General features: G+C 43.2%; 1 protein-coding gene across 1 annotated transcript; it reads left to right on the forward strand.

Moving 5' to 3' along the window:
• Window positions 1–8,511: 8,511 nt before the first annotated feature.
• On the forward strand, window positions 8,512–60,722 carry LOC311526505 (ADP-ribosylation factor-like protein 8B). The gene is made up of 7 exons (XM_084639633.1): window positions 8,512–8,769; window positions 16,558–16,638; window positions 44,987–45,060; window positions 52,688–52,781; window positions 55,237–55,304; window positions 57,673–57,743; window positions 58,791–60,722. The coding sequence occupies exons 1-7, from the start codon at window positions 8,647–8,649 to the stop codon at window positions 58,838–58,840; spliced, it is 561 nt and encodes a 186-aa protein (XP_084495759.1). The 5' UTR covers window positions 8,512–8,646; the 3' UTR covers window positions 58,841–60,722.
• Window positions 60,723–64,791: the final 4,069 nt, after the last annotated feature.

Consider the following 64,791-nt stretch of genomic DNA (forward strand, 5'->3'; position numbering starts at 1 on the left):
TGGCAAGTACACCATTAAACATCTCTTTAACCCTTTATTAAAGATACAAAAAAGAATGAAAAATAGTTAAAGCATTGGAAATCTAAGGTATTAAGTAAGGCTTTCATTTTAACATCACTTGTTCTTTTTTCCTTTAGCTGTAGAGAGTTTTTAAAAAGAAGGTCCCCCTTCACCAATCTGACTGTCTTTAAATTGTATTATCTATGGTAATAGCTGTCCCTTTTTAAGGGGGGTGGTGAGAGCGAGGAAGTTAGTTGAAATGAGCTAGAACTGTTGTTGATAAAGTCTGATCAACACACATAAGCGTAACATTACTGTGGGTCATTGCTGAAACTAGTTTTCAAAGCCTCACGGAGACACAGAGCCCCTCAATGTGCTCTTCTGATTGCTCTGGTGGCTGGCTGCTCAAAATTGGCTGCCAAGTGGTCTGCCTCAACCCCACACCCTGCAGGAAACTTTTCTCCCTTTGTTTCACAGATATTATGGAGCACACAGCAGGTAGCGACAACAATGGGGAGATTGCATTCACTGAGGTTGAACCTAGTAAGCAAACAACACCAGCAGCCTTTTAAATGTCCAAAGGCACATTCCACCACCAATCTGTACTTGCTCAGTCTATGGTCGAACCGCTCCTTACTGCTGTCCAGGCTGCCTGTGTATGGCTTCATGAGCCATAGGAGCAAGGTGTAGGCTGGGTCTCCCAGGATCATGATTGGCATTTCAACATCACCAATGTTTTTTTTTTTGCAGTCTGGAAAAAAGTCCCTGCTTTCAGCTTTCTGAACAGACTGGAGTTCCTAAAGATACGTGTGTCATGCACCTTTTCCGACCATACCACGTTGATGTCGGTGAAATGGCCCCTGTGATTCACCAGCGCTTGCAACATGATTAAGAAATACCCCTTTTGATTTATGTACTCTTTGGCAAGGTGGTCTGGTGCCAAGATATCCGTCTATAGCCCCACCGCAGTTAGGGAACCCCATCACAACAAAACCATCCACTATGTCCTGCACGTTCCCCAGAGTCAATACCCTTCTTAGCAGAAGTCTATAGATTGCCCTGGCAACTTGGATCACAGCAGATCTCACGGTAAATTTACCCACTCTGAATTGATTCCCCACTGACCAGTAGCAGTCTGGCATTGCAAATTTCCACAGAGCTATCGCCACTAGCTTCTCAACTGTCAGAGCAGCTCTCATTTTACTATTGCTGCACTTCAGGACTGGGGAAAACTCTTCACACAGTTCCATGAAAGTGGCCTTATGCATTCGAAAGTTCTGCAGCCACTGCTCATCATCCCATAGCTCCATAACTATGCAATCCCACCAGTCACTGCTTGTTTCCCAGGCCCAGAAGCGGTGCTCCACCAAGTCAAGGTGATGCATGTCTGTCGCCAGCATCTGCGAATTGCTCCGGTCCATGGCTTCCAGCAGGGCTGTTGTGTGGCATCCCATTGTTCTGCGCGGTGGCTCCTGCTTTGGCTGAGTAAATACTACAGGATAAGGTGTGAGGTGTTTGTAATGCTCACAACAACAGTGTACAGCTGAGCAGGGTCCATGCTTGCCATGCTATGGTGTCTGTGTGGGGAACCCAGGCTTAGGAAAAAAAGTGCAAAAAGGGCTTGGTTTCTTTGCCATTGATTTCATGGAGGGAGGGAGGTAAATGCATCATGGAAGGCTAACGCCATGTTCCCATAACCACCTGTACAAATGTTTTGGTCCCATGAGGCATTGCAAGCCCAACCCAAAATTCCCCTTGGCTACAAGCACTGTGTAGAGCTCTGTGCGTTGATGCAAGCCCTGCTAGTGAGGATGCTCTCCGCCGATACAATATGCACAGTGGAGACACGCAAGATCGACTTACTTAAATCGGAGGCTTAATGTCAACTTACATAAAATTGACTTAACTTTGTAGTGTAGACATGCCCTAAAAGTTACACTACTCCAGCAATATGAATAACATAGCTGGAGTTGACGTAGCTTAGGTCGACTTACCCCTTCACTGCACTGTGTCAATGGGAGACACTCTCCAGTTGACTTACCTTACTCTTCTTGGGGAGCTGGAGTACCGGAGTCGACCAGAGAGTGCTCTGCCATTGATTTAGCTGGTCTTCACTAGACCCGATAAATCAACACTCGCTGCATCGAATACAGCAGTCTTGATCTCCCCGGTAGGGAAGAGAAACAAGCCCATGGTCTTATCAGCCACTCTGAGACCTGGCAACCTTGACATGAGTATTGGACTGCTTAGGGCACTGCTTTTAGCTTCCTCTTTCTGGTCATAGGCTTACAGCAGTGTTGCAAAATATGCAGTCTTGCCTGGCCAAGCCAGACTTACTAAACAGATGGAAAAAAGAGAGAGGTAGGAAAGAAAAGAAATAAAGGTGGAGAAGGAAAGAACACATGGTGGAAAGGGAGATGAAGTGCAGGTGGTGTTTGGGATTTAGCCAGAGCTGGTGGTGCCTGGGTCCCTCTTTCTCTGGCCCGGACATCTATCAGCATTAGGATGAAGAAGGCCCTAGGTCCCAGGAAATGGTGAAGGTGAATGAATGATGAATGGTGAAGGTGAATTTCATAATGATGAAACTTGCTCCTTCCCCTCCTCTCATCTTGCAGCCAGCGTCACAGTAGCCAGCTTCCCCAAATCTCTTTCTGAGGACCCCAAAAGTGCAATGATGGGTAGACTAGTCTGTTCTCTCATTATCTTGTCCACCTATTAGGCTTACTTTCCAACACACCAATTTTCGTTCACTGATCTCTGGTTCCATACTCTTCTTGTTCACCAAGTGTGATCTTAACAGTTGAACTCACAATTAGGTTAAATCTGTAGGGCCAATTATTACAACAGAGTATATTAAAAATAATAAGCCAGCTAAATCTTAAGAGTGCTTAGAGGACCCAACTGTGGTAGGTGCTGTACAGGCACATAAATCCCTGCCCAGGACAGCTTACAATCTAAATAGACAAGATGGGCAAAGGGTAGGAGAAAGGAAGTATAATTTTACTGATAGGCAGCTAAGTCACAGAGAGATTGACCTTCCCAAAGTCACACCAGATATTGAATGCAGATCTTCTGATTCCCAGTCCAGTACCTCAAACCACAAGAACAGTGTTCTTCTGAGTTGCAGCTACAGAGAGGTGTATTCTTCCAGTATTACATGCAATACTTTGTTTGACTGCCTGCAAACTAAAAACTAAAGAATTTGGCTTTTACAGCAAGAAAGGTCAGGTGACTACATTTTATAATAAAAATTCTATCAACAAAACTTTGTTGAAAAGGTATTAGCAGCGATCATTTAAAACTGATCCCATCAGAGTTTTTCTCCAATTTTGACAGGACATTTTCTGCCATATATGACTGGCTGTTTGTTTCCCTCCCAACACCTCGTGCCACTGCTCTCCATCTCCTCACCACAGCTTCACATCATACTTGCCTTTCATACCCTCATCCACCTCCCTTAAATGTCCTCTCTCCATTTAGCTTAGTTACCCCCTAACTAAATTCCATCTTTAACACTGTTTTTTTAAAGAAAACTCATGGAACAATTACAACATGACATTTGCAGGCCATTATGCTGTTCACTCTGCTTGCATGCTATATCCTCTTTCCCTATTTTGTCTGTTTAGATATTAAGCTCTGCAGGGTGAAGACTGTCTACTACTTTCAAAAAGAAAAGGAGTACCTGTGGCACCTTAGAGACTAACAAATTTATTTGAGCATAAGCTTTCGTGAGCTACAGCTCACTTCATCAGATGCATTCAATGGAAAATACAGTGGGGAGATTTGTATACATAGAGAACATGAAACAATGGCTGTTACCATACACACTGTAATGAGAGTGATCACTTAAGGTGAGCTATTACCAGCAGGAGAGCGGGGGGAACCTTTTGTACTGATAATCAAGGTGGGCCATTTCCAGCAGTGGACAAGAATATCTGAGGAACAGTGGCGGGTGGGTGGGGGGAATAAACAAGGGGAAATAGTTTTACTTTGTGTAATGACCCATACACTCCCAGTCTCTATTCAAGCCTAAGTTAATTGTATCCAGTTTGCAAATTAATTCCAATTCAGCAGTCTCTCGTTGGAGTCTGTTTTTGAAGTTTTTTTGTTGAAGAATTGCAACTTTTAGGTCTGTAATCAAGTGACCAAAGAGATTGAAGTGTTCTCCAACTGGTTTTTGAATGTTACAATCCATTGGTGATCTTCCTGAAAACACCATCCTGGCCACTATGGATGTAGAAGCCCTCTACACCAACATTCCACACAAAGATGGACTACAACCCGTCAGGAACAGTATCCCCGATAATGTCATGGCAAACCTGGTGGCTGAACTTTGTCACTTTGTCCTCACCCATAACTATTTCACATTTGGGGACAATGTATACCTTCAAATCAGCAGCACTGCTATGGGTACCTGCATGGCCCCACAGTATGCCAACATTTTTATGGCTGACTTAGAACAACGCTTCCTCAGCTCTTGTCTCCTAATGTCCCTACTCTACTTGTGCTACATTGATGACATCTTCATAATCTGGACCCATGGAAAAGAAGCCCTTGAGGAATTCCACCGTGATTTCAACAATTTCCATCCTACGATCAACCTCAGCCTGGACCAGTCCACACAAGAAATCCACTTCCTGGACACTATGGTGCTAATAAGCGATGGTCACATAAACACCACCCTATATCGGAAACCTACTGACCGCTATTCCTACCTACATGCCTCCAGCTTTCATCCAGACCACACCACATGATCCATTGTCTACAGCCAAGCTCTACAATACAGCCGCATTTGGTCCAACCCCTCAGACAGAGACAAACACCTACAAGATCTCTATCAAGCATTCTTACAAGTACAATACCCACCTGCTGAAGTGAAGAAACAGATTGACAGAGCCAGAAGAGTACCCAGAAGTCACCTACTACAGGACATGCCCAACGAAGAAAATAATAGAACACCACTAGCCATCACCTTCAGCCCCCAACTAAAACCTCTCCAAAGCATCATCAAGGATCTACAACCTATCCTGAAGGACGACCCATCACTCTCACAGATCTTGGGAGACAGGCCAGTCCTTGCTTACAGACAGCCCCCCAACCTGAAGCAAATACTCACTAGCAACCACACACCACACAACAGAACCACTAACCCACGAACCTATCCTTGCAACAAAGCCTGTTGCCAACTGTGTCCACATATCTATTCAGGGGACACCATCATAGGGTCTAATCACATCAGCCACGCTATCAGAGGCTCGTTCACCTGCACATCCACCAATGTGATATATGCCATCATGTGCCAGCAATGCCCCTCTGCCATGTACGTTGGTCAGACTGGACAGTCTCTACGTAAAAGAATAAATGGACACAAATCAGACGACAAAGTTTATAACATTCAAAAACCAGTTGGAGAATACTTCAGTCTCTTTGGTCACTCAATTACAGACCTAAATGTTGCAATTCTTCAACAAAAAAACCTTCAAAAACAGACTCCAACGAGAGACTGCTGAATTGGAATTAATTTTGCAAACTGGATACAATTAACTTAGGCTTGAATAGAGACTGGGAGTGTATGGGTCATTACACAAAGTAAAACTATTTCCCCTTCTGTTCCTCAGACGTTCTTGTCAACTGCTGGAAATGGCCCAACTTGATTATCACTACAAAAGATTCCCCCTCCCCCCTCACCCCCACCCCCGCTCTCCTGCTGGTAATAGCTCACCTTAAGTGATCACTCTCGTTACAGTGTGTATGGTAACACCCATTGTTTCATGTTCTCTATGTATATAAATCTCCCCACTGTATTTTCCATTGAATGCATCTGATGAAGTGAGCTGTAGCTCACGAAAGCTTATGCTCAAATAAATTTGTTAGTCTCTAAGGTGCCACAAGTCCTCCTTTTCTTTTTGCGAATACAGACTAACACGGCTGCTACTCTGAAACCTGTCTACTACTTTGTTTCCCATTGTTCTAGGCACTGTCCACCTTGTTTTTTGTTGTCGTCCCCTATGCATTATGGTAATAAACATAATCAAGAATTTGTGACATATCCCCAAACCCTAAAAAGCAAGGAAATTCCAAATTATGGGACATTTCAACCATATCATAATGCCACACAATGTTTCTACTGTCAGCAACAGATGCATTTCAAAAGGAATTTTCTTCTGCTTCTAACAAGCGAGGAAATGACACACAACTCAGTAATCTCCCTCTGTATAATGCAGAACTTTAATTATAACTTCCGCAACATTAACAAATAATTTCAGGTTAACATATGCACCCAGATTCAGTGTGCGATATGTCTTGTATATATATATAAGGGAAATATAAGGTTTTGTGCAATACTATGAGTCAAAATAGCATGGTGAGTATTAGTGTGCTTCCTTATCAGTTGCAAACAAAAGGAAGTTCCTTGTGATAGTGAAAATCCACTCCGTAGGCAAAAACATCTAGTTAACCACAGGCTAGCATGTCACTTCAAATGGGTATCACCAAAACTTGAGTCTCAGAAAAGAATCTGAATGAGAGGATAGGGCCTTGTGACCAGAATTGAACAACTGTTCTCTACGTAAGGGGTAGTATGGGAAAAGGCATTCAGCTGGCTATAGGAGATTGACAGAGGGGAGAGGTATTCCAACTGTAGACTGACCCCCAAACCCAGAGGTGAAAGTAAGTCTAGGGACTTACCAGTATGGGGCTGGGCTGGGACCGGCTCTGGCCCCCGGAAGGGGCAGGGCCTTGGGCAGAAGGGGTGGTGTTGGGAGAGATCAGAGGCAGCCCCGGCCCACCCTGTAGCAGCAAGTGCCTCCTTCCCCCTCCCCGGGGTAACGGTAGCAGCCAGGGGCTCTGGCAGCAGTTTAAAGGGCCCAGGGCGGTAACAGCGGCCGGAGCCCTGGGCCCTTTAAATCGTCCCCGGAGCCCCGCCGCCGCTTCCCCAGGGCTCTGGCAGCAGGGCTCCGGGGACGGGGCTCCGGCCGCCACTACCGCCCCGGACCCTTTAAATCGTCCCTGGAGCCTGCAGGAGTGCTGGGAAAGCGGCGGCGGGGCTCCGGGGACGATTTAAAGGGCCCAGGGCTCGGCTGCCGCTACTGCCCCAGGCCCTTTAAATCGCCTTCCAGCCCCACCGCCGCTACCCCAAGGCTCTGGCAGCAATTTAAAGGGCCGGGGGCTCCAACTGCTGCTCGGAGCTGTAGGCCCTTTAAATTGTGCCTGGGGAAGCCAGTCCACCCCAGTACGGCGCACCGGCTGTTGTACCGAGGCATACTGGCTTACTTTCACCTCTGCCCAAACCTAAAGACAATGCCTCCAGCATGGACCCCAGGCCATCACCTGTCACATCACATCCTCCTCCCCCACACTGTACCAGTCTTGTCTATCTTAGGTACTTCTCTGGCCCCTATCACTGTAATATCGGAGTGCTTTACAATGTTAATGTATTGATTCTCCCACTATTTTGTGAGGCAAGGCAGGTCTACAATCCCCATTGTACAGATGGGAAACTGAGGCACAGAGGGGTTAAGTGACTTGCTTAAGGTCACACAGGAAGTCAATGGCAGAGTGGGGAACTGACCCTTGATTCTCCCAAGAACTAGGCTAGTGCCATAAGACCCCAAGAACTAATTTGCTTCTGCTGCACAACACCCATATACAGAGCCAGTGCCTTGCCCCGCCAGTGACCCTCCATGAAGACCCACCTTGTCAACCCTCACGATTCCCCTACCCCTCGGTGGCCCCCTTGTGATGACCCACCCTATGGCCCCCCACATGATCCCCACTCTTTGTCAGGGCCCACCCCATAAGGATCCACTCTTTCGCTCCTTATGTGACCACACCTCCATCCCGCCACCTGCCCTTCAGTAATAAACCCCTTGAAGTAGGTTTCAGAGTAACAGCCATGTTAGTCTGTATTCGCAAAAAGAAGAGGAGTACTTGTGGCACCTTAGAGACTAACCAATTTATTCGAGCATAAGCTTCCGTGAGCTACAGCTCACTTCATCGGCTGCATACGAAAGCTTATGCTCAAATAAATTGGTTAGTCTCTAACTTGCCACAAGTCCTCCTTTTCTTTTCCCCTTGAAGTAGGGTTGCCAACCCTTCAGGATTGTTCTGGAGTCTCCAGGAGTTAAAGACTAATTTTTAATTAATGATTATGTCATGTGATGAAACCTCCAGGAATAGGGCCAGCCAAACTGGGCAACCCTACCTTGAAGGGGCCCACCCTATCACCCCTCATATGACCCCCGCAGTAACACCCGCCCTCTGACCCCCTCATGTAATCCCACCGCTCAATGACCCCCTCCCCCCAGGACCCACCCTGCCAGCCCTCATGTGATTCCCCGCCCCTCACGTGACCCCCCCACCGCCCCTCAATGACACCCCCGCAGAGACCCAGCCTATCACCCCCAGGCTCATCCCCCCCCCCCTTTCCCGCAGCCCACGTGCCGCGGAGACCCGCCCGGCCGCGCCGTCCCGAGCCCCTCCCAGTCTGCGGCGACTCAGCCAGCGGCAGCCTGGGGAGAAGGGCGGTGGCTGGGATCACGTGCGTCTGCCCGCTCAGCTGCTCCGACTCCGCTGCTGTCCCCAGCGCAGCCGCCGCAGCGACCGGAGCCGCCGGAGTTGGGAGGCGGGACGGGGGCGCTGGCCGGGATGCTGGCGCTGGTGGCCCGGCTGCTGGAGTGGCTGCGCTCGCTGTTCTGGAAGGAGGAGATGGAGCTCACCCTGGTGGGGCTGCAGTACTCGGGCAAGACCACCCTGCTCACCGTGCTGGCGGTACGGCCCCGGCCCCGGCCTCCCCGCGGCGTGGTTGTCGGTCTCCGGGAGAAGGGGGCCATGGCGCTGGCCCTCCGGCGGGTTGGGGGCGGGGGCTCTGTCTTGTGGCTGTGCCTTTAATGAGATGGGAGAGTGTCTGTAGGGCAGGCGGGGGAGATCTGTGTCTGGATGGGTGGGGGGCGGTGTCTCGGGTGGGGGTGGTGTGTCTCTTTAAGGAGGTGGGGGGGGGGAAGGCTGTGTCTGGTACGCTGTCACTGGGGTGTCTCTCTTTAAGGGGGCAGGGGGACCCTATCTGCTGCCAGAGGGCCGTGTCTGGGATTGTCTCTCTTTAGGGGAAATGGAGGCGGTCTGTTCCTGGGTTTGGATGCAGCAGGCCCCTAGCCCTGCCTGCTGGATGAACCTTGCCTGTGGTTGGTTCACCCCCCCCCCCCCCCCGGGAGTGAGCCCTTGGGACGGTGTGTAGTAGTACTGTGGTTTGGGGTCTGCGATCCCCTGTGGGGGAGAGGGGGGAGGCTGCAAGCAGGTTTCAGGTGGTCTGCCAAGCATGGCTGGCATTAGACTTGCTGCGGCCCAGGACAGAAAGCCGAAGCCCTGCCACAGGGTATTGCAGCTCGGGGCCCCAAGTCCCACTGCCCCAGGCTGAAGCTGAAGTCTGAGCAACTTAGCTTTACGGTTTCCCCTGTAGTGTGGGGCCCCAGGCAGTTGCCCTCCTTGCTATTCTCTAATGCCGGCCCTAGCCTTTATATGCAGAAAAACAGTTGTGGCACAGCTGGGCCAGTGAAGTTTTTATAGCCTGTTGGGTGAGGGGGGCCCCAGAAGGAAAAAGGTTGAGAACCCCTGTAGTAGTATATGGGGGAACATGGCTTGTATTTGAGGCTGGAAAGCAGATGGTAGCTAGAAAATTTGTTAGGATTTCTAGTGCCTTGTAGCTGAATGCCTGGCATTGCTCTTCTCTCCTGCTCACCTCCCCATGCCCTCAGGAGAGAGGGTTATTGCTTGTGGTGAAGTCCTCATCCTGTCATAAGATCTCTGTAGTGAGTGGGGGATGGGAAGAACCCTGGGACAGTGATCATTTTGCAACTGCTTTAATATCACACCAACAACAGATGTGAGTTTAAAGTAGGTTAGAGATGAGAAAATAGCTTTTTGATTATCGGGTTCATCTATCTCACTCTGAATCCCCTAGGCAAAGGATATTTGTACATTATACAAAGTCACTTTTTCTACAATAAAATAGTGTTTGTTTTATATAAATCATCACAGCAACACCGCCTATCTAGCCAAAATTCACCTGATAAAATAATGTTCTAGTCTGTCACTGAGACTTTATCACCACCTTCACTGAATCCCTTCAATGACTCCCACTCATCCATCACATCAAGTTTTAAACTTTTTTCACCTTACTTTCAATAGGTTTACATCAGCTTGTGTGTCTGATCTGCAGTATTATTGTGTCCTCCTCACACGATGCTGCCCTTAATGTCCTGTTCATCTCCTCTTCTCATTTCCACTTACATGCCCTTTTCCATTCTGTCCCTGTGCTTAGAAGGCCCACTCCATATCAGTTTGTCAAACCACCACTCTTCACATCCAAGTCCTTCCTAAAGATTTGCTTCCCTGATGCCAAAAAGTACACATTGAATATTAGAGCTGTTTGGAACATGGAATACTTATTTTGTAGGAAATTCCAAAATCTATGTAGAATAGGAATGTAACAATTTTTCAAAATGTTCATTGGAGCAAAATTCTGTAAGTTCATTTTGGAAGAATTCAAATGACATTTTGACTGTGTCCAAACATTTAGTTTTGACTTTTATAACAATGCATAAAAGTCTTGTTGATTGTAATGGAATATAAAGATTGAAAGATTTTTACTACTATGTCATGGCAGCCAAGGAACTAGGTAATAGGCAAGCTGGCCAGCAGGTAGCGATCTGAGGAGCTGACCAGTGTTCCCTCTTAATTTTTCCCACATGTGTGCGGAATGAATTTTGTTATGTGCACCAGTACAAAAGTGATGTGTGACACATCACCTCCATATTGGTGCACATAACAAAATTCATATGTGGGGGTGGGGCTGAGGGGTTCAGGGTGTGGTAGGGGGCTCAGGGCTGGGGCAGAGGGTTGGGATGTGTGGGGGGGTGAGGACTCTGGGGTGGAGCCAAGGATGGCAGGTTCAGGGCTGGGGCGGAGGGTTGAGGTGTGGGGGGGGAGTGGGAGTGAGGGCTCCAGCTGGGGGTGCAAGCTCTGGGGTGGGCCCAGGAATGAGGAGTTTGGGGTGCAGGCTGCCTCAGGGCTACAGTGGGGAGAGAGGACTCCTCCCAGTTCTCTCTCCCTGCAGCACCACCTGTGCTGGGGCTGCAGGATAGGCTCCTTTCCCCTGGCTGTGGCAGGTCTAGGCCAGGGCTAGGGGAGGGACGTCTCTTCCCCTGGCCACTGCAGGTCTGGGGCTGTGCTGGGTTGGGGCTGGCGGGGAGAGGCATCTCTCCCCGCCGCAGCCCTGAGCGCCTGCGCAGCGCTTAATAGGCTGCTGTGCAGCTTTGAGGGCACTTTGGCAACCTGGCTGGTCAACTCCTTTCTGCCTGATTTCTTTAGAAAGTTTCAATGGACTTGACACATTCGCATGGAACACTTTGATTCCATCAAATCAGCATTTTCTGATGGAAAATGTCGACCAGCCCTACCTGTCAATATGTACTGATCAGCTAAACTATCTTGTCTGTCTGTCTGTCTATTTATCTATTGTTACTCAAAGTTAATCTTTCCTTTGGGCTTCCTAATGGATCCCATTGTCTCTATTTTGCCTGTCATTGTTACTGTGATAAATGAAAGGGGGGTAGCTCCCTTTTGTGGACACGCAGCCAGCCAGTTAGCTATAGAATCCCTCTTGGTAGCTGTTCTCTACTTGCTTTATCTGTAAATGGTTTAAAAAGTCTGACTGCAGGCCTAGGTAAAAGAAAGTGAGTGGGCACCTGACCAAAAGAGCCAATGGGAGGGCTAGAACTTTTTAAAATTGGGGAAAAACTTTCCCTTTGTCTGTCTGTCCTTTTCTCTGGAGAGAGGAGACAAATAGCAGCAATGCTATAAGAAGCTTTAAGCCAGGTATGGAAAATTATCAGATCATATCTAGAACTACTTATCTGAACCCCAGATATGGGAATGTCTAGGAAGACGCGATTAGAGTTATTTCTTTTATTTTTTTATTGGCTCGTGGACTCCTCTGTGCTAACCCCAAATGCTTTTGTTTTGCTTGTAATCTTTAAGCTGGACCTTAAGAAAACCATTCTTGATGCTTAATTATTATATTTGCTCTTTTTAATTCTAGCAATAGCCTAAGTTCCAGATATATTTTCTTTCTTTTTGTTTTTAATAAAATTTACCTTTTTTAAGACCAGGTTTGGCTTTTTTTGTATGTCCTAAGAGGTTTGTGCATATGGTGTTTAATTAGCTGTTGGCAACAGCTGATTTCCTTTGTTTTCTTTCTCAGCTCTTCCCCAGAGGGTAGGTGAAAGGGCTTGAGGGTACCCCCACAGGAAGGAATTCCCAAGTGCGCCTTCCTAGGTTCTCAAAAGGGTTCTGCACTTGGGTGGTGGCAACATCTACCCATCCAAGGTCAGAGAAAAGCTGGAAACTTGGGAGATCAATACCAGCGTGGAGTGGCCAGTATTAATATTTAGAATCCTTGTGGGCCCCCACCTTCTGCACTCAAAGTGCCAGAGTGGGGAATCAGCCTTGACAGTTAGTACTAACTTATGTTGCGGTATCATCCATATAGACACTTGATGAGTCAGTCCCTACCCTGAAAAGATGGCAGTTTAAGAAGACAGAAAACAGAGGAAGCATGTGAGGAAGAGATACAACATATAAGCAAGTGATTGGGGTGGTGATAAGCACACAACTTCAGTCCACATTTGTTTCTTGTTTTACTTTATAATATGGGGACCAAGGTGCGATGAAGGGAAATGGCAGCGGGGGTGAGATCAGAGGAGGAAGGAAGCAGGATAAAGAGGAAAAAGATGAAAGGATGAAGAGAAGCATGCAGGTGTTGGAGAGTGAGGCTAGCAGTGGGGCCACTGGGAGGGTATGTTGTGGGGAAGACCATCAATCAGCAAACAGAAAAGGACGTCTGCAGTTCAGATTGTAAAAGGCAGTTTGCTAACATATCTGGCATTCAGGTGATCTGATGATATGGGCCTCAGCGGTGCTGCTGTTAATCTAGTCTTGTTCTGCTCGCAAGGGCTTGCTGTGCCCTGGGGAGTTCTTGCTTGGCAAACAATAAATCATCTTGCCGCTTGCAACCATTGCAAAAATGGAAATAGTCTTACGATAAGACAACAGCACCAGTGTAATAATAAGTGCGGGTGTTAGCGCTTAATGATTTACAAGGAGTTCGCTTCCCACTAGCAGTGTGTTTATGGTGCTCTGTGCAGGTACACTGGGACTGGCACAAACTCTAAACCTTCTGCTGTAGGTTAGAGGAGAACAAGTTAGCTAAGAAATAACACCTTTTGGTCTTGGGCTGCATTTACATTAGCAAACTCTGTGGCTGTAAGTCATCACGTCACAGCTCAACCAGTGGTAGCAATGTTGGAAGTGGAGCACAGACAGGACCCTCAACTTCTTGTTGTCATGTTACGTAATTCTACTCAGAATGTGCTAGACAATATGGTCGTACAAAATGGGCTAGACAATATAGTGGTACTGTGTGTGCTACAGTTTCTGCCATTACTATAATCAGTGGAGATGCACTACTGAAAAATGACGTGTCTAATTTCTGCCAGCACAGATGCAGTCTAAGAAGAATGTTATGAGATGAATCACTTTTAACCATATTTTCTGATTTGGGGGAGGGCACAGATTGCAGCTATGGAAAAGAACATGTATTGTGTCCTTCAAGTTGGAGATAAGGTATCATGATAGAGAAGGGTTGTTTGGGAACCAGTTCTGAAGTAAACAGTCCATGATAAGTGGTTCACAGTGGATTATTCTTGAATACAATAGACCTGAGGGGATTGGAAGTGTGTGGGCAGGGGGAGGGGACAGGTTGAGTGGGAAAAGAGAAACCATCATGACAAAGGACTGAGTGTATTAAACTCAAACTGTGGTGGACCATAAAACACAGGGATAGGATGTTGTTTGTATTGCAGTAGCTTGAGATCCTTGTCAGGGTCCCACTGTGCTAAGCCATGTACAAACATATTGTGAGACAGTCCTTGCCCTGAAGAGCTTGGACAAGATTTTGCCCTGTTCTACCAGTGTAAATCCAGACAAATTCCACTGTATGTAAAGGAGTTATTTGGGATTCGAGCCTGTATAACAGAGCAGAATCTGGGCCATTGTTAATGGTAAGAGTGACTGTTCATGAAAATAGTCCATGTAGTTAACTCGGGTTTCAGAGTAGCAGCCGTGTTAGTCTGTATTCGCAAAAAGAAAAGGAGTACTTGTGGCACCTTCGAGACTAACAAATTTATTTGAGCATAAGCTTTTGTGAGCTAGAGCTTATGCTCAGATAAATTTGTTAGTCTCAAAGATGCCACAAGTACTCCTTTTCTTTTTATAGTTAACTCACTATTTGGAACTATTTAATTCAGTATGCCAAAGCATTTATAAATTTGTAAGCATGTAAAACACAGGCACTCAGACTAGATGATCACAATAGTCACTTCTGGCTTTGGAAGCTATGAAAAATTCATTTCAAAACCCTCAAGCATCAAGTCTTTTGTCTCCTTCAGATTGTCGTTTGTTTTATTGAAATATGATAGAATAAGGATGTCTGACTGCACACCCCTGAATAATTATCAGACTTATTTTTTTTCACTTCAAGGCTCCTTATAGTTCTTGAAACAAATAATCTTATCAACAGATTCCTTGATAAGAAACTAAACTGTAGCTCATGAAAGCTTATGCTCAAATATATTTGTGAGTCTCTAAGGTGCCACAAGTACTCCTTTTCTTTATATGCTGATTGGGCAACAATTGGTAATTCTCCTCCGTCTCCACCCCCACCCCTCCCAGTCTTTCAGCTAGAAAGTCCAAGATTGTTTATGGAGAAGAGAACTATAAAAATAATGTCTAGCTTGTAACTGTTTCTTTTCTGCCATAATAGAAATATCTCAGAAAGATGAAACCAGATATCTAGATAGGAAACATTAACTGTTTGTGGAAGCCAATATATACATTGTATCTCCAAACCAGGGCTGTTATGGCTTTTATTTTATTACATATGTCTTCCTTTTTAATATGTCTGATGTATACTTTGCTAATAAAAATGGAAGACTTCCTTTCTTAGGATTAACCAAATTCATGGCTTTTAATGGATTCCTGGCATAACTTTCTAGTTTTTTCCCCAAGATTCCACTGTTTGAAGAATAATCACATTTCTTCTGGTTTCTCGCTTTGAAAGTCAGTTCAGCATAAAATAATTATTCAGCATATAATATTGAACAAATTAGACCAACGTCTTTACCAGAAGATTGAAACTAGCTAGGCTTTGTCTGATTTTATTGGCATTCCAAATTTCTGCTTCTGTTGCTGCTAGGCATGTGGTTTTATATAGGAGCACAGATACAATTGTGTTTGATGATGATGTTTGCATGTGGAGGCATTTATAGAAAGTGAATGAAGCAAAGAACAAGAGAGGGGACATATAGAAACAAAGGATGGGGGCAAAGCACGGGAGAAAATTTATCCATAAGACTGCCTATAGAGAAGTTTGTTGTCCTGGGAACAATATACCCTGAACAAACCAAAGAACTAACTAATAGGAGTTGTTTTAATCTGAAAGGTAGAGAACATTAAAAAAATCATCAAGTGAGAGTAACAGATCTTTATTGGAAGTTTTGTGACTTTTTAAGCCCTAGATTAACACTGGTTTACCATAGTTGGTAGATAAAGGATAGAGCGATGGAATCTTATCCTCTTAACCCCAGTTAATGAAGGGGAAAGATGCAGCAAGTCTGGTATGACCAGTGATAACACTGGGAATCAGTCAGTTGTCAAATGGCATAGAAAATAGCTCCAGTGTAAAGTTGTTAGTGGGAGAAAATGCCGACTATATTTATTAAAGGTACATTTTTGGAGGTGATGGGTGGAGAGGGCATAATGAGTCCTTTACTTAGGTTCTCATTTTTGACCTCCTCCTCTCTCATGGTCTATTTTAGCGCTTTGGTACTATGGTAAAGTACGCTTTAAAAAAAACCTAAGTTCCTTTATTGTAGCAATGCTCATTTCAACTGTGAGGCACTGGACAGGACTTCCCTTAACTTTGTGTATGAGAGAGTATTTTCCTAAAATTTCCCAAATTATCACTCACTCAGCTCCACTTATTGCAGGAATAAGAACCTGAGGGGAGGTGGTGCTTCCAACACCAAGCTACTCAAAATATCAGTTATTCCCTGCAGCACCACCCACTTTCACCATTGTTACCTTTGGTGGAGCTGAACCTATGGTAGCACTGGTGAGGAACTTTAGGAGAAATATCCTTTAGTGTTGTCAAGGCCTCATAGTAATCCAACAGTGCTGCCCCCAGTTTAGCTAAAGGAACCAGATGAAGTGTGTTGAGAATTTCTTTGACTACTTAGGATAATCAATCTAGGAACAAGAGGCCAGACATGAGTCAGTTTTCTCACACTGGCAGGACAGTGTGTTAATCAAAGGATTGGTTCATATTATTTTAAATAATTTACATAATTCTCAATTTATGTTGTGAAAATGAGATTATTTAGATTACAAATGATGAATGTATTCTTAATTAGTTATATTAATTATAACTTTTCTTTTTTTGGTTAGTCAGGGCAGTTCACAGAAGATATGATTCCTACAGTAGGCTTCAATATGAGAAAAATAACAAAAGGAAATGTCACCATAAAGGTAAGTGTTCTTGTTTGAATTATACAAAAGAGGAAGTAACTATTAAAACCAAATATTTTAGCATGGAGTGTGTGTGTGTGTGTGTGTGTAATATTTAGTGAGCATGGTGAAAATGGCTGCAGTTAGAATAATTGATGACAGCTGTCATTTTTGTTGTGTGATATAATAGGATGGACTATTCTTTTTAACAATCTTTATTGAGACTTCTTTTGAATATGCACTCTGGTCAGTTATTTCAAGAAACCAACAGAAATATGTTCACTTTTATGAAAACAGTCCTACATAGTGAAGAACACATTATTAAAGTAATCAAGCAAACTTAACTCAGTCTATTTAAAAAATAAAGTTAAAACTATTTTCTACACCTGCCACTGCATCTCTTTCAATTCTTGTGACTTTTCGATGACTCTTATACGTTTGAACTAATAATCTTCTCTGTGCTCTCTTGCTGTGTGAAAAACAGGAAAAATTTACTTGACAATACAAGGATGTAGTGAATCTGACTATATGAAGAGCTGTCCAATGCACAAATTAAACTGAAAATGATGATTTTTTTCCTCCAATCTTTTTCAAATATAGTAATCTTACAGTTAAAACATCAGTGCGGGTGAAAAGCAGACAAGTGTCTAAGATGACAATGTTCTTTTTTAGATGTTTCAGGTCAAAACATGTCATCTTTTTTCCAATAAATACATTCTTATTTTATTTGTCACTGGGAAGTCCCTGCCATGCCAAGCCTTCCCTCCATACTTCTTCAAATGGAAGAAGTTCAAAAATTATAGGATGGGCTGAAGGAATTTCTTTTGGCTCCAACTGATCTAAATTAGAGCAGTATTGAATATATTGAAATTACTGTGCTGTCTCATATGTAAACAGTTATCTGCTACTTCTCCTTTTTTCTTGTCTTCCGTCTTCTCTGTTCTCCTTCATCCTTTCTCCTCCATTTCTTGGAAATTGTCTCTCTTCCCTCTGGATTTGTGGGATTCCTGCACCTGGTTGAAAGCCTTGCCTACTTAGGAAAGTTTGAGAGGGTTTTTGTTTGCTTGTTTTTTAATAGTCTAAGATATTAATTTAAACTGTTGTTAAACTGCCAAAACCTGTCTGTACACTCTTAGGGTATGTCTACACTACGAAATTAGGTCGAATTTATAGAAGTCGTTTTTTTAGAAATCGGTTTTATATATTTGAGTGTGTGTGTCCCCACAGAAAATGCTCTAAGTGCATTAACTCAGCAGAGTGCTTCCACAGTACCAAGGCAAGCGTCGACTTCCGGAGTGTTGCACTGTGGGTAGCTATCCCACAGTTCCCGCAGTCTCCGCTGCCCATTGGAATTCTGGGTTGAGATCCCAATGCCTGATGGTGCTAAAACATTGTTGCGGGTGGTTCTGGGTACATATCGTCAGGCCCCCGTTCCCTCCCTCCCTCCCTCCGTGAAAGCAGCAGCAGACAATTGTTTCGTGCCTTTTTTTCTTGACTTACCTATGCAGACGCCATACCACGGCAAGCATGGAGCCCGCTCAGGTAACCGTCACCGTATGTCTCCTGGGTGCTGGCAGACGTGGTACTGCATTGCTACACAACAGCAGCAACCCCTTGCCTTGTGGCAGCAGACGGTACAATAGGACTGGTAGCAGTCATCGTCATGTCCGAGGTGCTCCTGGCCACACATGCGTGCAGGGACTACATTAGAAGTTACTTGACCAGGTCATTCTCTTGAGTCCTGCAGTCAGTCCTATTGAACCATCTTACGGTGAGCAGGCAGGCGATACGGATTGCTAGCAGTCCTATTGTACCATCTTCTGCCGGGCAGGCAAGAGATGAGGATGGCTAGCAGTCCTATTGTACCATCTTCTGCCGAGCAGCCATGAAATGTGGATGGCTTGCAGTCCTTCTGCACCGTCTGCTGCCAGCCAAAGATGTAAAAGATAGATGGAGTGTATCAAAACAAGAAATAGACCAGATTTGTTTTGTACTCATTTGTTTCCCCTCTCCCCCATCTAGAGGACTCATTCCTCTAGGTCACACTGCAGTCAATCACAGAGAAGGTGCAGTGAAGTAAATCTAGCCATGTATCAATCAGAAGCCAGATCAACCTGCTCGTTCCAATAAGAACAATTACTTAGGTGCACCATTTCTTGTTGGAACCCTCCGTGAAGTCCTGCCTGAAATACTCCTTGATGTAAAGCCACCCCTTTTGTTGATTTTAATTCCCTGTAAGCCAACGCTGTAAGCCATGTCGTCAGTTGCCCCTCCCTCCGTCACAGCAAAGTCAGACAATCGTTCCGCGCCTTTTTTCTGTGCGGACGCCATACCAGAGCAAGCATGGAGGACGCTCAGCTCACTTTGACAATTAGGAGCACATTAAACACCACACGCATTATCCAGCAGTATATGCAGCACCAGAACCTGGCAGAGCGATGCCGGGCGAGGAGGCGACGTTCGCGCGGTCACGTGAGTGATCAGGACATGGACACAGATTTCTCTGAAAGCATGGGCCCTGCCAATGCATGCATCATGGTGCTAATGGGGCAGGTTCATGCTGTGGAATGCCAATTCTGGGCTCAGGAAACAAGCACAGACTGGTGGGACCACATAGCGTTGCAGGTCTGGGACGATTCCCAGTGGCTGCGAAACTTTCGCATGCGTAAGGGCACTTCCATGGAACTTGGTGACTTGCTTTCCCCTGCCCTGAAGCGCATGAATACCAAGATGAGAGCAGCCATCACAGTTGAGAAGTGAGTGGCGATAGCTCTGTGGAAGCTTGCAACGCCAGACAGCTACCGGTCAGTTGGGAATCAATTTGGAGTGGGCAAATCTACTGTGGGGGCTGCTGTGATGCAAGTAGCCCACGCAATCGAAGATCTGCTGATATCAAGGGTAGTGACCCTGGGAAATGTGCAGGTCATAGTGGATGGCTTTGCTGCAATGGGATTCCCTAACTGTGGTGGGGCCATAGACGGAACCCATATCCCTATCTTGGCACCGGAGCACCAAGCCGGTGAGTACATAAACTGCAAGGGGTACTTTTCAATAGTGCTGCAAGCTCTGGTGGATCACAAGGGACGTTTCACCAACATCAACTTGGGATGGCCGGGAAAGGTACATGACGCTCGCATGTTCAGGAACTCTGGTCTCTTTCAAAAGCTGCAGGAAGGGACTTTATTCCCAGACCAGAAAAATAACCGTTGGGGACATTGAAATGCTTATAGTTATGCTTGGGGACCCAGCCTACCCCTTAATGCCATGGCTCACAAAGCCGTACACAGGCACCCTGGACAGTAGTCAGGAGCTATTCAACTACAGGCTGAGCAAGTGCAGAATGGTGGTAGAATGTGCATTTGGACGTTTAAAGGCGCGCTGGCACAGTTTACTGACTCGCTTAGACCTCAGCGAAACCAATATTCCCACTGTTATTACTGCTTGCTGTGCACTCCACAATATCTGTGAGAGTAAGGGGGAGACGTTTATGGTGGGAGGTTGAGGTAAATCGCCTGGCTGCTGGTTACGCGCAGCCAGAGACCAGGGCAGTTAGAAGAGCACAGGAGGGCGCGGTATGCATCAGAGGAGCTTTGAAAACCAGTTTCATGACTGGTGTGAAAGTTCTGTTTGTTTCTCCTTGATGAAACCCCCCACCCCTTGGTTCACTCTACTTCCCTGTAAGCTAACCACCCTCCCCTCCTCCCTTTGATCACCGCTTGCAGAGGCAATAAAGTCATTGTTGCTTCACATTCATGCATTCTTTATTCATTCATCACACAAATAGGGGGACGACTACCAAGGTAGCCCAGGAGGGGTGGTGGAGGAGGGAAGGAAAATGCTCCACAGCACTTTAAAAGTTTACAACTTTAAAATTTATTGAATGCCAGCCTTCTGTTTTTTGGGCAATCCTCTGTGGTGGAGTGGCTGGTTGGCCAGAGGCAATCCTCTGTGGTTGGGCGTCTGGGTGTGGAGGCTATGGAACTTGGGGAGGAGGGTGATTGGTTACACAGGGGCTGTAGTGGCAGTCAATATTCCAGCTGCCTTTGCCGCAGCTCAACCATACGCTGGAGCATGCTGGTTTGATCCTCCAGCAGCCTCAGCATTGAATCCTGCCTCCTCTCATCACGCTGCCGCCACATTTGAGCTTCAGCCCTCTCTTCATCCCGCCACCTCTCCTCCCGGTCATTTTGTGCTTTCCTGAACTCTGACATTATTTGCCTCCACGCATTCGTCTGTGCTCTGTCAGTGTGGGAGGACAGCATGAGCTCAGAGAACATTTCATCACGAGTGCGTTTTTTTTCTTTCTAATCTTCACTAGCCTCTGGGAAGGAGAAGATCCTGTGATCATTGAAACACATGCAGCTGGTGGAGAAAAAAAAAAGGGACAGCGGTATTTAAAAAGACACATTTTATAAAACAGTGGCTACACTCTTTCAGGGTAAACCTTGCTGTTAACATTACATACATAGCACATGTGCTTTCGTTACAATGTCTCATTTTGCCTCCCCCCTCCCCGTGGCTAACAGCGGGGAACATTTCTGTTCAGCCACAGGCAAACAGCCCAGCAGGAACGGGCTCCTCTGAGTGTCCCCTGAAGAAAAGCACCCTATTTCAACCAGGTGACCATGAATGATATCTCACTCTCCTGAGGATAACACAGAGAGATAAAGAACGGATGTTGTTTGAACGCCAGCAAACATACACTGCAATGCTTTGTTGTACAATGATTCCCAAGTACGTGTTACTGGCCTGGAGTGGTAAAGTGTCCTATCATAAAGGACGCAATAAGGCTGCCCTCCCCAGAAACCTTTTGCAAAGGCTTTGGGAGTACATCCAGGAGAGCCGCGAATGCCAGGGCAAATTAATCCTTTCACATGCTTGCTTTTAAACCATGTATAGTATTTTAAAAGGTACACTCACCAGAGGTCCCTTCTCCACCTGCTGGGTCCAGGAGGCAGCCTTGGGTGGGTTCGGGGGGTACTGGCTCCAGGTCCAGGGTGAGACACAGTTCCTGGCTGTCGGGAAAACTGGTTTCTCCGCTTGCTTGCTGTGAGCTATCTACAACCACCTCCTCCTCATCTTCTTCTTCGTCCCCAAAACCTGCTTCCGTGTTGCCTCCATCTCCATTAAAGGAGTCAAACAATACGGCTGGGGTAGTGGTGGCTGAACCCCCTAAAATGGCATGCAGCTCATCATAGAAGCGGCATGTTCGGGGTTCTGACCCAGAGCGGCCGTTGGCCTCTCTGGTTTTCTGGTAGGCTTGCCTCAGCTCCTTCAGTTTCACGCGACACTGCTTCGGGTCCCTGTTATGGCCTCTGTCCGTCATGCCCTGGGAGATTTTGACAAATGTTTTGGCATTTCGAAAACTGGAACGGAGTTCAGGTAGCACGGATTCCTCTCCCCATACAGCGATCAGATCCCGTACCTCCTGTTCAGTCCATGCTGGAGCTCTTTTGCGATTCTGGGACTCCATCATGGTCACCTCTGCTGATGAGCTCTGCATGGTCACCTGCAGCTTGCCATGCTGGCCAAACAGGAAATGAGATTCAAAAGTTCACGGTTCTTTTCCTGTCTCCCTGGCTAGTGCATCTGAGTTGAGAGTGCTGTCCAGAGCGGTCACAATGGAGCACTCTGGGATAGCTCCTGGAGGCCAATACCGTCGAATTGTGTCCACAGTACCCCAAATTCGACCCGGCAAGGCCGATTTAAGCGCTAATCCACTAGTCAGGGGTGGAGTAAGGAAATCAATTTTAAGAGCCCTTTAAGTCGAAATAAAGGGCTTCATCGTGTGGACGGGTGCAGGTTTACGTCAATTTAATGCTGCTAAATTCAACCTAAAGTCCTAGTGTAGACCAGGGCTTATTCTGGTATGAGTACCTTTTTTCGGTTTAGTTTGGTGGGTTTCATCTAAACCAAAAAAGCCACTCTTCTACTAGAATAAGAGTGTCCACGTGAGTGGGCTATACTGGTATAGCTGTATCAGTATAACTGTCAAAACTTTCCCATGTAGACAAGTTCTGTGCTTGTACAGCACCAAGTACAATAGGTTCCTGGTCAATGACTAGGACTCTTAAGTATTAAAGTTATACAAATAGGAAATAAGACCTTAAACATTGCATTTCAATGTTTTAATATTTTGCATTCAATTTTTAATGTTATTAGCTTGTAGAATAATCATAGGGCGAGCTGTTAGGTCCCAGTATATTGAGGTTACCTAAACAATTGCATTATAAAAGATTCTTGCCAACTTTTTTTGAGAAGATCTAACATCTCAGTTATTTGCAGAAGGCCTTTGAAATTAGGCAGAATGAAAGCTCTCAAGCTACAGAAGTATTCTTTTTCTTTTTTTAATGGTCCTTGAAATTCTGTTCAATTTTGGCTGAGATATAAACTTAAATATCACAATCTTTCTGCTGTGGTTTGCACTTGTGGGGAAAACTTTGACAGCATGCCAAATAAATAAACATGAACATTCTAAGGCTGGGTCCACACCAAAACACAGCAGCTCTCAAAGTTAGGAAATGTGAGCTTTGCAGTTGCCTGTGAAACGTTAAATCTGCCATCTTGTGCATAAACTTTATAATATAGCCTTTAAATTACATGACCACAAACTATTTTTTCTACGATCCCTGTCTTCGTTAGTGCAGCGGATGGATGAATAAGGGGCAAGGGGAATCTGGTATTTCCTAAATACCAAGTGTTTCAGTTTGCAACCTAAATAACATTCTTTCAACATAGGGGTGGCTTTTTTGGGGGTATATGATACAATGTATATTACATGAACACAATTGCAGAATATAATCCAAACTAGCCAAATCTCTTTGAAACAAAAAAGTTCCCTCTGAAGATATGACAAATCTTAATTGATTTACTCCCCAAAATGGGGAACAGTCTTCCTTATTTGAAGTTTTGAGCAACAACCACATTCTGCCATAATCATAAGGGAATATGTGCTATTTCAAAATATTTCAGAAATACAAAATACTATATTTTTGGAATAAAATGCCTGTTTTTTCTTCATATTTTAGAAAGAAGGGTAAATGTTGGGCGAGTTATAGAACAAACTTCCCCAAGTTATAAAGAAGGGAATGATCCTATTCTATACTGGAAAATGCTGTGGGAATGCTCACATAGATATTGGGAGCAGCTCAAGAAGAATATTTCTGCTGTCCAGAAGAATATTTCTGCTGTCCAGTTCTCCTAAATTTCATAGCTTTCCCAGAGTTGGGATAGAGACTGGATGAGCCATTTACCCTCACGAACAAGCACTTGTCATGCTGTTCTGTTGTATGCTATTTTCTCAGATACCAACTTTTTCAGCAACATTGTACTAGACTTCATTCTGCTTCTAGCAATAGCATGACTCAGAGCAAGTCTTCCTATTAGTGGTCTGCGGCAAACATGTGAGAACTGGTGGCAATTTGTGCAGATGAGATTGATGGCCAGATAAACTTAGTAACTTTGGTGTGGGACTGTCTGAGCAGCTAGCCAAGACTAGCATTACCTACAGCAGCAAGCAGTACTCAGAAAAGATAGAGGAGCTTAAGCTCCTCTATGAAAATGCCTGTGACAATAGTAATAAGCCTGGAAAATATGTCTGGTCTGTGGAGAATTGGACCAGATCCTCAGAACTCATCCCTCCAACCAGCCCAAAGTGCTATAAGGTTCATTTCATTGCAATGGTAGAGGACAAAGAGGATCAGAAAGAAAACACTAGCTCCGTGAATCAGAGGAGAGAGAGAGAGCCAACTGGGGGGTGCCTAAAAAACACTACCAGAAACTTTTGGGGGACCTAGGATCTAGAGATAGCGGAGGAAATAGCAACTGAACTGGGAAGAGGAAATAGTGGTTGAGGGACCATCACCTGTGTACAACAGGTATACTGCTTTTTATTCTAAATGTGTACCATAGAGACTGACTTTTTCATCCCCCCCATCCCTGACTTGTGTATTTGTTATTTTCAGGGGTTTTATGGATGCTACCATTAGGATAAATTAAAGGCTAGCCATAACTTCACATCAGTATCACTACCTGTCATGCAGCACTTCCAGCCATTACTTCCCTCAGCTTAAACCGTTCTCCTTACCTTCCCCTACCACCCCTTCTTCATGTCTACAGCACAAGTAGCAACTGCCAAACCCCTGTTTGTCCCACCTGGTTCTATTGCCCCACAGTCAGCATCACCCTTGGTAACACTCAGCCTTTGGCTACATGATCTCGCCATCCCCACTTAGCGTGAAAGTGCCCAGATGAACATGCCCAGCGGTTGCTGTGCCAGGTCATGTGTCTGGACTGAAAATGGAGGACAAGAACAGGGAAAAAAATATTTTTTTTTTAATAGAAACTGCATTATAAAAAATATACGGATAGGAAATTTTTTGAAAGATTCTTCATATCGGTCACTGTAGCTAAAATACTCGCATTGCATTGCATGTGCTAGGCCATTGCACCTTATTAGCAATCACAGTTCACTTTTTCTGTTTGATACATGAAGTATTCCCAGGCATTGTGAGAAACAAAGGCTAATTAGGGGGAGCTGCTCAGGCTTTTAGGTTGACCAGCTGATGTCCACCAAGGTCCTCAAAGGTTCTATACCCTTGTTTGCTCATTGAAAGTAATGTGGCTGAGGGTTCTATTTATACATTTTATTTTTGATTAATTGTTTTAATAAAATCGCAAAAACATCCCCAAAGCTAAGATACTGTTAATAATATTCAATAATACTAAGACTAAAGCAATACAACTTTCAAATAAACAAATCGCGGTTTACTCAACAAGTTAGCTTCAATACTGGATTGGAATTAAATAATCAAATTAGTTAGTTGTAAAATTAATACAAGAAGTCTAAATTCTAAGAAGGAATTCAAGGAGGTGGCAGTCCATTTGGCTATATACCAGTTATAAGAAGTTTACCAAAATTGGTTGTATCTATAACTTGAAGATGGCTAAATATTTTGATAATGAAATGAAATGATTACTTTAAGTCTAAACTACTATCTTAGAGCTTCTTCCTTAGATTTCAGTTGCTGTGTAGTGGCTAACCCTTTCCTGCCTATCCGTAAACAGAGATAATACAGCCCAGACCTAAAAGAGCACTAACAAAACTCTTGTTTAGCAGTTGACAGCTGAGAGCTTCAAGTTTCTTAGGACGCTCAAAAGCAGAATGCCGAGCACGCTTTAGTGAATATCTTTTGAGATTGTTTTAGGGCCGTTTAAACCTAGGGAACTTTCTTCGTGGTGCCTTCCCTAGGTGGCTTTTTACAGGCGCTCATACACCCAGGCATAAACAACCCTACCTTTCAACCCTAAAAACTAGAGAATAAAAAGGCTGCGATGTCTCCCAACTAATAAAAACAAAGACAAAAATAGAAAAAGTAAAAATAAGATACTGAAGATTAGGGTTTCTTTATTCACGGTCAGCAGTTTAAATAAATCTGACCCAAAATTTTATAAAAATAACTGGAAAGATCCTAGCAACAACCAGCCATTCAACATTCATCCATCAACAAAATTGAAAACAAATTTGAACATATTATGACCAGATATTGTTCTTGCAAACAATACAATTTAGTGATCTTGATATTTATGACCTGGGTCAGAAATCAAACAGCTTATCTTTGAAAGTGTCATGTTGATAAAGAAGCTACTTAAAACCTCTCAAGAAATAAAAACAACTAAAGTTTATAAAAGGTCTCTGTTCGCATATATGCTATTTCTCTCACAGGATATTATGCTAGAAAAGTGTCAGACTATTAGGTTTGGGGGAATAGGTGAACTATCTTTCTTGTCTATTTTCAAATATTAATTTTTTAGAAATCTAGTGGAGATACTAATGAATCTGAACATTTTTTCTCACTTTTCTGCAATTATGTCCTAGAACCTTTCATAAAACGAGTGTTTGACTTTTGTAATCAAGGCAAAATTCCTTCCATCCCCACAGAAACTTGCACAGCATTTCCCTTCAGAGAGCTGATTCTGTACTGTCACCTGTATGAATAATTCTAGTGTGAATTTATCAGTCTTTCCCCTCTCTCCCTTGCAGGTGTGTTCTGCAAACTGGGTGGGGATGTTTTTCTGAGGCTCCTGTTTGCTTGCATTAACGTTTTAGTCCTGGTACACTCACCACCAGCTGTCCCCTTCAAAGGTGTTTTTTTCCCACCTTCGAGGATCACTTTCTGATAACAATCTAGCACCCCCAATTACCCCTATAATTATGTGCTAATTTTAATTTTAGGTCCTTAAAAGTTCTAGGCCAAGGAGAAAGGGCATTGGAATTGAAAACTGAACTGAAATTATCTTACAGTATTTCTGTGGTTAATTGTGGTCATTTCATCTTTCACTGTAATTGCCATGGCAGTGTTATGGACTTCTCTGAACGGTGGTGGGGAAAGGAAATGAGAGTCCCAGTGATGAAAGCGTTATGAAACAGAGGGCCAGGGAACAAATCGAGTAAGGAAGACCTACTTCTGGACACACACAGTGACATTACTGGGACTCTGAATGTTCTGGGTCAAGGAACCCAAAAAGAAGATTTAGGCAAGAGAACAGGGAATTGATGCAGGACTGTTGGGGCTTGAGAGGGAAATTGATTCTGTTGAGTATATGAGAAGTCAAGAAAACCTGAGTGCCTAAGTGGAAAGTAACCACAGGGAAGGGTACTGGAGTGAGTGAGTGAACCCCGAGGTTGGTGGGAACATGAAAAGATGTGGGGGAATAGAGGAGCCTGGGGGTGGCAGGCAGAGGTATTGAGGTGAGGGGGCCCAGAGTGGGGAGATATTTGGGGGAGGGGGATAGAGGGAAATTGAGGGAGACCCACAGAAGTGGATTAGAGGGAATTGGAGAGGAGATGTGTAGCTAGGATGGTGGGGTGGCAGCTGTGTTGCCAGCTCTTGTGGTATTTTGGTGAGTCCAGCAACTTTGCAGCGTGGGTACTGGTCTATTGCAATCTCATTGGAAGATCCTGGGAACTCTAACATTTTTGCCTGTGCTGTAACTTTGCTGCAGTTCTGGCTGGAACCACCAGAGGCAGGCACTGTCAGGTTGAGCTGCAGTTCTAGCTGTTGCCAGCAGGGGCTGCCCCTCCACTTGCCGTGGAATCTGCTCCCTCAGTTGAGCTGCTGCCTATGCAGTGCATGGAAGCCCCAGGGGAAGGCAGCTCAGGGAACCAGTGCCGGATTAAGGTATAAGATAACTAAGCTACTGCTTAGGGCCTCACAATATGAGGGACCTCTAATAAAGAAAAAACTGACTCCATTTCAAATTTTATCAAAATCGGTTGATGAATAAAGGAGATACGGGAAAAAGAAAATGCTCTCTAAATATAGACATTTTTATTCAAATATGACAAATATACACTACACAAATACCCGAATCCTTCACTAATTGTTCATTATTGACAGGCGGGAGGCTGGGGCTGAGAAAAAAACAAAAATTGCACTTGTAAAATTAGTGTTTCTATGAGTAAGTCTGCTATCAGTCTCTTAAGGCAGTGTTTTGTTGGCAAGCTGCTACTGTTAAAATTCTGACCGTACCATCATACCTTAGTTAAACAAATAGATAATCTCACTGCCGATAAAATCGAGAAGAATGTGAGGGCAGAGATGGCAGTGTTGTGAAGCAATCCTGCCAAGCTCGTGCTCGTATGTTAGTGTGTTCTTTCTTCTTTTGATTAGTACAATTGTGTATTTTAGTGTGCACGCCGCTTTCTGCTTCATGAGCTATCCATGCTTCACATGATTGAGTTTGCAGGTGATCGTCTTATGGACTTGGGTCGAGTGGATCTTGAGGATAAATTTGTGTTGGCTTCCCTCCATCAGTTTCGGGAACTTCACAGTAAATATCCAAGAGTGCTGACGAAAGGATAGAGGGTTTTGAGAGAAATGAAGAAAGATATCATATATATCAAAATATTCTGAGTACTTGGTGAGCAAGTTATTTCAAACTCTGTGCATGTATGATTTATAGGCTATTAAAGCCTATAATAATCATTATATTTGCTAGAATATAGGCTAGCTTTTCTCATTTTCTCATTGCCTGTCTAGAGATTACCAGTCTTTTTTCTAGTACATTCTTTGTCTCTTTCGTGCATATAGCTTCTTGTCACTCTGTATGTCTGAGGTGTTTACTCAAGATTAATTAGTGGTCCTGAGGAGACAGAGTATAGAGAAGCGAATGTGAAGAGAGGGGTCTGCCTAGAAAAAAGACTGAGATTTTCTGCTCACCTGGTTTGGAGTGCACAAGAGAGCATACTACCTATAATATATTATCTAAAAATTCTTATATAGACTGGAGTATAGTGTCCAGTTCTGGGTGCCACGTTTCAGGAAGGATGTGGACAAATTGGAGAAAGCCCAGAGAAGAGGGACAAAAATGATAAAGGTCTAGAAAACATGACCTATGAAGGAAGATTGAAAACATTGGGTTTGTTTAGTCTGGAAAAGAGAAGACTCGGGGGGGGGGGGGGAGAGGGCGGGGATGATTACATAAGTTTTCATTTATGTAAAAAGTTGTTACAAGGAGGAGGGAGAAGAATGGGTTTTCTTAACCTCTAAGGATAGGAAAAGAAGCAATGGGTTTAAATTGTAGCAAGGGAGGTTTAGATTGGACATTAGGAAAAAAATCCTAACTTTCAGGGTGGTTAAGCACTGGAATAAATTGCCACAGGAGGTTGTGGAATCTGCATCATTGGAGATTTTTTATGAACAGGTTAGACAAACACCTGTCAGGAATGGTCTAGCTAATATTTAGCCCTCCCATGAGGCAGGGGACTGGACTAAATGACCTCTCAAGGTCCCTTCCAGTCCTATGATTCTATAAATCACATATCCTATGCATAATAGATTGTATTTTTAAGTACGGCAAAAGAAAAATCCCAACAATTCATTGTTTTGTAGCAAAAATTAAATTGGAATAAACGTTTGTAAATATATTTTATATATAGCCTGAATAAACTTTGTGTTTCCCTAGCAAAATTAATCAAACATTTTTTCATTTATTCATGTGAAAAGAATAATAATTGTCCTTATTCATGGTGTAAAAATATTATATATCCTCTCTTGTTTTCCTGTGAGTACATAGACAAAATAGCACCAACTTTCACAGAAATATCCTGGTAAAATAACACAGGTTTTCAGCATATATAATATATATATTAATAAAAATATTATTTTTGTTGTATTTATATATAAATCTCAAGGTTTATAATATAACATTAAATTTTTTACTTGTTACAATAAAAACTTTCTGCTATTAATTTTAGTACCAATCTTAGATAATTCAGCATAACCTTCTATAAAAACAAAACAAATCAATTTATTGGAAAAATACAACCTGCATACAATTTTCTGATGGCTTGCTTATTACCTGGGTGTAATTCAGATCAATATAACCAATAGTTGAGCTTTAAGCTTATGGGTTATCCGCATCCCATATCCTTTATTGCCTCTTGTTGCCATCTTATATCCTCTAAGAGTCTCATTGCGTATTCAGACAATGGATTCCACAATTTAAATGCCCCAGCAGAGAAGAAAAAATTCCTGAACTCTTCTAGTAAACTGTATTATTTACTGTATTTTTTTAGTATTTGTGTATATTGTATTATTTACTTACATATGCAATTAGTTCAAAGAATTTGTCTAAAATTGATTTCTATCATGTCATCGTTACAGAGAGGGCTGCTGAAAATGAAGATTATTCTATTTTTACAATTTAGCCTTTGTATAGATGCAAATATAAAGCTTTCATGTTTTGTATATTCAATGTCCTTTCTGTGAAAATAATAAATTCCTTTTTTTTTTAATGGTATGGGGCTTCTTATACTTAAATTCACAGAATCATAGAATTTTAGTGTTGGAAGAGACCTCTAGTCCAGTCCCCTGCTCAAAGCAGGACCATAGCTTAGGGCCTCAGCGTGTCATAATCTGGCCCTGGTTGGAACAGAGAGGTGAGAGAAGGAAGTGATCCTAGGTGTGCATGCTTCCCATCTTTACATCCTGTGGGGAGCCAGTTCCTTTGCTGCAACTGAGCTTCAGCATGGAATGGGCCAGGCAGCGGCCGTAATGGGGAGTGGAGAGGGATCTGGGCAGGGATAGTGATTTGGGAGGAGGAACTGAGCAGTGTGTGCCAGGGATTGAGGGGAGAGAAGGTGCTGGGACAAGGCCAACATCTGGTGATGGGGGAGGCGCAAGGCTGGGTCTGTGCCCAATGGAAGTGGAGAGCATGAGACAGAATAATGCCCATTGGATGGAGGGGCCTATAGGGACCAGGGCATGGATGAAGAACCACAGAACAGTGCATGGGGAGGGGATCAGGGAAAGGTGTTGAAGTGTCCCACCTATCAACTAGGAGTAAAAAAGAGTAGGTCCTCCCAAATGTGAAGTGTGCGCGCACATCTCCCCCCTCCCCCACCCCCACGAATTCAGAAAACAGACCAAAAAGGCAATGGGAGTGTAGCTCAAAAATCGTGAGTTTTGTAATCTCATGATTTTTTTTGTTTTTGTTTGTTTGTTCTGTCATGATTTTTCAGCTCAGGGGTAGTCAGTACTGGACTAGGTAGAAGTGGGTGGATGGAATAGAGGGGAACAAAGCAAAGGAGGAATTTGAGAAGGAGAAACAGGGTGACCAGAAGTGCCCTCCCCCCCTTTCCTGATTCCTATCCTATATAATGAGGAATTTTGTGGATGAACAGCTAGGGCTTGGGCCATCAGAATGTAGTGTTTGGTCTTGGGGTTATGGGACAGAGAAATATGGGATTTAGGGAGAGAATGTAATTGATGAAACTGGGGCACAGAATAGACTAATAACCACTGGGGGCACAGTGGCTCTCAACCTTTCCAGACTACTGTACCCCTTACAGGAGTTTTGCGTACCCCCAAGTGTCACCTCACTTAAAAACTACTTGCTTACAAAATCAGACATAAAAATACAAAAGTGTCACAGCACACTATTACTGAAAAATTGTTTGCTTTCTCATTGTTACTGTATAATTATAAAATCAATTAGAATATAAATATTGTACTTACATTTGAGTGTATAGTATATAGAGCAGTATAAACAAGTCATTTTATGAAATTTTAGTTTGTTCTGGCTTCACTAGTGCTTTTTACGTAGCTTGTTGTAAAACTAGGCGAATATCTAGATGAGTTGATGTACCCCCTGGAAGACCTCTGTGTACCTACCCCCAGCGGTGTGTGTACCCTTGATAGAGAACCACTGGACTAAAAACTGAGAACTGAACTGTTGGAGGGGGAGGCACACAACGGATGAATTTCAGAGCAGGATTGGGTGGAGGTTCAATCTCAACGGTCTCAGGCCTCTTTGCCCTGCTGAACTAGGCTATGGGTAGGAGTGACCGAGAGTGAGTAAATCCTGAGTTCAGCCCCAGAGGCAGGAGCGGGAGAACTACTCGGTAGACCCCAGACCTGAATGGGGGGAGCAACTGTGGGCATGTGGAAAAAGTTGTGAATAGAGCCCTGCGTGGATAGAAATTTATACCCGTGAATGCAGATCTCCTTGGATAGAAATCGGTATCTGCAGAACCGCAGGGCTTTCCCAGGAACCATAGCGGTGAAAGGAGCAGAACGTGGGGCTGCCACTCCCAGGAGCCAGCAGCCCATGCCGGCAGTGCCTCCAGCTCAGCCCACTGGGACAGGCACCAGGCTCGCTGGCAGCTGTCCCTGGTCACGCTCCTGTGTTCAAGCGGTGCACATGCCCCCAGACAGGAGATGCAGACAGCTGCATAGAAGGGCAGGGGCAGGGACGGGGCTAGAGGTGGTACAGCTGTGCCAGAAGAGCTGCTGACTTGGGGCGCTGGCTCCATGTTCTGCTCCTTTCACCGCTGTGGTTCCTGGGAGAGCCCTGCAGTTCCACGGATACCAGTTTATATCCACATCTGCGGATATAAATTGGTATCAGCATAGGGCTCTAGTTGTGAACTGTCCAGGAGAGCTCAAGCTGGCATTGCCAGCCCTCCTTCTCTGACTGCTTAACTACTGCTGCAACAACTTCTCGTTCCCATGGAATATATAGTGCTGTGAGTCCTGCTGCCTTTTCACTGTTCTTTAATAATAAAGACCTCATCTTTGCTTTAATATACGTTATTCAAAACTGAGGCGACAAATTGATAATCACTACATTAATTACTGACCCATCTCTGTAGGCCAACAGCCCTTCCTGTCCTGCTTTCAGTCTCCCAAATAAAGCTGAGCGAATAACACATATTTTGGTTTGGTGGTCAAATTTGCGGGGGAGGAGCAGGAAAAGAGTTGGGGGATGGATAGGTTCCTTTTGAACCGAAACTGATGGGTGGGTTTTTCCTTTCCCCCCTGAAATGAAAATGCAACAAATTTTTGTTCGAGTTGAAATGAAATGTTTTGAATGTCCAAATCGACACTTCTAAATGAAATTAAATTTTGAAATGGTTCTGCAGATTTCTTTTTTTAAACAAACTTTTGGCGCTTCTGAAATTTTTATTTTATTAACTGACTGGGTTTGTATAACTCACTGGGTTTGTATAATCTAGGAGCAGTTTCATGAGCCATGGCAAAAGTGGGTATGCATTGTCACCCAAAATCAGTGTGGGTTGAGGCACCATTAATGTCAATTTTATTTAATAGGAATAGAGTTTCGTTTTGTGCCCTCTGAAAAGTCCAGTTTTTGAAAATTCTGGCAGCATGCCCTTTTTCTGGCCACCATACATGTCCATGATGATTCACTAAGATCTGCATTGCCACTGAGTAATACCACTTTCTGTTAATGTACTCTTGGCCTTTTTTTCAGGAGCTTTGTATGCTCAGCTGTTTTTGAGACTCAGGCCCTAAATATGTTTCCATTTGATCATTAGAGAAGAGTATCATGATTAAATTTTAAAAATATAGTGCATAAAGTGTGTGTCTGGGAAAATTACTCTTGTTTCTCTCAGAAGTAACACAATATTGCTTATCTTGTTACCTAACTGGAAAAATGTCATAGAGTTAGGGCTTCATCCACCTACAGAAAATTGACGGAAGGGTTCTTCAAAGGGCCAGGAATTATTTCAAAGAACGTAGTGTTCTCTGATGTATTGCCTGGTGGAAATGTAGTCATGTGAAATATTGTTTTCAATGTATACAGAGCGAGTCATAAAAGGAATCTGCACTGCAAAAGGTGAGATGATAGACCATTAAGAAGTACATCTGGCACATCATTTGCATTGAGCAGGGGAGTGTGTCTTCCACAGCAGCTAATTTGGCTAGTACTAAAAGAAGGCATCTCTTATTAGATACCCTGTATACCTATCCACAGAGATGATTTGAAGGAAATTTCCATTGTTACTTTAATTGAACTGCTTTTTCCCATTTCCTTGACAGTGAAGTTGAGTATTTCCTGAGTGCTATTCCCACTGTGCTAGATGAACAGTTACTGATAATTACTGCCTTTATATTGTGACTTTGGGAATTGGCATTAAATATTATAGGTGTGCCTAGGACCTCTGTAGAAGCACCTTATTCCTCCCTACTTGTCAGTGTACACTATAATGTTGTCAGAAATTGCTGGTGTATGTTGCCCTGTGAGCAGCACACTAGAAATCTGTTAATCTCTGCACTGTCCAAGGATTTAGTCTCTCCCTGGGGAGTTTGGTTCCCATCTCTGTTTCTACAAGATTTCCTGTTTTTACTTCTGAAAACAGTTTTTTTTGTTTAAATCCTGTCTGGTTGCAAAGATAACCTTCTGAGTAGAAATAAATGTGGTTGTATGGAGGCAGACATTGAAAGAACAGCATAAGACAAAACTACCCTTTCCCTTCCTGCAACTTTCTATTACCGGTCAAATCTTTCCACAATAAACGCTTATCAAAAAACCACCAGTGCATTGAGTCTCTAATCCACCTACAGCTTTCCACACTCTTAAGCCTGCCTCCAACTGCATTCCTGCTCCCTTGCTAAAACTTTCCTGGGCACAAAAGGGAAAGATTTTCCCCTTAAACCTGTTATTCAGCAGGATAGCTGGAATTTTAAGAAAGAGTTTTACGCCCAGATAAAGTATGGAAATTGGACAAGAGGGATTCCTGTTTTTGAAGAATTTGATTTAACAGATCAGTGTAAGGACACTAAAAGGAATGGTGAATTTAAAGCATACTGATTACCCTAACTTGCTAATTAAAACATTAACTAGTGTTTGTACTGGACAGCCCTCTCAGAATATGAAACACTTCTTATATGCTAAGAATTATTACTCCACAGAAACAGGAATGAATGAAACAATTTATAAATTTCTGTGGGGAATATGATCTGCCTCTGAGATTTAGTCTGAACAACATCTGCTTAATGTGATTTACATATCCTCTTTAGCAATGCATCCACCTAACAAAGAATCTTCCTCCTTATTCTACTCCTGGGGGAATTCTGCACCTGTGCATAATTAGTAAGCCATGTGTACTTTTAATTTTTGCACAGAAAAAAGCTGTTGCTGAAAAATTGCTGCAGTTCCACCTTTTGCCCACCATAGGGCACTGTGGCAATAGAACACAGCAGCTGTTCCCAGCCAGCTAGGGGGGAGAGAGTCTGCAGAACCTTTCTCACAGTGCCTGTAGGGCCAGGTCGGGAGATGGGCTTTGGGGAGACAGTGTCAGACTGCTGGAAGGTCAGATGGGCTCATAAGGGCTAGTGGGGGAGGACAGACTGGGGCAGGGGCTGAATGGGAGTGGAGGCACAGGGCTACATGGGGCGGGGATGCAGGGCCACTTGGGATGGGGAGAGTGGGTGTCTGAGTGGGGGTGGAGGGACACATATGCCTGATTGAATGGGAGAGGCCAGGGGTCAGCCAGGGTCTGCATGGGGGAAGCTCCCTAACAGTCCGTCCCCATCTCCCCCCCCCCCCCGCCCAAAACCTGTTCCATACTTTTCCCACCCATACCCAGCAACCCTCCAAGTTCACACCTAAGCTTCTTCCCAGCAATTATTTCCCTCTCACTGCTCTGTCACCCCAACTCTCCCCAGCCGTTGCACTGCTTCTGGGGAGTGCGGGAAATATGGTTCTCTATTGTAGTTTAAATGAATCGTTACTCAGAGTTCTATGTTAATAGGCCTACTAAGGAATCTGTTTTTCAAAAAACATTTTCTGAATCTTTTTTGTTGTCTGCATTGTTACAGACATACTTGCTGACAGGTATTTTGAAATAAATGACCAAAAATAATTGAAACTGGTGTGATTATATTGTGTTATTTTTACAAATAAAATATGCAGAATTTTAAAATCTTGTGCACTGAATTTTTAATTTTTTGGTGCAGAATTCCCCCAGGAGTAGTATTCATTTTGGACATACTCCAGGGCATTTTCCAGTTCTTCAGCTGTGCTGGTCAACTTGGGATAATCTTGCCTATAAAATGTGGCCATTCTAGTCATGAGGGATCAAAGAAGACTGCAGTAACAATTTAAAGTCTAATCTACATTTAATATCACCTAGCACAGTGGTTCTCAGCCACGGGTCCGGGGCCTCCTAGGGGGCTTTGAGAAGGTTTCAGTGGGGCCTGTCAGCAGGGCCAGCATTAGACTCACTGGGGCCCACGGCAGAAAACTGAAGCCCCACTGCATGGGGCTGAAGCCCAGGTCCCTGAGTCCCGCCACCTGGGGCCAAAGCCTGAGCAATGTGGCTTTGTGGGGGCCCATGTGGCATGGGGACACAGGCAGTTGCCCTGCTTGCTACCCCCTAACGCCGGCCCTAGCTTTTATATGCAGAAAACCGGTTGTTGTGGCACAGGTGGGCCATGGAGTTTTTATAGCTTGTTGGGGAGGCCTCAGAAAGAAAAAAAAAAAAGGTTGAAAACCCCTGATCTAGACAGTTTGATTTTTATAGTGAGTTGTATCTTGTGCTATTCAGTCATGGCTTCCCTCCTTTACCAGTATATACCCAACACATAGATTTTCCCTGTATCAGCGGTCCCCAAATTGTGGGACGGATCCCCCTGGGGGGCACAGGGGAACGTTTGCGGGGTGGGGGTGCTCGGCAGGAGTGCCACCCATCCCTGCACTGTCACCAGGTCTGCTCCAGCCCCAGCTCAGGCCCGAGCCACAGCCTTGGCTCCTGGGCCCTAGCCTCCAACCCAAGGCCCCACTCCCAAGCGTGGCTCCAGCTCCTGACCACGGCTCCAGCCCCACTCCCAGCTGCATGAACAGGTTCCATTACAGGTAAGGGAAGGCATGACTGAGAAAAATTGGGGACCACTGCCCTATACACTGAATACTGTGATGCAAAAATGAGTTATGTACTCCGCATACAGGGCATGCACAAGAATACATTTCTATGACCAAGTCGAATGTATGTCTTGAGTCACCATCTAAGCATGTATCTTTAACCCATGTCTTTCCTCCCCTTTCCTCTTCCTGGTGTATGTTATATCCTCATTTGTCTGTCACATCTGTCATTTGGATTGTGAGCTGTTTGGGGCAGAGGCCTGTGTTTTCTATGGAGTACCTACCACAGTTGTGGGCTCTGTAAAATGATAAATAAGCATAAGAAGGATGGTACTAGTATGAACAATAGTTACCTAATCATTTTTATTTGGATAGGTAAAGGGGTACAGATGGCAGTTCATACACTACCCATTTTTCTAGTTAATCAGTTTTGTCTGTTTTCTTTCCCTATTAGCGATAACATCAGTGTCTCCAGTTATAGATTAAATGTTTTCCAAATCCTGTCAAATACATTCGTACCATTTTGCATGCTGTATGCCATTCTCCAATGGACTGCCAACAGGTTTATTGAGAAAACTGATTCATACTCAGTTGGAGATAACTTGTCTTTCCAGTGTTTCAGGATGATTCTGCTGATTAGACTAATGCTCATATATCTGAAGAAATATTGCATAGATCAGGTATATTGTATCACTGTATAGGGTGGAACTGATATCTTTGTATCTCAGATTCTCATTTTTACTCCAAGCTACAGCGATTGAATGGATAAGACAGAGTCCGTCTGGGCAAAAATTACATTGAGGAAGAAAACTACTGGAGCCTCCCCTGGGATAGTGCTTGGGGTGTGCTATAGACTGCCGGGATCTAATTTGGATATGGATAGAGCCCTCTTTAATGTTTTTAATGAAGTAAATACTAATGGAAACTGCGTGATCATGGGAGACTTTAACTTCCCAGATATAGACTGGAGGATGAGTGCTAGTAATAATAATAGGGCTCAGATTTTCCTAGATGCGATAGCTGATGGATTCCTTCAGCAAGTAGTTGCTGAACCGACTAGAGGGGATGCCATTTTAGATTTGGTTTTGGTGAGTAGTGAGGACCTCATAGAAGAAATGGTTGTAGGGGACAATCTTGGTTTAAGTGATCATGAGCTAATTCAGTTCAAACTGAACGGAAGGATTAACAAAAATAAATCTGCAGCTAGGGTTTTTGATTTCAAAAGGGCTGACTTTCAAAAATTAAGGAAATTAGTTAGGGAAATGGATTGGACTGAAGAACTTACGGATCTAAAGGCAGAGGAGGCCTGGGATTGCTTTAAATCAAAGCTGCAGAAGCTATCGGAAGCCTGCATCCCAAGAAAGGGGAAAAAATTCATAGGCAGGAGTTGTAGACCAAGCATGTTGGATGAGCAAGCATCTCAGAGAGGTGAGTAAGAAAAAGCAGAAAGCATACAGGGAGTGGAAGATGGGAGGGATCAGCAAGGAAAGCTACCTTATTGAGGTCAGAACATGTAGGGATAAAGTGAGACAGGCTAAAAGTCAAGTAGAGTTGGACCTTGCAAAGGGAATTAAAACAAATAGTAAAAGGTTCTATAGCCATATAAATAAGAAGAAAACAAAGAAAGAAGAAGTGGGACCGCTAAACACTGAGGATATAGCAGAGGTCAAGGATAATGTAGGCATGGCCCAATATCTAAACAAATACTTTGCCTCAGTCTTTAATAAGGCTAAAGAGGATCTTAGGGATAATGGTAGCATGACAAATGGGAATGAGGATATGGAGGTAGATATTACCATATCTGAGGAAGAAGCGAACCTCGAACAGTTTAATGGGACTAAATCAGGGAGCCCAGATAATCTTCATCCAAGAATATTAAAGGAATTGGCACATGAAATTGCAGACCCATTAGCAAGAATTTTTAATGAATCTGTAAACTCAGGGTTTGTACCATATGATTGGAGAATTGCTAACATAGTTCCTATTTGTAAGAAAGGGAAAAAAAAGTGATCCGGGTAACTACAGGCCTGTTAGTTAGATATCTGTAGTATGCAAGGTCTTAAAAAATTTTTGAAGGAGAAAGTAGTTAAGGACATTGAGGTCAATAGTAAATGGGGCAAAATACAACATGGTTTTACAAAAGGTAGATCGTGCCAAACCAACCTGATCTCCTTCTTTGAGAAAGTAACAGATTTTTTAGACAAAGGAAATGCAGTGGATCTAATTTACCTAGATTTCAGTAAGGCATTTGATACCATGTCACATGGGGAATTATTAGTTAAATTGGAAAAGATGGGGATCAATATGAAAATTGAAAAGTGGATAAGGAATTGGTTAACAGGGAGAAAAAATCTAGTGCGGTCTTGGGATGCATCAGGCGAGGTATTTCCAGTAGCGATAAGGAGGTTTTAGTACTGTTATACAAGGCACTGGTGAGACCTCACCTGGAATACTGTGTGCAGTTCTGGTCTCTCATGTTTAAGAAGGATGAATTCAAACTGGAACAGGTACAGAGAAGGGCTACTAGGATGATCCGAGGAATGGAAAACTTGTCTTATGAAAGGAGACTCAAGGAGCTTGGCTTGTTTAGCCTAACTAAAAGAAGGTTGAGGGGAGATAAGGTTGCTCTCTATAAATATATCAGAGGGCTAAATACCGGAGAGGGAGAGGAGTTATTTAAGCGCAGTACCAATGTGGACACAAGAACAAATGGATATAAACTGGTCATTGGGAAGTTTAGACTTGAAATTAGACGAAGGTTTCTAACCATCAGAGGAGTGAAGTTTTGGAATAGCCTTCCAAGGGAAGCAGTGGGGGCAAAAGATCCATCTGGCTTTAAGATTAAACTTGATAAGTTTATGGAGGAGATGGTATGATGGGATAACATGATTTTGGTAATTAATTGATCTTTAAATATTCATGGTAAATAGGTCCAATGGGATGTTAGATGGGGTGGGATCTGAGTTACTACAGAAAATTCTTTCCTGGGTATCTGGCTGGTGAATCTTGCCCATATGCTCAGGGTTTAGCTGATGGCCATATTTGGGTCGGGAAGGAATTTTCCTCCAGGGCAGATTGGAAGAGGCCCTGGGGGTTTTTCGCCTTCCTCTGTAGCATGGGGCACGGGTCACTTGCTGGAGGATTCTCTGCTCCTTGAAATCTTTAAACCACGATTTGAATACTTCAATAGCTCGGACATAGGAGAGAGGTTTTTCACAGGAGTGGGAGGGGGAGATCCTTGATGATGCGTTGGAGAGGTTTTAGTTGCGGGCTGAAGGTGATGGCTAGTGGCATTCTGTTATTTTCTTTGTTGGGCCTGTCCTGTAGTAGGTAACTTCTGGGTACTCTTCTGGCTCTGTCTGTTTCTTCACTTCAGCAGGTGGTCATTGTAGTTGTAAGAATGCTTGATAGAGATCTTGTAGGTGTTTGCCTCTGTCTGAGGGGTTGGAGCAAATGCGGTTGTATCGTAGAGCTTGGCTGTAGACAATGGATCGTGTGGTGTGATCTGGATGAAAGCTGGAGGCATGTAGGTAGGCATAGCGGTTAGTAGGTTTCCGGTATAGGGTGGTGTTTAAGTGACTGTTGCTTATTTGCACCATAGTGTTCAGGAAGTGGATTTCTTGTGTGGACTGGTCCAGGCTGAGGTTGATGGTGGGATGGAAATTGAAATCATGGTGGAATTCCTCAAGGGTTTTTTTTCCGTGGGTCCAGATGATGAAGATGTCATCAGTGTAGCGCAAGTAGAGTAGGAGCATTAGGGGACGAGAGCTGAGGAAGTGTTGTTCTAAGTCAGCCATAAAAATGTTGGCATATTGTGGGGCCATGCGGGTACCCATAGCAGTGCCGCTGATTTGAAGGTATACATTGTCCCCAAATGTGAAATAGTTATGGGTGAGGACAAAGTGACAATGTTCAGCCACCAGGTTTGCCGTGACATTATCGGGGATACTGTTCCTGACGGCTTGTAGTCCATCTTTGTGTGTAATGTTGGTGTAGAGGGCTTCTACATCCATAGTGGCTAGGATGGTGTTTTCAGGAAGATCACCAATGGATTGTAGTTTCCTCAGGAAGTCAATGGTGTTAAAGCTGTCCACAGACATACATAAGAGATTGTAACTGAAGTCACTAGTTTATTGCTTGTATTCTGTCATTTCTGCTATTTTGTTTAATGTTTTATTTTCCTTTCTTTAATAATAATAGCCATGATTAATACTTGTGATTATTTTGCTTAGTCTTGATCACTGTGTCCTCTAAGGTATGTAAAAGAACTCCTATGACTAAGTAGTGGGAGTCACCCCACTGAGTTGGCTTTAAGAGAAACAATAAAAGATGACCTAGCATTTCTTGTTTCTCAGGACTAAAATATCTTTACTAATTTTTAAAATAAAATAACTTGTCATCCAAAAATTTAAAATTACCCTTTTTCTACCCCACATAAGGTAGAAAAAAGAGTCCCATCTGCTCCTGGGGGTTATCAAACCAGTTCCCCTTCCTTCATTGGGAAAATAATCTACTCCAGATACCTTCTGGTACTCAAAAATAGAGGAGGATGGAGACCAATCCTGGATCTCAGAGCTTTGAACACATTCATCCAAAAGCAGAGGTTCAGGACAGTAACACTACCAACAATAATACCATTGTTTGATCCATGGGACTGGTTTGTGGCCCTCCACCTTCAGGATTCATATTTTCACATAGTGGTGCATCCAACTCACAAACCCTTCTTGCAGTTTATTGGCAATGAGTGAGTGCTTCCTTTTTGCTTCTCAGCTTGCCCAAAAGAGTCTTTATGAAGGTCTTCTCAGTAGTGGCAGCCTAACTACAATTGGGTATAATGGTCTTCCCCAGTCCAGATGAGTGACTCTTCAATGGTTGGTCATTCCTTGAGGTTCAGTCCACAACCAACAAGTCCTATGCCCTTTTCTACTCACTGGTGCTGAGGCTTAGCATGGAGAAATCCACTCTGATATCCATTCAGTACATTGAGTTCATCGGGCCACTGTGGATTCCATGATTGCCAGGGCTTGCTTACCTATGGACAGGTTCAACACTATGTCCAACCTGATCTCCAAGCTCCAGCTGAGCCCCCAAGACATAGCGAGTACCTGGCTGCAATTACTGGGTTGTATGGCAACCTGTACATTCGTAACACCTCATGCCAGACTGCATTCCTGATGTCTTCCAGCCTGGTTCAGGACTGTCTACATACTGAACAAATACAACTTGTCCGAGTGGGTGCAAGAGTCCTTACAGAGTTTGTCCCACTCTTGCATCCTACCCCAATAAGGATTATAACCACAGATATCTCCCTGTTAGGCTGAGGGACTCACCTCCAGGACCCTATGGCTCAGGGCAGATGGACTTTTCAGGAATCTGCCCTACACATCAGTTCATTGTTCATGCAGCCACTTATTACACGTAATGGAGGGCAAGTTAGTCAGGATCATGGCAGATAACAGAGTGGCCATGTGTTACATAAACCACCAGGCAATAAAATTGTGGAACTGGTGCATAAATCACCAAGTAGGTATACTGCTGAGATGTCGATCAGGTCTGCAGAACCATAACAAACACATTTTGCTAGGATCACAAATTGGAGCCAAACAATCCAATCCTATTGGAAATATTCTTCACCTGGGGGATTCCTGGAGATAGACCTCTTTGCAAAGTGCCACAAATTTTGCTCAAGGGGAGGACACAGCCACGGTTCCCTAATACAGTGGTCCCCAACCTGTGGGGCACACTCCCTAGGGGGTGCATAGAAATATTAAGGGTATGTGATGGAACCCAGGTCAGCCCCCATGGGGGGCAGGAAGGGAGTACCACCCATCCACGGCCTTGGTTCCTGGCCCCAGCCTTGGTTCCACTTCTGGATGTGGCCCCAGCCCCGGCTCCCGGCCCCGGCTCCCAACCACGATTTGGGGGAGGGGGAGTGGACCACTGCTCTAGTGGAGATGATTTCCTCATCTCTTTGCCACAAATTTTTGCTCTATGCTTGTCCCCCCACACTGTTGTTTCTTCAAGTCTTGAACAAGATAAAACAAGAAATTTGAGATCATCTTCGTAGCACCAGCTTGGGCAAGGTAGATACGGTTCTCAGACCTGATTCGTCTGTCATTATGGCCACCACTTCTTGGACTTCTGACAGCAGACCTAATGACTCCGGGATCAGGGAGACTGAGCCACCACAATCTCCCCATACTACATCTTGAGGCCTGTCTCCTGGAGGTTCTTGGGCATAGAAATGGATTGATCTTTCAAAATATGGAACGTACTGTTGAATAGTAGGAAACTGTCCATGAGAGAGACTTACATGCAAAAATGGAAGCAGTTCCACTCCTGGACAAACCAGCAGGCATTGTCTCCTTCCAAGTCACGTCTCAGTCACATATTTGACTACCTGCTGAGTTTAAAAACCACAGGTTTGTCACTCAGCTTCATCAAAGTCCAGCTAGCAGCTATTATAGCTTTTCACCTATCTGTTGATGAGGTTTCAGTGTTTGTGTATCCCATGTCTACGTTCATTAAGGGCTTACCAACTTCTTCCCACACATCAGAGACCCTGTGGTGCCTTGGAACCTTAATCTCATTCTCAGTGTCTTAAGGAGACCATGCTAAAATCCATAAAGACATTCACTCCTCTATTTCTCTTTCAAAATCTCCTTGCTCATAAGAGAGTAGTGGATTAGGAGCTCTTGTGGAGGATCCATCCTATGTGGTATTTTACCAGGACAAAGTGCCTATGCCCCTATCCTCATTTCCTGGCAAAGATCTCCTCTGGCTTCCATATTAACCAAGACATTCAATTGTAAGTCTTCTACTCTAAACCTCACAACTCTAGGGAAGAAGTTAGTCTTCACGCTTTGGAGCTCTCATGGTCTACCTACAAAGAAATATGCCCTTTAAGGCCTCTCTTAAGCTTTTTGTCTCTTTCATGGACACAATGAAGGCAACCCCTGTTTCCACCCAAAGACTATCAAAATGGATCTCAGTTTGCATAATGTCATGCTAAAAAATCTCTGGCATGTGATGCCCCTTCTGGGATGGCTGCCCATTCACCAGGGTGCAGCCCACCTCTGTCGCCCTGTTTAAGAACACTCCCATCGCAGATTATGATAAAGCTGCCACCTTGGCATCCATTCACATCTTTTTGCAGCACTACACTATTGTGTATGCTTCCAGGGCAGATGCAGTCTTTCAAATGGCTGTTCTTCAATCTGTACTAAATTGAACTCCTCAGCACCTGTCCCCATAGTTTGGACACTTCTTGAGAATCACCTGAAGTGGAGTACCCATAGGGACAACTACTCAAAGGAGAAGGAGAGGTTACTTACTTGTACAGTAACTGGAGTTCTTTGAGCTGTTTTGTCCCTATGGATGCTCCACTACCCACCCTCCTTCCAGTCTGCTTCAGAGTCCTTGCTTCTGGCAGGATTTCATCTTGGAGAAGGGATTCAAGTGTCATCGGATCTGCTGTCCCCACTATACCCTCAGATTGGGACATGAAACTGTACAGTGGATGGACCACTCAGACAATGCTAACAAAATCTATTATCAGAGGTTCATGGGCGTACACACCTGACACTGAGCACCCATAATGACAAAACATCTCAAAGATCTCAAACATCTCCAGTAGCCTTTGCTTCCATTGAAGTCAGTGGGGCTACTCACATGCTTACGGTTAAGCATGTGCATAAGTGTTCGCAGGATTGTGGCCTGAGTGATTATTTTCAACCTATTAAACTCTTTTTTGTAGAATGTATGTATATTTGAGCTTTTCTTTTCATGTGGTGAACTGATTAGTCATATGTCTCATCACTGAGTGGTTCTCCAACTTTGCAATTGACTATCATTTTCTTTCTTCTTCTGATTGTCTTGACCTCATATCTTTAAAAGCCTCGTCAGCGATCAAATGTGAAAACTATTGAGATAATAGAGGTAGCCAGATTAGTCCATCATTACACTGGCTCATTCTTTTCCCCACCCAGCTTTTTACTGTCTGTCCTTCATGTCATTGGAGGGCTAATGCATCCTTTCTTCCAGTCTCCTTACCCTCACACATACCGTTGTTAATGTGATTGAACAACTTCATCTTTATAGACATTAAAATTTAACTTAAGACTTCTGTTCTAATTTCTAAATCTCTGTTCATGCTAATGGTATATTCAGAATAACATCAGAAGCCTTTTTTCCCCTCCAGGTATGGGACATTGGGGGACAGCCAAGGTTTCGAAGCATGTGGGAGCGCTATTGCAGAGGAGTCAATGCAGTTGTGTAAGCTTCTTCATGTATCTCTTTACAAATCAATGATTTAAATATTTTTTGTAATATTGCCAATTTCCACTTTCAGTCCCCTCCACCTACAGATATTTCTCAGTCATTTACCTCTTTTGTGTGACTGCCTGCTTTCCATCATGGTTATATGTTGAATTTAACTTGGTAGACAGTGCTTTAAACCTTAAAACAAAAAAAGCTTTAAAACATGGAGTAGCTTTTTTCAACATTTAGTCTCTGGCCCCAAAAATAGATGAATTAACCATACTTGTGGATACGATTGTGTTACAGAGGTCGCTACTGTCATTGAATCGGTGAATTTTGCCATTTGTTTCAGTTTGACGCTGCGAGAATGCCTTAAAATGCACCATTCCATCCCTGTAAAACTGTTCAATTTTTTTACTTGTAAGAACTAGAAGTATATGGAAAAAAAAACAAAATAAATTTACTAACATTTGTTTGACTGTAAACAAAGTGAGTGGTGGTGAATGCAGTCTTCCAGCAACAGTAACTAAGAATGTAACATCATGTGGCCTTCATTAAATTTCACAAGTAAGAGTCATGCATCTTGTAAAAGAAGGGCTTATAGCGATTAATTTGAAATTAGACTAGGAGAACAACAGCAAACAAAAAAAAAATTAGCAAAGTAGCAAAATCAAGCGCTAAGCAGTAACCAGAGCAGTACATTCCGTGAAAGTGGAGGAAAGTTATTTTTTATGTCATGCAATGTACCTGTTGATTTTATGAGAAAGGCTGGCTGTGATAAGTATAAAGAAAAGGAGTACTTGTGGCACCTTAGAGATGAACCAATTTATTTGAGCATAAGCTTTCGTGAGCTACAGCTCACTTCATCAGATGCATACTGTGGAAAGTACAGAAGATCTTTTTATACACACAAACCATTAAAAAATGGGTGTTTACCACTATAAAAGGTTTTCTCTCCCCCCACCCCGCTCTCCTGCTGATAATAGCTTATCAAAAGTGATTACTCTCCTTACAATGTGTATGATAATCAAGGTGGGCCATCTCCAGCACAAATCCAGGGTTTAACAAGAACGTCTTGGGGGGAGGAGGTAGGTAAACACAAGGGGAAATAGGTTACCTTGCATAAGGACTTAGCCACTCCCAGTCTCTATTCAAGCCTAAGTTAATTGTATCCAATTTGCAAATGAATTCCAATTCAACAGTCTCTCGCTGGAGTCTGGTTTTGAAGTTTTTCTGTTGTAACATCGCAACTTTCATGTCTGTAATCGTGTGACCAGAGAGATTGAAGTGTTCTCGGACTGGTTTATGAATGTTATAATTCTTGACATCTGATTTGTGTCCATTTATTCTTTTACGTAGAGACTGTCCAGTTTGACCAATGTACATGGCAGAGGGGCATTGCTGGCACATGATGGCATGTATCACATTGGTGGATGTGCAGGTAAATGAGCCTCTGATAGTGTGGCTGATGTGATTAGGCTCTGTGATGGTGTCCCCTGAATAGATATGTGGGCACAGTTGGCAACGGGCTTTGTTGCAAGGATAGGTTCCTGGGTTAGTGGTTCTGTTGTGTGGTATGTGGTTGCTGGTGAGTATTCGCTTCAGGTTGGGGGGCTGTCTGTAGGCAAGGACTGGCCTGTCTCCCAAGATTTGTGAGAGTGTTGGGTCATCTTTCAGGATAGGTTGTAGGTCCTTAATAATGCGTTGGAGGGGTTTTAGTTGGGGGCTGAAGGTGATGGCTAGTGGCATTCTGTTATTTTCTTTGTTAGACCTGTCCTGTAGTAGGTGACTTCTCGGAACTCTTCTGGCTCTATCAATCTGTTTCTTCACTTCCGCAGGTGGGTATTGTAGTTGTAAGAATGCTTGATAGAGATCTTGTAGGTGTTTGCCTCTGTCTGAGGGGTTGGAGCAAATGCGGTTGTATCGCAGAGCTTGGCTGTAGACAATGGATCATGTGGTGTGGTCTGGATGAAAGCTGGATGCATGTAGGTAGGAATAGCGGTCAGTAGGTTTCCGATATAGGGTGGTGTTTATGTGACCATCGCTTATTAGCACCATAGTGTCCAGGAAGTGGATTTCTTGTGTGGACTGGTCCAGGCTGAGGTTGATGGTGGGATGGAAATTGTTGAAATCGTGGTGGAATTCCTCAAGTGCTTCTTTTCCATGGGTCCAGATGATGAAGATGTCATCAATATAGCGCAAGTAGAGTAGGGGCGTTAGGGGACGAGAGCTGAGGAAGCGTTGTTCTAAGTCAGCCATACAAATGTTGGCATACTGTGGGGCCATGCGGGTACCCATAACAGTGCCGCTGATTTGAAGGTATACATTGTCCCCAAATGTAAAATAGTTATGGGTAAGGACAAAGTCACAAAGTTCAGCCACCAGGTTAGCCGTGACATTATCGGGGATAGTGTTCTTGACGGCTCATAGTCCATCTTTGTGTGGAATGTTGGTGTAGAGGGCTTCTACATCCATAGTGGCCAGGATGGTGTTATCAGAAAGATCACCGATGGATTGTAGTTTCCTCAAGAAGTCAGTGGTGTCTCGAAGGTAGCTGGGAGTGCTGGTAGCGTAGGGCCTGAGGAGGGAATCTACATAGCCAGACAATTCTGCTGTCAGGGTGCCAGTGCCTGAGATGATGGGGTGCCCAGGATTTCCAGGTTTATGGATCTTGGGTAGTAGATAGAATATCCCAGGTTGGAGTTCCAGGGGTGTGTCTGTGATTTGATCTTGTGCTTTTTCAGGGAGTTTCTTGAGGAGTTTCTTTTGGTAACTTTCAGTGGGATCAGAGGGTAATGACTTGTAGAAAGTGGTGTTGGAGAGCTGCCGAGCAGCCTCTTGTTCATATTCCTACCTGTTCATGATGTCAACAGCACCTCCTTTGTCAGCCTTTTTGATTATGATGTCAGAGTTGTTTCTGAGGCTGTGGATGGCATTGTGTTCTGCACGACTGAGGTTGTGGGGCAAGTGATGCTGCTTTTCCACAATTTCAGCCCATGCAAGTCGGCGGAAGCACTCTATGTAGAAGTCCAGTCTGCTGTCTCAACCTTCAGGAGGAGTCCACCTAGAATCCTTCTTTTTGTAGTGTTGGTAGGGAGGTCTCTGTGGATTAGTATGTTGTTCAGAGTTGTGTTGGAAATATTCCTTGAGTCGGAGATGTCGAAAATAGGATTCTAGGTCACCACAGAACTGTATCATGTTCGTGGGGATGGGGGGGCAGAAGGAGAGGCCCCGATATAGGACAGCTGCTTCAGCTGAGCTAAGAGTATAGTTGGATAGGTTAACAATATTGCTAGGTGGGTTGAGGGAACCATTGCTGTGGCCCCTTGTGGCATGTAGTAGTTTAGAAAGTTTAGTGTCCTTTTTCTTTTGTAGAGAAGCAAAGTGTGTGTTGTAAATTGGGGACAGTGTATACCTTCAAATCAGTGGCACTGCTGTGGGTACCCTCATGGCCCCACAGTATGCCAACATTTGTATGGCTGACTTAGAACAATGCTTCCTCAGCTCTCGTCCCCTAACGCCCCTACTCTACTTGCGCTATATTGATGACATCTTCATCATCTGGACCCATGGAAAAGAAGCACTTGAGGAATTCCACCACGATTTCAACAATTTCCATCCCACCATCAACCTCAGCCTGGTCCAGTCCACACAAGAGATCCACTTCCTGGACACTACAGTGCTAATAAACGATGGTCACATAAACACCACTCTATACAGGAAACCTACTGACCGCTATTCCTACCTACATGCATCCAGCTTTCATCCAGACCACACCACATGATCCATTGTCTACAGCCAAGCTCTGCGATACAACTGCATTTGCTCCAACCCCTCAGACAGAGGCAAACACCTACAAGATCTCTATCAAGCATTCTTACAACTACAATACCCACCTGCGGAAGTGAAGAAACAGATTGATAGAGCCAGAAGAGTTCCCAGAAGTCACCTACTACAGGACAGGCCTAACAAAGAAAATAACAGAATGCCACTAGCCGTCACCTTCAGCCCCCAACTAAAACCCCTCCAACGCATTATTAAGGACCTACAACCTATCCTGAAAGATGACCCAACACTCTCACAAATCTTGGGAGACAGGCCAGTCCTTGCCTACAGACAGCCCCCCAACCTGAAGCGAATACTCACCAGCAACCACATACCACACAACAGAACCACTAACCCAGGAACCTATCCTTGCAACAAAGCCCGTTGCCAACTGTGCCCACATATCTATTCAGGGGACACCATCACAGGGCCTAATCACATCAACCACACTATCAGAGGCTCATTCACCTGCACATCCACCAATGTGATATATGCCATCATGTGCCAGCAATGCCCCTCTGCCATGTACATTGGTCAAACTGGACAGTCTCTACGTAAAAGAATAAATGGACACAAATCAGATGTCAAGAATTATAACATTCATAAACCAGTCCGAGAACACTTCAATCTCTCTGGTCACACGATTACAGTCATGAAAGTTGCGATATTACAACAGAAAAACTTCAAAACCAGACTCCAGCGAGAGACTGTTGAATTGGAATTCATTTGCAAATTGGATACAATTAACTTAGGCTTGAATAGAGACTGGGAGTGGCTAAGTCCTTATGCAAGGTAACCTATTTCCCCTTGTTTTTTCCTACCCTTCCCCCCCCCCCCCCCCCCCGATGTTCTTGTTAAACCCTGGATTTGTGCTGGAAATGGCTCACCTTGATTATCATACACATTGTAAGGAGAGTGATCACTTTAGATAAGCTATTACCAGCAGGAGAGTGGGGTGGGGGGAGAGAAAACCTTTTGTAGTGGTAAACACCCATTTTTTCATGGTTTGTGTGTATAAAAAGATCTTCTGTACTTTCCACAGTATGCATCCGATGAAGTGAGCTGTAGCTCACGAAAGCTTATGCTCAAATAAATTGGTTCATCTGTAAGGTGCCACAAGTACTCCTTTTCTTTTTACGAATACAGACTAACACGGCTGTTACTCTGAAACCTGTGATAAGTATATTGGAAGTGCAACTCATAAGCGCAAATGAGAGGCATTACAAATGGATGAAGATAGAAATTTTTAAAAAAGCAGAAAGCTGTTTAATATCAAGACCGAAGAGCAGCTTTACAGGAGAAATGTAGTGTTCAAGTTAACAGAAGTCTTCTCTGCTGCAAATATTCCCCTGAATACCCTCGACAATCCAAAACTGTGAGAAGGTTTTTAGAGAGCAAGGTAAGTGTTATACCAAGTGCAGATCAACTTAGAAAGTTTTACCTCCCCAAAATGTTTGACTGGCATTTTGAAGAATTTAAAAGAAAAGTTGCAGTCCTGTGAATGAATTAGCATTGTGGCAGATGAAACAACCAATTCTGAAGAAAGATGCGTGCGTAACATTCTTGCCGTCCCATTCCCGCAAGCAGTGATAATGCAGGTGAACTCAAGCTGGGTGTTTTTTTGTTACACTGTAAAGTTTTGGAAGTAGTTGATTTAAAAACAGTCAGCAAAGCAATACAGGAAATTGTTGAAAAATCCACAATACCGTTTGATTCCATCACTGAGTTTGTGACCGATAATGCCACCTACATGGGAAAAGCTTGGGATTGAGGTTTGAAACCTTTGTTTTTAAATGCTGTATCTCTTACATGCATGGCACATTTGCTTAACCTTCTGGGCAATCTGAGGAGGAAGATACTATTGAAAGTAAATGAATTAGTTGTGTCTGTGAAACATGCTTTCACTGCCTGCCCTGCCAGAAAAGCCCAGTTCTGCATGTTTCTAATGGAAATAGCACAAAGTCCTTCCATCTTACCAACCCCCATAATAACCATATGGAACAGCTGGTTCAATGCGGCCCTTTATCACATTGGACACACTGAAGATTATGTTTCATATTTTTTACAGAGGAGAATGGTTATAGCAGTAGTTCAAGTTTTCAAGAGATCGTTATCCTTGCCAATCCGCAGCATTTATTGAAGAACTCCAGGCTCTAAAAGAGTTTGCACCCCAAATCATGAACATGCTTACAGCTTATGAAGAGCTCACAGTTCTTGCTCATGAAGTCAAAAATTAAGTGTGTGACCCTGCATTGTGGGTAGAGAGCTGCTCTGAATCTTGCCAACACCCAGCAGCAAAACCAGCACTCTTGGAAAGCTCAAACAACAACAACAAAAAAGGTGTCATACATGGACACTGACTCAACCTCCCACTGTCACCCATCTGCTGCTGCTTTCTTCGGGCATGCCGTGTATTTGAGCCAAACCAAGCAAAACACCTTGAGGTTTGTGAAAGCACAGAATTTGAAAATATACCATTGTTTGAAGACAAAATTGCTGCACTTAGAAGATTGGGCTTGCTATGGAGCAGTTCAGGAATTGAGGAAAGAGCATGTTTTCCAGTTCTAAAGAAGTATGATGGCCAGATTCCCAGCTCTGTCAGCAGTTGCCCTGCGATACTTAGCATTACCAGTCAACGATGTTGATGCCAAATGCTCCTTATCCTATTAAAAATGTGCTTGGTGTCAATAGACACCACATAAAAAATAACTTCTTATACCAAAATTGCAACAGTTTGTACAAGGGACTTAACAAAAATAACTGATTCTTTTTAGTAATATAGCTTTTCATTATTTTTGTTTGAAAATTGATTGCACACAATGCATATATAATTTCAAAATAGTTTACTTTGACAAGGAAATGAAAATTATTGCGTTAACATTACACTGTAATACTTTGTTAAATTGTTAGGCAATTTTTGTTGCCATGCCCATACTCTGATTTTGTACATTTTTACCATAATTGTTCCGTGAACGTTGCCTAATTTTACTGTGACAAAATCATATCCATAGTCGTACTAAAATTCAACAAGAAGAATCTACTTGGTCACTAACACTATCTTTTGTGTAAAAGTGGGATCATTTTCTTAACCCAGTCATTCTTGGTCATATGCAGTGAGTTAAACCGATGGCCAGATTTTGGAGGTTGGGAGAAAATTTCTCTCAAATGGTCTATTGGAAATAACATGGGAACATTAGAAGGATATACACTTGTAGAATTTAGGAACCTGATCCAGATCCCATTGATGTTAATGAAAAGGCCAGGCCCAAAAATCAGGCCCTAGATGAAGATCTATTAAATTATCCAGTCAGTCCCCTCGCTTATGCAAGATTATTCCCTACACTTCAATTATTCCTGGAGATTTTGATTCTCACATACGTATTTGCCGGGTGCACATGCTTCACGTCCGTTTGCCCGATATAGTTTAGTAGGTGGTGGTTCCTTATGCTTGGAGTGTAATACTGCCCATCTCCTGCCAACTGAGAAGGTTACTCCAAAAAAAATCTTTTTTTAAACTATGTTTGGATCTGACAAGTCATTAAGTAAAAGGACGTGGCACACGTATATGGTATATTTTGCACATCCAGCATCCTTTGTATTGCAATCAATTACATTTTCCAGAAATTTCTGTCTTCCCACAACCTGTATTTAATTTTCTTTTTTTTCTTTATTCCCAATGAAATAGGAAAAATTGATATTTCAAAAATCATCTGCTCAGTGGGGGAGGAGTGGGTACATTGGACACATTTCAGATATTTTTAATAATGTTTTCTATGTGTAATGGATAAAAGTACAAGTGACAATTTTCCCATTTTAGTTACATGGTGGATGCAGCAGATTTAGAAAAAGTAGAAGCTTCGAAAAATGAACTACACAGCTTAATAGACAAGCCACAGTTGCATGGAATTCCAGTAAGTGTTTTTGAGTTTTTGTATTTATGTAATTGGTCTGCTATGGTGTCATTGATATTCAGACATGAATAAATGGATTTATTTACTTACTTAATTGTTCACATGTGAATTTAGACTTTATAGCTTGAGTCTGGGATTTTCAAAGAAACCTAAGGGCACCTGACTCCCAGTGAACTCCATTCCCTGAAACCTTTGAAAATCCCAGCCCAAATGTGATGCAGGTTGGCTATACAACACTAGAACTGGTTGGACATTTTTTTCACTGAAGTGGTTTTTTGATGAAAAATGCCATTTTTGTCAAAATTGAAAAGTTGCATAAAACACATCCATTTCAATAGAATTTTGTTTAGAAAAAACAGAAGTGAAGCTTTTTAATAATGTTGAAATGTAGTGTTTTGACATTTTCAGAATGAACTATTTTGATTTTGTTTCAAAATTACTTTTTTTTATATTAAATTATTTTTTTTTAAAAAAAGGTCAAAATCTGAATGAAATGCTTTGATCGACCTGAACTATTTTTTGTCAGACTTTTATTTTCCATTACATTTAGAAATGTTGTGGCTTTATTCCTTTTCAGAATGGAAAAAACCTCGAAATCGCAGAATTTCCCACAAAACATAAAATCCAGTTCTGTTTTTGTGAGAATTTGTGACAGTTTTCCACAGAGCTCTGGTTATTATCACATGGTATCACTGCTACAGTGTGTGTTTGTACATCTTCTGGTGTGAGGGTCAATAAAAATTTGGAGGTGGATTGAGCCTATCAAATTAATTGCACATAGGGCATTATCAGTTGGTAATACTTTTCAGTCAGTACCAGTGTGGGCCAGATTTGAACTGGTGACCCAGAGATATTAGTAGCAATATCTTAAGATGTATGAGACTTGTCTTTGTAGAGGCTGGTTAGCAGACCTCAAGCATGAAGTAGTCATCCGCTTCTACAGGTCAAGGAAGATGTTGGCTGCAAAGTAAAAACATGTAAATATAAAAAAGAATGCAAAAATTAATCTGTCCTCAAGCAGGATCTTGACTTTTGGCAAAGAATAATGTGAGCTTGAAGCACCATTAAGTAACTGAGGAGGTGGAACTGAATGTTTTGTTAAAAATAATTTGCAATTTTATAATAGGTTATCCTCAGCCTTACATCATTCTTCTGTCTGGATACTGATATCAGCAAAAGAGGACATGGGGCCCATCCACAGAGATGATGTTTTGGGAAGGAAAATAGATTGTTCTCTGACCCAGGACAAAGAGTATTAGGAACGTAGGGCTATTGCTTGGCCCCTGCGTATTTTCTATGGGCAACTACTTCCAGTTCTGACCAGTCATTGACCTAGGAAAATGCTAGCTAAAAGAGAGCTGGATGAGAAGGAGTAGACAATAAACTGACATCCAGATAATTGCAGTAAGATGAGATTTGCAGAATGAATCCAGACAAAATTTCTGATCCCACCCACTATTGCAACAGAAAGATTTGAGACCCCCCTCTGTAACCTCACTGCATATTATTGGACGAGTCAACTAGGGAAGAGAAAATAGAACTGCAGCCAGGATTTACAAGGACAGGGACAAAAAAGTAGGGAGCTCCTATTTCAGTTTTTCGTCAGATTTCCCCATACTGTTGTGCTCCTTACCTACTGAGCATGAGGAGATTGAAAGGGATCTGAGATTTTTAGCAGTGCATAATGAAGTTCCTTTCCTTTTGTGTGCTGTTATATCACAGTCTGTGGGTCCACCTAAATTTTCAGGTTGCAATAGTATGTCGTTTTTACTTATTAGTTTGTTGCAAGTAACTAGTATTGAACTATTCTTTATTTACTGCAGTTATTCCTTGGCATAATAGTAAGATAGTGTTATTAACCCAAGGATGACAATGAATGAATTTTAATGTGTTATTTCATTTTAATCTGGACTTTTACTTGCAGTTGTGACATACATTAAAACAGTAATGTGACCATGATTTTAAAACCCCTCCATCTCTTATTTTGTCTTCCATTAAAATATACAGGAAGTTTATCCAGTGTTAAGTTATACATGGTGCACTTTGTACTCTTTATGCAGTTCTGTGAGCACAAGCATCTATTTTATTTTATTTTTTCTTACATCTCTTACCTAGTTCTAAATGGAGGCTCCTATGACTGCTTCTGCATGGAAGGGATACGGGGTGGGGGAGGGAATATGGCACTGGCTGCTTTTTGTGTGCCTAACTTGAAGCACCTTAAAGGGTTGTAATTTTGAGCCTGTGAATGCTCAACCCTTTGTGAAAATCGGGCCCTTTTAAGGTGTGTTCCATGTGGAACACAAATATCACTAGTCACTTTTGAGAATGTAGGCCATCATGTCTTAAATATTTAGGTGTTAAAGGTAATAGAATGAAATTATGATACTAAATAGTTAATAAAATAAAAAAAAATTACATGAAATTTACATTAATTTGAATGTGAATTATTTCACAGGTGCTAGTCCTTGGAAATAAAAGAGACCTTCCTGGTGCACTGGATGAAAAACAGCTAATTGAGAAATTGTAAGTAGCTGGCCTATCTAAATAGTTGGGGCATTCTGAAACACTGTTGTGTAAAGGCAAAATCATTGGAAGCGTGCTACAGTGACAGATTCTATTTTACATTCTCAGATGCTCCAATTTAGCTGCACTGGTATCTAAAATAGCAATGGTTGATGACTGAGGAAACCACTATTGAATCTTTCCTTCTGATAGTTTCAGTTGTATAAAGTTGTTTCAGATATCTTTTTTTTCCTCATCACTGAAGATGCAACTAATGTAAAGAGTTTTGTTCCTTCTTACGCTATCCAGGATGCATTGTAATGGCAGTTTTATGCTTGACTGTTGTTAGAAGAGAGTCATTTGAAACTATTGTCTGTAAACTTAAGCAACTCAATATTTTTGGCATACAACCAAAGCACATAGCTTTTGATTACTGAAACTTGCTTAAATTATTACAGTGGGTAAGGGAAATCTACTTTTGTACAAAGAAGTCTAATACATAGGGACCTAAACAAATTCCTGGCCATGAAAAATGGGTCATGGGCCATGAAATCAGATCTCCCCAGTGAAATCTAGCTATTGGAAGGAAGGGGGAGGGAGCAGGGCTCAGGACACCTAGCATGCACCGGACTCCAGCTGCTAGTCCCAACGGGGCTGGGGAGGGACAGGACTTTCTCTTCCTCTGCAGGGACTGCTTCCAGTGGGAGATCAGACCCACCTCTGGGTACCTCCCACAGCTGCAGGAAAATCCGCAGCAAGGTGGGTCTGATCAGTGATGAGCTGCCAAAAGCTGAAGAACAGGTTCCTTCAGTCGCTCTGGGTCTTCGGCAGCACTTCGGCAGCAGGCCCTTCAGTCGCTCCGGGTCTTCGGTGGCACTGAAGGACCCATTGCAGAAGGCCAGGAGCAAGTGAAGGACCCGCCACCAAAGTGCCACCGAAGACCTGGAGCACCTCTGGGTGAGTAAAAACTAAAAAGGGATTCTCAGGGGAGCCTCCCCAGCCGAGAGCTCAGGTGGGCCGTACAGGACAGTCCTGTGGTGCGGATGTGGCCCGCGGGCCGGAGTTTGCCCACCCCTTTAACAACCGGTTCTAAACTGGCTTCAAAATTTAACAACCGATTCACGCGACTCCAGCTCGCCGCTGGGTCTGATCTCCCTCCCTCCCCTCCGAGAGCAGCCATGCAAGGAAAGAGGAAGTCCCTTCCCTCCCCAGCCCCACCAGGACTAGCAGCTAGGAGCCCCTGTCTGGGACGCTCACAGCAACATGGGGGAGATCAGACCCATCTCCAGAAACCTACCCTAGCTGCAGGAAGCTCCATGGCTGCTGCCTTCTGAGCCCAACGGGTGGCAGAGAAGTGAGAGTGGCAGTCCCGCAAGCCCTTTTTGGGTCGGAATCCCCATGGTTACAACACTGTGAAATTTCAGATGTAAACATCTGAAACCATGAAAATGACTAATTTTAAAATCCTATGACCATGAAATTGACCAGGATGGACTCTGAATTTGGTAAGGCCCTGCCAATACAGCAGTAATTTTGCTTAAATAAGTTTGTGCATCAAACCACTTTTTCATTTGTGGGATGCAATCCCTTTTGAAAAAGAATTCAGAGAGGAAGGATGGTCCAGTGGTTAGGGCACTAAGATGGGACTCGGGGGACCAGAGTTCAATTCACTGCTCTACCAAAGACTTCCTTTGTGACCTTGGACAAGTCACTTAACCTCTCTGTGCCTTAGTTTCACATCTGTAAAATGGGGATAATGGCAGTTCCCTACCTCACAGGGGTGTTGTGAGGATAAATACATTATAGACTGTGAGACACTCAGACACTAAATAGTGGGGGACATATAAGTACCTAAAAAAGACTAAAAATATTATTTAAAATACAGATTTTTTTCCCCCACAGGCAGCATCCACATTTATACAGGAATCTTAGATCCTTAGTTCTTAACCTAGTAAACTTCGCATGGTGTTGTGAACCTCCCAAAGATTGCTGTTGAGCTCCTTTGAATACTATTGTTGCAAAATGTTGTAAACTCATAAAAACGTTGGTTTCTGATACAAAAGGGTGAAAGTTTACCTTTTAAGACAAGGCATTGTTTCCTAGTTACTACTAAGAAATATTGTCTCAGACATATGGATACCTACTCTTTTCTATCTTTCTCTATTAAACCTGGCTTAATCAGAAAGGCTTTGAAGCCCTTAAAACATTTAACACTTTAAAAAATGCACTTATTGTAAGCAATAGTGGAGTTTTAAAGTTGCATGTCAGAGGTTAGAGTTTGGCCCTTTGAATACAAATTTGCAAACTTAACTTAGTGGATTGTGTGGAAAATGCTTGGGTTTGGTTTTGTGCAATAATAAAACTACTTAATGGAATTTCCTTTCTATAGAAACCTTTCAGCTATTCAAGACCGAGAAATCTGCTGCTATTCTATTTCCTGTAAAGAAAAGGATAACATAGGTAAGCATGTTATTTTGACAATACTTTCTGTGCACTACTTACATTATGATTGAGATTTTAATGGGGAGTGAGCATCCAACTCCCTTAGGCAGCTTTATAGCTGGAGACGTTTTGACCCAAGCCTGTTATTAAAGCAACCCTTCAAAACAGTCTAGAAATTTTAGGAAGCAAATAGAGTAGTCAGACAGACATTTAGTTCTGCAGAAGATCATTAAATTACTTTAATTGAAGCCTTGAAGATGCATCTTAAACATAAACTAAATATATTATACAATTTGTGGTACTTGCAGACTGTTATTTCTTGGATAGAAAGATACCAGTATGTTATCTAATTTAATAAACTTCTGATGGATACTGGTCTTGTAGGCAGCTGTCAAGTAGATGTTACTCCTAGGGGCTGCTGCAGACTTTTAAGCTTTAAGTCCTCTGTACTAGAACGTCTTTGAGTTCAAAGACATCCCAACTAAGCACTAAGGAGTTCACTATTTCCCAGACCACTTATTTAAATATTGGATGTTTTTCCATTCTTTAGCAAAATAGTGCCAGACCCTCAGCTGGTGTAAATCAGTGGAGCCCCATGGACCCAATGGAATTATATCGATTTACATCCGCTAAGGATCTGCTTGACTCTTCTATCCTACACAAAGCTGGAGAAGAGCAGGGCAAGGAGAAGTAATCCCTTGTCTTCGGCAGAGCAATAGAAATCATTACCATGCCCTAACCCAGTACTCCCTGCCCCTGCTCCCCTCCTCCCATGGAGCCTGATAAACAAATAGGGAAAACTGTGGGAACTCTCATCTTGAGCATATCACAGCGGGGGATGGGTCATGTGTAAAGTGCCCAAGACTGTAAGCTACCTGTGAAGGTCTTGGCCTTGAAACATACCCCAACAACACCCCAAAAGCTTGATGACAATTTTCTTCTCTCCTCACTCTTTTGAAATGGATATAAAGTCAAATGTGAGGCTTCTGGGTTTTTTTATTGTAACGACCTTCTAGCATTCTCATGTCCCTTCATAGATTATTTGTTTTTTATCTGTCCTTGCAGACATAACATTACAGTGGCTTATTCAGCACTCCAAATCAAGGCATTGTTGAAGAAAACTTTTGCTGAAGATAACTTTTCTTTCCAAATCTCACTGGTCCCCACCTGCTATACACTATTGAAAAGATAAGGAATGAAACTAAATACTACCAGGACTCACTTTCACTAGATTTGTTAACAAATGTAAAATTTCAGTCAATTACGGCCTTTAAAAAACAAACATACAGACATCCAGAATGTCTGTATGTCTGTCTGTCTGTCCTAAAAGCCTTAATATAAAACTGAAAAAAATGAATACTTTTTCTGAGCTGGAATGTTTTGAGTTTATGCATGTGAATTGTCAACTGTTCAGTAATTTTTTTAAATATGAAGCTGAATAAACTGCACAATAGAAACTGGTGTGTCTTATTGTAAGGCGTATTGCAGAGATGATAAACATATGCGCACAGTATTTATGGTTATGTTGCTATTAATATCTATTTTCAATTGCCAATACTGAGTTAGTTAGTTCTTGAATATTCAAATCTTCCTTTTTTTAAAAAAAAGAACGTATCAATCAAAATGTTGTTTAAATGGCCAGATGTGGAAAAGAGCTGTTTAAGAATTTGCACATTTATAATCGGGTACCATAGTCTCCTCATAGGCATAAATGACTCATATTCATTTGTCTGTTTTATGTAAAAAAAAAATCCCTTTCTCCACGTTGTGGCAAATCCCACTCCACACTCTAGTAGCTGACATTGAGTGTGTGACTGCAGTGAAAGTGATGTGATGTCCCACCACGTGGGTGAAACAGGATGCCTGGCTTCATGCAGGGAGGTAGATGTATTAGATCCCTACAACAGCTGCCCATCAGCACCAACATATAGAGGAGTAGGCCAGAGCGCATGGATCTATGACCGCACAGACTGACTAGCCATCCTACCCTTCACACCCTCTATCGATTGGCCATTTCCTCCCTGAGGCTGCAGCAGCACTCCAAGTGGTTCTAGTGCTGTTGTGTGGCCTATCAGTGGAATATTCTTTCCCTCCCTGGCCCCTGCAGAACTCTCCAGCACACAGCCTAGGTCCTTGGGCTCTGTACTGGGATTAGGATTTGCTCCTTTGCCAACAGGCTAAAGAAGCAGTTAATTCTTTTTATATTACTGTGTGTACCTTATTATTCTTCAATCCCATACATTAGTGATATCCCCCTGCCCTGAAATGCATTCTTATGGAACCTGTTGTATATGTACACAGATCAATATGATTCTATTAATGGAACTTTAAGGCGCAAATAGTGAGTAGACCTTCAGAGGTAACCAAGAGAGCTGACCAAGGGCTAAATCTTTCCTTTAGATGTTTGCAGGTGCAGCATGGAGAAAAGCTGTTGGGTTTACTGGTCTAAAGATGGCATGTGGAGAGATGGCTACAGCAGTCAACATAAAGTGGTTATATATTTGAGCACTACTTAAACATTATATGTACAAATGATATAAATGGTAATAATTTTGATGCAGCTTCAGTTTGAAGATGCTTTTTGGATGTAGCTTTAGTGAGTCATTCCCAGTACCATGCTAAACAAAGCTGATGGAATCTTATTTTACTGTCTACCAGTGCCACTGCAATCAAGATTGGCTCTTCTGTCAAACCCCCTATTTTCAGGGGCATATAGCTTGTTTGTAAATGTTTGCAGCATGCTGGTATTTGCATGCAAAGTCACAGTCTGGAAACCATTTTGTCTAGCAGCTAAAAGAAAATAATGTGGCCACTTTACAACTTCGAACAGGAAAAACAAAAATGCAAGTGTCTTGGGCTGGGGTATTTTTGTTTTCTTATAAACAACATTGATTCCAAACTTGGACAAGTAACTGTAGTTTAGTAGTCTAATTGCCTTTGGTATTTTGAAAACCAGCACTAGTGACAAAACTAATAAATCTTGAACAGTGATTACCAGCCATGCTCAGTTTTTGTCTTTTTAAGGGACGGGGCTACTGCTGCTGCTGGAGGCAGAACCTCAGCACATCCCAGAATCATGTTGTGCATGCCACAAAGCGAGCTGCATCCACGCCAAAGGTCTCCATCACTACCAGGACTGTGCTGCTTGTCACGAGGGGATAGCTCCCTGAGAACGTTCTATGCTTCTGCTTCTGCATGGGGAGTTCCAGGGGTGTGTATCCATCCCTGCTGTTCCATTCATAGTGTGGGGACATTTCAACCACTTCACTGCAGAAGGCTTGGGTGTGGTTGCCCCACTGGATTCTTTGCTTGCTTGACACCTGGTGGCAGCAGCAGCTGCCGACCTATGTAAGTAATGGGTAAGGAGAGGCAGCGCTTACTTTCCACCTTCCCCCTACTTGTGGTTGGTTCTCATTTCTTTACTCAGAGAAACTAAGTAGCATGCTTATTATGTGCAGCACGCATCCTCCTTCGCAAGCTGGAGTCAAGGCTCTTCAGAGGGAACAGGCTCATGTTTGGAGCCAGCTGAATGAACCCCAGAGAGCAGGCGGTGTGAATGAGGGATTTGATGATTAAGAATGTCTCATTATACAGCATCTACTGAATTCCTTCCCTTCCCCCCTACTGTGTGAACCTGTTTCTGAGCCCCAGCCAGCACAGTGCAGACACTGGCCTTGCTGTCCCCATTCAAAATATCCTGGCAAATTTTTCTTCCTCAAGGATAACTTTTCAAAGTGGGCTTAATTGTAGATGGGCTTTTATTGTCACACACAATAGCAGGGCTAGGGAGATAGGGTGTATCTGACTGTAGAAATTGGCATCATCCTGTTTCTGAGGCTATACACAAACATACAAGATCACAGAGACTAGATAATAAGACATAAGGGTGCAGAATAAAAGACTTAAAAGGGGTTTCAAACAGCTTCCTGAGAGTACCCACCCCAACTAACACCAAGCTGGTGTTAGTGCTGTACAAACCCGCAGCCCCAGCCCCTGGTGTGAGAGCCATATTAGCGTGTTTCAGGGGCAGGCTGCAATGCAGAGCTCTGTGGCTACTTGCTGCTTCCTTGAGCTCACAAGAGACTCACAATGAGAAGCTTACTGAGTTTGAGTAGCCTCCAAGCTGCTCTAACTTATACCGAGGGCTGGGCAGGGCCCTGAACAGCCCAGCATGCAGGGAGCACAAAAGTGACTTAGACACATTTTGTCTGTATGTATTGTATAAAGAAATTCTGTAAACTTAGAACATAAAATTGTCGTTAAATGGTATGGGGGAAAAAAATCAAAGGAAAGTCAAGTTACCAGGCACATGAAACAACCCTGCACAATTGCAGCAGAGAACAGTGACTCAGAAATAATTTGTTTCTGAACAAGTCATTTTGTAAAATGCTGGTACTTCAGTCACCTAGGCAAAATAGTAAACTGAATAGCTTTGTTATATGCTCTAGTAGAGCGTGTCCTAACCAGCTCTTAGTGGTGTTCATAGCAAGCTTGTAGGACAAGTAATGGGTTCATGTGTAAGTGGCCAAATAAATTAACTAACTCCCAAAACAATATAGTAAGGTATAAGTCTTTCCAGTGATGCCAGGGGGCAGCTATCCAATAAACAGCAGCAAATAAGGCTTATTTTAGCTGCAATGTGGAAATGATGTTTCCCTGGTTCATAGGTTTTCAAACTTTTTCACCTCTTCTCTCATTTGCAATCACATAGCATGCCAGTGATAACTACAGCAATTTCTTATATTGTACAGTAATATTAAGAGAGTTTTCAGCATACAAGTATGTCTTTCAATGCAATGAGAAATGCATTGATGAGATGCATAAATGCATTAATGAGAAAGAGAACCAAGTCTGGGTGACCAGCCATATTTCTGTGGACACCAGAGGCTCTCAGACCAGTGTCGGAGAATTTCTGCTCCGGATGATTCCATGTTCCAAATGAGGCTTTTGCCGTGATGTGCTGGAGTGAGTTGGTGAGGGTCCACCAGTGAAACTGAAATTCCACCAGTGAACTGACGAGAGTGAAGTGATTTCCCTGTCTCTGAGGGGAGTTCACCCTTTCTCTCAATACCGCTTAATCATCCCTAGCCGAGACAGTTGATCCCTGGGGCTCATACAAACACATTTGGAAAAGTTTTGTTGGCCACTGGAATGGACCAGATTGCACCAAATGGTAGGTAGCTTCCAAATATGGCCCCAGAAGAACATAACTCATCTCCCTTCCAGTTCCACGAGCTGAGTGCTATGTGATGCTAGCAATACCCTCAGTATACTTTTCAGGAGCAAAGTATAAACGTTTACAGTGAAGTGCACTTATAATAAGTGTGTTGGCCAAGCTGTGTCATCTCATTCCTTGGTTATTGTTACATGCAGATGAAGCGGAGAGTGTTTTTGTTTAAGTGGAAAACATGGTAATAAACTTCTTCAATTCTTCCTCCATTTTCTGTGCAGACACATGCAGTTCTGGTATGCAGGCTATTGTCTTTGGTTAAAGGAAGGGAATTGTGGGAATCTCCTTTTGATAATATTGGCAGCACTTCACTGGCTTTGTGCTGACTGCCTGTCAGAGCTCTGTTGGGTCAAGGGACTGGCATTGCATAGGTAGTCCAAGCACAAACGATACTCCATCCATTGGGTCAGGTCGCTCCCTCCTATGTTAAAAGTCAGAAAACTCAATCCCTAACTAAGCATCTTCCTCGTACAGTTGAGAGGAGGGGTTTGTCCCCCTTTGGAAAAAGGGCTGGTGCCAATCCCAAGAAGGTGGGACCAGGGGTGCAGTGGTCCTGTTCCTCTGCCCCCTGCCTTTCCTCCTCCCCTAGCTTCCTGATAGTGCCACCCCAGTGAAGTCATTCTAAAAGGGACTCAGCCTGACAGCAGTAGCAGCCCTCTGGGACTGTACTTTCATTCTGGGTAACATCTCTAGTGCTGGAGGTGGGCGGGGAGTGACATACATCCTCTCGATGCACCTACTCTCCTTCCACTCCCCACCCCACATGGACCCTGGACACACAGAAATTGTGGGAGGAGATGGTGCTGTGATTATGATGGAATTCCTCTGGTGTATGGAGGACTTTCTTGTGGATAAAAGGGGGGTAATTTGGCCCTTTGATGCTCAATTGCCTTCTCAGTCATGGATTAACTAGGCAAATGAATGGGTATATGTCAAATGTATACCTGTAAATGTACTGGCTTGCAATACTAATGTAACCCCACACCTCCTGGATGTGGTGCTCTGTCCCATCTAGTGGCACTAAGACCATTTAGAGAGAGATTAATAACACTTGTAACATAGATTCCGGTCATCGGCGGGTGGGATTGAATGTGGAATCTTTGAAGTTTAGTGCATGGGCCTCTACTGCATGAGCTAAAACCCACATAGACTTTAGTTAAGTCTGTAGCAGACTTACTAATCTCTCTCTAAGTGGTCTTGGTGCCACTAGATGGGATAGAACACCACACTCAGGAGGTGTGTGGGTTATACTAAGACTTAACTCTTAAGAACAGGTTTCAGAGTAGCAGCCGTGTTAGTCTGTATTCGCAAAAAGAAAAGGAGTACCTGTGGCACCTTAGAGACTAACCAATTTATTGGTTCGTCTCTAAGGTGCCACAAGTACTCCTTTTCTCTTAAGAACAAACTGATAAACTAAACGCCACTTACCAAGAATAAGATATGAGACATGAGTTTGTTAATTAGTTTTTAACGTCACAAATAAACAGAGATACAGATTAATGTTCAGCTGGCATAGTGTACAATTTCAGCAAGCGGGTTTTTGATCATTTATCCTTTATATTTATTTTCAATACTATGGGCCAAAGTTAGAGGCTTGGGTCCACAAACAAAAGTGCACCCTTAACTGCATGTGCAGTTACTGTGACTGAGTACAAATATGGTAATAACCTGTGAATAGATAGTTGAGCACCTGACTAGCTGTTTAGATAAGCTGTGTAAGGGTAGGCTTGAGGCCACCTTTTTGGAAATACGGTCCCATGTGCAGAAGAACCCATCATGTCTTCTCTGTAAAAATTAATGTAGATTTACAACGCTACATAAATTATTTGCTACTAT

This window comes from Lepidochelys olivacea, assembly GCF_965140295.1.
Source record: "Lepidochelys olivacea isolate rLepOli2 genome assembly, chromosome: 1".
Classification (NCBI taxonomy): Eukaryota; Metazoa; Chordata; order Testudines; family Cheloniidae; genus Lepidochelys; species Lepidochelys olivacea.

Coding starts and splice junctions, on each gene's coding strand:
- LOC311526505 (XM_084639633.1), top strand. CDS start 8,647: ATGCTGGCGCTGGTGGCCCGGCTGCTGGAGTGGCTGCGCTCGCTGTTC. Junction 16,639..44,986: donor AAGGAAATGTCACCATAAAG/GTAAGTGTTCTT, acceptor TTTCCCCTCCAG/GTATGGGACATTGGGGGACA. Junction 45,061..52,687: donor AGAGGAGTCAATGCAGTTGT/GTAAGCTTCTTC, acceptor TTCCCATTTTAG/TTACATGGTGGATGCAGCAG.